Genomic DNA, 72,089 nt, shown 5'->3' on the forward strand with positions numbered 1-72,089 from the left:
ATTTGCCATCTCTCAGCCCAGCTCTGCAGCCTATCTATGTCCCTCTGTACCCTACAACACCCTTCGACACTATCCACAACTCCACCGACCTTCGTGTCATCCGCAAATTTACTAACCCACCCTTCTACACCCTCATCCAGGTCGTTTATAAAAATGACAAACAGCAGTGGCCCCAAAACAGAACCTTGCGGTATACCACTAGTAACTAAACTCCAGGATGAACATTTGCCATCAACCATCACCCTCTGTCTTCTTTCAGCTAGCCAATTTCTGATCCAAAGCTCTAAATCACCTTCAACCCCATACTTCCGTATTTTCTGCAATAGCCTACCGTGGGGAACATTATCAAACGCCTTACTGAAATCCATATACACCACATCCACGGCTTTACCCTCATCCACCTGTTTGGTCACCTTCTCGAAAAACTCAATAAGGTTTGTGAGGCACGACCTACCTTTCACAAAACCGTGCTGACTATCGCAAATGAACTTATTCTTTTCAAGATGATGATAAATCCTGTCTCTTATAACCTTTTCCAACATTTTACTCACAACCGAAGTAAGGCTCACAGGTCTATAATTACCAGGGCTGTCTCTACTCCCCTTCTTGAACAAGGGGACAACATTTGCTATCCTCCAGTCCTCCGGCACTACTCCTGTCGACAATGACGACATAAAGATCAACAACAACGGCTCTGCAATCTCCTCCCTGGCTTCCCAGAGAATCCTAGGATAAATCCCATCTGGCCCAGGGGACTTATCTATTTTCACTCTTTCCAAAATTGCTAACACCTCCTCCATGTGAATCTCAATCCCATCTAGCCTAGTAGGCTGTATCTCAGTAATCTCCTTGGCAACATTTTCTTTTTCTACTGTAAATACTGACGAAAAATATTCATTTAACGCTTCCCCTATCTCCTCTGATTCCGCACACAACTTCCCACTACTATCCTTGATTGGCCCTGTTCTAACTCTCAGCATTCGTTTATTCCTGATATACCTATAGAAAGCCTTAGGGTTTTCTTTGATCCTATCCGCCAATGAATTCTCGTGTCCTCTCCTTGCTCTTCTTAACCCTCCCTTTAGATCCTTCCTGGCTAGCTTGTAACTCTCAAGCGCCCTAACTGAGCCTTCACGTCTCATCCTAACATAAGCCGCCCTCTTCCTCTTGACAAGCGCTTCAACTTCTTGAGTAAACCACGGCTCCCTCGCTCGACAACTTCCTCCCTGCCTGACAGGTACATACTTGTCAAGGACACGCATTAGCTGCTCCTTGAATAAGCCCCACATTTCGTTTGTGCCCATCCCCTGCAGTTTCCTTCCCCATCCTACACATCCTAAATCTTGCCTAATCGCGTCATAATTTCCTTTCCCCCAGCTATAATTCTTGCCCTGCGGTATATACCTGTCCCTGCCCATCGCTAAGGTAAACCTAACTGAATTGTGATCACTATCGCCAAAGTGCTCACCTACATCTAAATCGAACACCTGGCCGGGTTCATTACCCAGTACCAAATCCAATGTGGCATCGCCCCTGGTTGGCCTGTCTACATACTGTGTCGGAATGAACTTGTATAAGACACTAGACTCAGCTGAAGTACTGAGTCCAGTTCTGGGTGCCACACTTTAGGAAAGATGTGAAGGCATTGGAGAAATTATGGAAGAGGTTCATGAGAATGGTTCAAGGGATTAGGAACTTCAGTTATGAAGATAGATTGGAGAAGTTAGGACTGTTTTCCTTGGAGAAAAGAAGGCTAAGAGGAGATTTCATAGTGGTATTCAAAATGATGAGGGGTGTGGACAGAGTGGATAGGGAGAAACTGTTCCCACTTGTGAAAGGATCGAGAACGGGAGGGCACAGATTTAAAGTCATTGGTAAAAGAAGCAAAAGCGACATGGGGTAAAACTTTTTCACACAGCGAGTGGTTAAGGTATGAACTGCCTGAGAATGTGATGGAGGCAGGTTCAATTGAAGCATTCAAAGGGGAATTAGACTGTTATCTGAAAATAATGTGCAGGATTATGGGGAGAAGACGGGGAAGTGACATGAGGTGAATTGCTCATTTGGAGAGTCAGTGCAGAGACGATGGGCCAAATGGCCTCCTTCTGTGTAGTAACAATTCTGTGATTCTGTGATTCCAATATTCAAGTCATTTATATATATGATGGTCCTGACACTGACCCTTGTGGACATCACTGTTCACCATCTTCCATTCTGAAAAACCAAATACCACAACTCGCTTTTCTTGATATTTCATCCATTTTTAAATCCAAGCAGATACTGACCCTCCTATTCCAGGAGCCTCAGTTTTGTTACCCAGCCTTTTATGTGGTAGTTTGTCAAACGCTTTCTTAAAATCCATATAGACAACATCCATTGCTTTCCCTTCATCAACCTTTTCTGTTACTTCATCAAAAAAATCAGTTATATTAGTGAAGAACTGGAAAGGTGCTGAACCTCTCAGTTTTTGGTCTACCCAAACCAAGTTTAAGGCCTGAATAATGAACCGATTGCCTCATTAGTTCTGTGAATAATACAATGATTTAATAGACAAAGTTTTGAAACATTCCTGCCCATAAATCTTGGTAACAGGGAGTGTGTGGATCTCCTGACTCAGAATGTTTAATGGATACAGTCCTCAGATCCGACAAGGAACCCCTGAACATCCACAGTAAAGACAGTGTAGATGAGAAAATGTAAGAGCCGGGAGCTGAAACTCAGGGACGGCCGAGCTCTCCTGTCATTGAGCTTGTGTGTCTGCTCTGCTCGCCGCACTTCCGGCTCTACTTTGTTTCCAATGAAAAGATGAAAAGGGCCGTTCGGTTTTCCTCTCACTGACAGCGTGTTTCACTCGGGTTAATACAACCCGGGACTTTTGCTGCTGAAATGAATTCTGCAAGGTCCCAGCAAACACACCGGCTCCCTCCTTTCTCCCCTCTTTCTATCGGATTGTTTTACCAGCAGGGGCTCAATAATAACAAACCCCCTGCAGGGAATGACCGCAAATTGAGCATCTAAATGGGGCAAGTGGGCAGCTTTCTGGGTTCTAGGTTCCCCCTACCCCGCCCCTCCTTCCCTCCAGTCCAAGCCCCTCTTCACGTTCTTTGGGACTTTGATGAGGGTGAAATGGGGAAAGTTCCCATTGATGTTTGAGTGCTGAATTGCTGCAGGGATCTGCGCACGCGCGATGTAGCCCCGCCCCCAGTGCGACGTCACAATGAGGAGTGGAGCGCATGCGCAGCCTTTCCCCAACCCAGTCTGTGAGGCCATTCACTCAATCAGGGGAAGATGCTTTAAATCAGCTGCTAATGGAGACTTCCCAGGCCCGGGGGAAGGGAACAAACAGCATCTGCTTCCAGCAGCCACTGCTTTGGGAGCGTGTCCGCAGATGTGCTCAGAGATTAGCATTGAGTGGTGGGAAGTTGAGGGGGAGTCGGGGAGTGTTTGTAACAGACACTGTGGAGCAGGAGCTGCTCCCGGAACATGGAGTGAGCCGGGGACACGGGGAAGGGAGAGTTCATTCTCGGACAGTGTCTGTGCAGGCTCAGGGAGACACAATGGGAAGAAATCACTATTGAAAATCAGTGACAATTTCACCACCCAAAGGAGAGGGAATTTTCCTGCTTTAGTTCCAGTCTCTCACTGTTTGTTGGATTGTGAACAGTGGGGGGAAAATAGCCGCAAAATAACGATGTGGACAGTTAGACAAAGAACATTTATTGCAGACACCAGGTGAGAAGTGTGAAAGGCACATTTTAAATCGTGGCTGCTTGTTTTCTGTTGAAATAGAAATGTGACTGTGTAAAGGTCACTGCTCTATCGGACAGTCCCAGTCATTGAGCAGTGCAGGGCTTGTGTTGTTTCTGAATGTCACAAACTTGTTGTAAAACCACTGCAAACACCTGGTAAACAGAAGCTGAATGCTGCAGTACTGCAGTGGAGTCAGACACTGACACTGTTTGTGTTCCTGGTTTTCATTTCGCGATTGTTCATAATGATTATTATTGGGACGATTACATTGATCGCTTTTTTATCTTCTACCTCACCATTTCTTTCATTCCTGCAGGAAAATACATGAAGGAACCTGACTGGATGTGGTGATTCTTGGACACAAGGAAAAATGCTGTGATCTCGTTCCAACACACAGTCGGTACAGGATCACTCCCAAAGCACAGAGATACTGCCAGTTCATCAGTTCCACTGGAGCAAACAAAATAAATAGTCAGACAGACACTGATCCCAAAGTCAAGAGAGACACATTTTCAATCCAACAGTCAAACAACAGCAGGAGAGACAGATGTTGTTTCTATTTCACTCCAATTCAGTACAGCTGACAGGTTGATACATCAATCACAGTCCAAAAACAAACTCACTATCAGATCTAAATAAACTCTGTCACCATAGTGCCATTTTAAATATAAAATCTGAAATAGAACAGACAAAATTTACAGAATTGAAAGGAACAGTATGAATGCAAGGAGGCTTCAAGGGGATTTGGACAGGTTAAATGAATGGGCAAGAACATGGCAGATGGAATATAATGCGAATAAGTTTGAAGTTCTCCACTTTGGTAGAATAAACAGAAAGACAGAGTATTTCTTAAATGGTGAGAGGCTGGGAAGTGTCGATGTCCAAAGGCACCTGGGTGTCCTTGTTCATGAGACACTAAAAGCTCGTATGCAGGTGCAGCAAGCAATTAGGAAGGCAAATGGTATGTTGGCTTCATTGAAAGCGTATTTGAGTACATGAGTAAAGATGTATGAAGTCTAGATGAGACCGCACCTGGAGTATTATGTACAATTTTGGTTTCCTTATCTAAGGAAGGATAGACTTGTCACAGAGGGAGTGCAACAGAGATTCACCGGTCTCATCCCCTCGGATGGTGGGATTGTCTGATGATGAGAGACTGCAGAAACTGGGCCTAAATTCTCTAGAGTTTTGAAGAGTGAGAAGTGATCTCATTGAAACAGGCAAAGTTCTTACAGGGTGTCACAGGGTAGATATGGATAGGATGTTTCCTCTGTCTAGTCAGTCCAGAACAAGGGGACAAAGTCTCAGAATTCGGGCAGACTGAGATGAGCAGGAATTTCTTTACTCAGAGGGTGAGAAATCTGTGGAATTCTTTATCCCAGAGGGCTGTGGAAGATCAATCATTGAACATATTCAAGACATAAATCGATAGATTTCTAAATACTAACAAGATCAAGGGATATGGAGATGGCAGAGAAAAATGGCGTAGAGGTAGATGATCAGTCACGATCTGTTAGAATGTTGGAGCAGGCTCGATGGGCTGAATGGCCTAATGCCCCGATTTCCAATGATCCTATGAATCCCAATAATGTACATCAGAACGTTAGACCAAGTTATGCATTACATACCAGTTCAAAAATCCCACAGAGATTAAGACTGAAAGATACAGTATCAAGCCATTACTACAAAATGAAGGACTTGGAGCTTGCAGACCAGCCCATGTATAAGATTGAAAGTTATATTTTCATTCACAATCGTTTTCACAGAGCTGAATATTGAATACCAATCCACAACTTGCACAGGATTACCAAATAAAACCTACAACTGTAAAATACAGTTAATCCATATTTTAAATTAAACACAAGGCAAACAAATATTGATACATTAAGAGAGCGGGAAACAGTGAGAGCAGAGTGGAGCATAAAGAGCCCAGGAGAGAGAGGGAGCAAGAGTTCACTCGGAGAACAGGGAACAGCGAGAGCAGGCGTCAAAAAAGGCAAAGGAATACACAATTAATGGGAGAACACTGAATGGTGTAGAGGAAGTGAGGGACGTTGGAGTGAATGTCCACAGATCCCTGAAGTTGCAGTACAGGTCAATAAGGTGGTTCAGCAGGTCCTTTCCTTTATTAACTGAGGTATAGAGTATAAGGGAGACCTGGGTGTCCATATCAATAAGTCACTGACAGCTAACATGCAGGTGCAGCAAGCAATTAGGAAGGCTAATAGTATGTTAGCCTTTATCGCAAGAGAATTTGAGTACAGGAGTAGTGAATTCTTGCTTCAATTGTATAGAACCTTGGTTAGACTGTACTTGGAGTACTGTGTGCAGTTTTGGTCCCCTTGCCTTAGGAAGGATATTATTGCCATAGATAGAGTGCAAAGAAGGTTCATCAGACTTGTTCCTGGGATGGTGCGACTGTCCTATGCAGAGAGATTGGGGAAACTGGGGCTCTATTGTGTAGAGTTTTGAAGAATGAGAGGTGATCTCATTGAAACCTACAAAATATTTAAAGGACAGTCAGGGTAGATGCAGCTAAGATGTTTCCCCTGGTTGGGGAGTCGAGAACCAGGGGACGCAATTTCAAAATAAGGGGCAAGCCACTTGGGACAGAGATGAGGAGAAATGTTGTTACTCAGAGGGTTGTGAATCTTTGGAATTCTGTACCCCAGAGGGCTGTGGAAGCTCAGTCATTGAGTATGTTTAAAGCAGAGATTGATAGATTTCTAAATACAAATGACATAAGGGAATATGAGGAAAGTGTGGGGAAAAGGGCATTGAAGTGGATGATCAGCCATGATCAGATTGAATGGTGGGGCAGGCTCGATGGGCTGAATGGCCGACTCCTGCTCCTATGTTCCGATGTTCCTAACTCCACATTATCGATGAGGCACAGCCTCAGGCCGACTTGTCGGGTGTTGCAAACAGATAACACTGCTTCTGATCTTCACCAGAACAGAGAGTGAGATGTAAAATTGATCATCAAACAGACTGTGAGAGAATACAACAGAATAAAACACATGGAGAGACACTGTGGAATAACAAATAGATTTGATTGGAATGTTGAATTATGATTGGAATGGATAAAACAGCAGATTAAATTGGGACAGAAAAGAGAAACTGATGGGAAGAAGGAAGAAAAGAAAGGATGGATCTGTTCACTTTTTTCAGTTTTTTCACTGGTCCATCAAAGTTGGATTAAAAAAAGATGCAAAAAACGGAGTTTCACCAAAAAGGGAGATTAAATGTTGCTGAAACCTTGGATCGAAGGATGCCCCAACAGATCACCTGTTTAACTGTCTCCTCACTGGGGGATTTCAATCAATGAGCAATATTATTCTCTCCTTTTCTTTTGTTAAATGAAACCACTACTGTCACTTGGAGTTAATATCCCTGTGTTCCAACTCCTGAATAATAAAATTGTGAGTTTCGTGATATTTTCTGGACACATTTCCTGCTGAAAGAACTAAGAACTCTTTTCTAATTTACACAATACTACATACACACTCATCAAGCCTCCGAAACTGGCATCCTTGGTGCTGCTCTCTCCTCCCAAACCTCATCTCATGTGACTGTTACATCATCACTCTGATTGTGGGAGGGGTTAATCCCACTGTCTTCAGCATTAACCCTTTACATCCTCATACTGCACTGTCTGTCCAAAAAAATCAGTGGAGGGAACTTGAATTATCAAAACAGCAACAGCTGCCAGTTGAAAATCAACTCAACCCATCAGAGAGAGACTGTCAGAGAACTTCCTGCATCCAGTCCTGACCCCGTCACATTAAGCAGCTGCTCACCCAGACCCCACTCTCATCAACACTGAACATTTTTACTGAGACCCTTCAAATACTGTTTATAAAAGGCCGCAAAGATCAAAGTTCACACAGTTGTATTAAATGCAACAAAGTTTAATATCTTCTCACCGTTTCTCGGTAACCACATGAGACATCGGTTTTCTTATTTGGTTCCTTTGATTTTTCTTGTTCCTGACTGACAAATATTCCAAACCTCAGATAAACCCTCCCACTTGCGTCATGTCCCAGTCTCGGTTAAAAGCAACACATAATGACACAAACACTCTCCTTCAGTGAGATTAATATCAAGCTGTTTTCCAGGTTGAATGTAACTGTGAACAAATTTATGTCAAAGAAGCTACCTTTGATGTATCAGCACTGAAATTCTGGACAAGGAGGAACAGCCATTCCAAACTCATATCCTTCACAAAGGCTGTTCTTGTATGTGATTGAAATTCATCAAGTATTTTGAATTGAAGTTCACAAGACACAGATGTCAATGTTGATAATGAAACTTTTCAAGCATGTTGTGACTGTGAAACAAGGCTCTGCTGGGAGTTGAACCCAGGATCTTCTGTTTACTAGACAGGTGCTTTAACCAACTAAGCTACAGAGCCAGATCACAAATGCATGTGTAATTGAAATCAGAGGAAGGCCTTGTAGATAGTGGGCAGGCTTTGGCGAGTCAAGAGCTGAGTTCTTCACGGCAGTGTTCCCAGCCTCTGACTCGCTCTTGTAGTTGTAGCTGTAGTTGTAATTGTAATAGGCAACCGTCTGTCTCGGAAGACGATGGGCTACACCCGGTGTGTACGTCACTTCTGTGTGAAACATCGTTTGTTGTGGCTGTGGAGGATGACTCGTGAGTGACAATCCCTTCCGCAGCTGGTACAGATGAATATCATTGGCCCGAGGTCGACTGATAATTTTTCCTTCCTCTGAGCTCTCTTTCCCACCATCTGGTCATTTCTTTTGTCCTCTGCTTTTCCCATGGTCTTCCTGAATGCCTTTCTCCAGGAATTCCAGTCAGCAGGAAGGACTTCCCATGCATCGACTCCAATCCCAGTCAGCTTGAGATCTCGCTTTGCAGATGTCCTTGTATCACAGACGTAGGTGACCTGTTGGTCTCGTGCTGATAGCAAGCTCACCAAAGAGCGTGTCTTTGGCAAAGCGACCGTCATCCATTCAGCACACATGACCCAGTCCACTGAGTCACTGCTGACTCAAGAGGGCAAACATGCTGCAGATCCCTGCACGCTGGTGTACTTCTGCATTCGGCACTCTGTCCTGCCAGGAAATGCCCAATATCCATCTGAGACAGTGGAGGTGGAAGCTGTTCAGCTGTTTTTCTTTGCTTGCATAAGTTGTTGATGCTTCTCTACTATGAAGGAGGGTGCTGAGAACACAAGCCTGTTACACGTGGGGCTTTGTATTTTCGATCAGTTTGCTGTCGGTTCACACTCGTCTTCTCAACTTTGACATGACAGCTGCAGCATTGACAATCCTGGTGCTGATTTCAGTATCAAGGGACAGATTGCTGGTGATTGTTGATCCAAGGTATGTGAAGCTGTTGACAACCTCCAAAGTGAGCCTGTCGATGTTGATGGAAGGTGGAGTCTCTACGTCCTGGCCCATAACTTTGATCTTCCTGATGCTGATCGTCAGTCCAAGCTCCTTGCAGGCCAGGGAGAACCGATATACAAGCTGCTGTTAATGAACTTCATTATGGGATGTCAGCACAGCGTCATCAGCAAACAGCAACTCACAGACCAAGAACTGACTCATTTTGGTCTTGGCCCGCGGTCTTGCCAAGATGAACAGCTTGTCATCAGCTCTGGTATGCAGGTGGACACCCCCATCTGAGTCACTGAAAGTTTAAAATAGCAGCATGGAGAAGAATATGCCAATTGTAAAGGATGTGAGCTGTGAGGAGGTTACAAGGAGGCTTCCAGGGGACTTGGACAGGATAAGTGAATGAAATGACAGATGGAATATAATGTGAATAAGTGTGAAGTTATTCACTTTGGTAGAATAAACAGAAAGACAGAATATTTCTTAAATGGTGAGAGGTTGGGAAGTGTTGATGTCCAAAGGGACCTGGGTGTCCTTGTTCATGAGACACTAAAAGCTCGCATGCAGGTGCAGCAATCAATTAGGAAGGCAAATGGTATGTTGGCCTTAACACGAGGGGTCATGAGTGCAGGAATAAAGATGTCTTGCTGCAATTGTATAGAGCCTTGGTGAGATCGTGCTGGAGTATTGTGTACAGTTTTGGTTTCCTTATCTAAGGAAGGATATACTTGCTACAGAGGGAGTGCAACGGAGGGTCACCAGACTAATCCCTGGGATGGTGGGATTGTCTTCTGTGGAAACTGGGCTTGTATTCCTTAAAGTTTCATTAAAAAGGCCACTTAAAACTGAGATAGGGTGAAATTTCTTCACTCAGAGGGTGGTGAATCTTTGGAATTCTCAACCTCAGGGGTTTGTGAAAGTTCAATCATTGAGCATGTTCAGGACAGAAATTGATAGAAATCTTGATACTCATGACATCAAGGGATATGGGGAGAGCGCGGGAAAGTGGTGTTGAGGTAGATGATCAGCAAGGATTTAATTGAATGACAGATCAGGCTCGACAGGTTAAACTGCCTCCTCCTACGTTCTGTAGAGAGTTGTCACCAGGACACAGCCCTGTTTTATCCCACTGCTGATCGTGAAAGTGTCTGATGTTGCTCCATTTCAACTGACGGAACTGTGCATGTTCTCGTGGAAAGAAGAGATGACGCCCAAGAGTTCAGGAGGGCAGCCGAGTTTCCACAGCAGTTTGAAGAGTCTGTCTCTGCTAACAAGATCGAAGGCCTTGGTGATGTCTGTAAAGACAATGTAGAGTGGTCTGTACTGTTCACAGTACTTCTCCTGTAACTGCCGAAGTGAGAAAATCATGTCGACTGTCGATCTACCAGCTCTGAAGCTGCACTGAGACTCAGGATAGATGTGTGATGTCAGGGTCTGCAATCTGGTCAGAGCAATGTGAGCAAAGCCCTTCCCCACAATACTTAGCAAGCAGATGCCTCGCTAATTGCTGCAGTCACTGCGATTCCCCCTTATTGTTGTTCAAGGTGACAATGTTTGCATCACACATGTTTAGAGGCGCAGATCTCCCCTTCCAACAGAGACACAGAAGTTCATGGAGATGCTGCAGCAGAGCTGCCTTTCCACTTTTGATGATTCCAGGTGGAATACCATCATTTCCCAGGGCTTTACCACTGGCAAGACGGTCAATGGCCTTGTTGAGCTCTCCTATGGTGGGGTCACTGTCCAACTCCTCCATGACAGGGAAGTCTGGAATGGTGCTGAGAGCTACTTCAATGACAATGTTCTCCGTTATGCAGAGTTCAAGGTAATGCTCCACTCACCTTTCCATCTGCTTGTTAGGTTCAGTGATGATCGTCCCTGTCTTTGTCTTCAAAGGTGCTGATTTAGTTACTGCTGGGCCCGTTGCTTTCATAATTTTTTTTTTATTCATTCATGTGATGTGGTCATCACTGGCTAAGCCAGCATTTATTGCCCATCCCTCATTTCCCTTGAGAATGTGGTGGTGAGCTGCCTTCTTGAACCGCTGCAGTCTGTGTGAGGCAGGTACACCCACAGTGCTGTTAGGAAGGGAGTTCCAGGATTTTGACCCAGCAACAGTGAAGGAAAGGTGATATCGTTCCAAGTCACGATAGTGTGTGGCTTGGAGGGGAACTTGCAGGTGGTGGTGTTCCCATGAATTTGCTGCCCTTGTCCTTCTTGTTGGTAGAGGTTGCGGGGATGGAAGGTGCTGTCTAAGGAACCTTGGTGTGTTGAATTCCTTCATATGTCCCTCTAGCATCCCCCAGATTCAGCGGCAGATTGTATGCTGTTGCAGAGTTTTAACCAGTATTGATTGGTGCAGTGCCGAGCAGTCTGCAGAGACTTGTTTCTGGCAGCTCTGAGAGCATCTAGAGTTTGTTTGCTGGGGACTTGTTTGTAGTTCATGAGGGCTCTCTTCTTAGTTACAGTAACTGACTCCATTTCAGTCCAATAAACCTCAAACCAGTCCGCATTCCTCCCATCTCTTTTCACATACACAGCGAGTGCAGAGTTATAGATGGTGGCGTGCAGATGATTCCACTTTGACACCGCACTGAGGCCTTGGGTGTTTTCTGAAAGAGCCTGATCGAGGATGTTGAGGAACTCCTGGGTCCTTTCTGGGTCAGTGGTTCGGCTAGTGTTGATCCGAGAACGACCTTTCTTCTTGGATGGATGAAGCTTTCTTGGCTGAAGCCTGACCTTGTTACACACCAGGGAGTGGTCAGTGTCACAGTCAGCGCTGTGATAGCTGCGTGTGATGAGGATACTGCTGAGGCTGGTACGTCTAGTGATGATAAGGTCTAGCTGGTGCCAGTGGCGTGATCTCGGACGTCTCCAGGACACCTTGTGGCACAGCTTGACCTGGAAGTAGCTGTTCGTCACACAGAGTCCATGTTGACAGCATAGCTCCAGAAACCTCTGTCCATTTTTGTTCATCTTGCTAATCCCCTGGTGCCCTATGCTCATTGGCCAAGCTGTAGTCAGTACCCAAGCTTGCGTTGAAATCCCCGAGAAGATACAGTCCCTCGGTGCTGGGAATTCTACTGATGGAAGCGTCAAGTGTCTCATAGAATTGATCCTTGACATCTGGGGTGGAGGTGAGTGTCGGGACATAGATGCACATGAGATTAACTGGGCCCGCGCTTGTTGACAAGTGAAGGATAAGAAGTCTCTCTGAGCCTACTGTGGGGGGTTCACCCATTGCAAGCAGCGTGTTTTTTACTGTGAAACCCACGAGTTGCCTCTTGGGCTTTCCCCTGCCTGAAGAAGGTGTAGTGTTTCTCTTTGAGGGATCCACTTTGAATGAGTCTAGTTTCTTGCAGCACAGCAATGTCCACATTGAGCCTTGTGAGTTCCTTGTCAATCACAGCTGTCTTGTGTGTGTCATCAACCTGCAGAAGGTTGTCATTAAGGTCAGGACACATGGTCCTTACATTCCAGCTTGTGATGCGAAGCACTGGTGTCTTCTTTGTTGAGTTTGTCTTGCCTGGTGCATAGATTATCAATCCGCCAGTTGAGAGATATCTCTCTAAGCTGCAAGCACCCATTGAAGCAAGTAGGTCGTGGCAGGACAGCACCTAACTGACTGGGGGCTGCACAGCTTGGAGTAGGTGGTAGTTATCCAATGAGACGCGATGATCTCTCCCACTGTCAAAAGTAACCCCTGGTGCTCATACTCTACACCAATTGAGTGAGAGCTTATAATCGGTAACTGTTTCTTCCCATGTTTTGCTAATGTGTAACCACGAAGCTGGAGTGTCCTCTCCAGGGCACAGGCCTGGGCAAATAGTATGGAGACACTGAGCATCAGGACCCCCTATCAGCATTGCTAGTATTGTCCAAAGGAAAGGAAAAAACAGTACTGTTTGGTACCAGCTCTGCTGTAGGAGTTGCTGGAAAACTACCTGATAAGTAACAGGTAACCGCCTACGGGACACCACTCCGGATTTACTGTCCAGGTTTACTCCCTAAGCCTTCTTCTCTCTCAAGACACCCACAGGGAAGTGAGACTTTTTGCCCATAGATAGGGCTCTGTCCTTTGGCATCAGGATGGAAACACACGCCAGTGGGCCTGCATGACATGCACAAGGATATCACACACTGCCCCATCCCTGTGACAGCTCAGAGAGATCCCCTGATGATAATACACCCCACAGGAAAATCACAAACCGCCCCCTCCCTTGGACAGCTCAGGGTCAGACACTACACACACTGCAACAACAGTGACATTACTGTGTTAGTCCCTGCATTCTGAATCACCCTACTTTATGCTTTCCGTCTCTCAGCCAATTTTGTATCCACGCTGCCACTGCCTCTTTAATCCCATCTGCTCAATTTTTTTTCACAAGTCTATTTTATGGTACTTTTTCAAACACAATTTTGAAGTGCAGACATACACCATCAACCTCACCACCCTGGTCAACTCTCTGTGAAACTTCATCAAAGAAATTAATTCATTAATTAATTCATACACAATCTTCTGTTAACCAATCTGTTCTGGTTGTCATTTATTAGCCCATGTTCGACCAAGTGCCAGTTAATTTTCTCCTGGATAATTGTCTCTAAAAGTTTCCCCACCACTGACATTAGACGATCTGGTCTGTAGTTCCTGGGTTTATCTCTCTTTTTAAACTGGGCTGTAAAATTAGCAATCCTTGCAGACTTATCTTTCAGTTCTGGAAAGTCTATTGAGGACAATCTCTTTGGGCATGACTTTAACCAATTAAAGCAACAGGATACTTGATTAATAAGTCCAGAACTTTTATTGAGAGTAAAATAGTACTTAATAATTGGAAGTAAAATTATCTTGAACAAACTTGGGGAATATAACTTTACAGCTCTTGCAGGTGTGTGGACTGGTCGAGCTTGGTCTCAGAGTGTCACGGTCCTCTTAGTCCAGTCTAGATCCCTCATCAGGTGGAGAACTTGGTCGATGATCTGAGCCTTTACCCCTGAGGTCTTGTCGTGTTCCTGCACACTGAAACCTTACAAAATCCCTACTTTTAACCCCTGGATGGCCATCAAACCACCTTGTAAAATAATAATTGGTCTGAGCTGTTGCTAGGTACATTTAATTAATGATGTCTTCCACTAACAGTCACCTGTCCTCAGAATCTCAGACACGAGTACGATGGAGTGGTTTCACACTGTCTCCCAATCTGATCTGAAACAAGTTTCCTATTCATTAAATCGAGACTCTTGAAAATGCTGGAAATACTCAGCAGGTCTGATAGCATCTGTGGAGAGAGAAACAGAGTTAACGTTTCAGATCTGTGATCTTTCATCAGAACTGGGCTGAAATTGCCTGAGGGACTGAGATTGTGGAATCAATTTCAGGGTCAAAAACATTGTACTCTGTAAGGATAGGAAGATGGTGATTATTAAGTATAGTGCAAGAATATAGATGCTTTTACATTATTTGAATCAACATTGATTTAAACCTTGTGCTCACGAAACCTATCTTTTGATCAAAATGACACTGATAACAATGGAAAAAGCAACACATGCAGTTCACGACCATAGGACTTTGTAAAGCCTTTTACAGCCAATGAAGGACTTTCCAAGTGTAGTCACTGTACAGTACAATACAATACCCTACAATAAGGATATTTCACATTCGAGTCACGCAAGTCCCAGGCAATGACCTTCTGAAACAAGAGAGAATCTAACCATCTCCCCTTGACATTCAACAGCATTACGTTTGCTGAATCTCCCACTATCAACATCCTGGGGGTTACCATTGACCAGAAACTGAACTGCAGTAGCCATATAAATATCATGGCTACAAGAGCAGGTCAGACACTAGGAATCCTGCGGCAAGTAACTCACCTCCTGACTCCCCAAAGCCTGTCCCCTATCTACAAGGCACAAGTCAGGAGTGTGATGCAATACTCTCCATTGCCTGGATGGGTGCAGCTCCAACAACACTTATGAAGCTCAACGTCATCCAGGACAAAGCAGCCCACTTGATTGGCGCCTCATTCACTATATTCACTCTCTCTATCACCAACACACAGCGTGTACCATCCACAAGATGCACTGCAGCAACGCAGCAAGCTTCCTTCCACAGCACCTTCCAAACCCGTGACTTCTACCACCTTGAAGGACAAGGGCAGCAGATGCATGGGAACACCACCACCTGCAAGTTCCCCGCTGAGCCACACACCATCCTGGAATTGGAACTATATCACCGTTCCTTCACTGTGGCTGGGTCAAAATCCTGGAACTCCCTTCCTAACAGCACCACATCGACTGTAGTGGTTCAAGAAGGCAGCTCACCACTACCTTCTCCAGGGAATTAGGGATGGGCAATAAATGCAATAAATAAAAATAAAATCAATAAAAAATGATAATATCCTGTAATCCCCAAAAGTAGAAAATACATATGAAAATGAAAATATAATAAAACACAGTCAGCATGGATTTCACAAAGAAAGTCTTGATTAACCTTATCTTTGAAGAATCAACAGCAAGAGTAATATAGCAGATGTAGAAGAGTTTAAGTTAATAAAGCCTCATCCTTTTAAGTGCTTGAACCAACAAATTGTGGGTTAATAAATAAGCACACTAACTGACAGAGCTGGGTGTTGTGCTTTCTCGATTCCCCTAAAGCAGGGTGTCAATGAGTTAAATCTTCAGGTTGCTGCAACCAGAATAGCCATTGTCCACAATCAGTTTTACTGTTATAAATAAAGGGTGGAACATTCATTGTGAATCTATAGAAACAGTCTGGTCCTGCACACTGCAGACACATCCACGTCATCACCAACCAGCTCTCCTATAATTGATGCAGTTATTTGACTTTTCCCCATTAGCTCCATGGAATTAATTTTGAAAGATTTTAAATTCCAAGAAGTTTTGTTAATATTCAGCCCTTGAGAAGAAATCATTCCCTGGCCACAGTGGAGAGAGCATTAATTATAAAACAGTAGACTACCAGGTAACACAGTGAAAGCTTATCAGCTAATCTAGAATTACTTAGTTTTCTTACTGTTGCTCTTGTTATTTGGTTTTTCATCCTTTTCAGTTCCTGACTCCGAATATTATTGTGATTAAATGTGAAAAGATGCACTGTGTCTCAGCCCCGGTATATTGGCTCTTTCTCTGTACAGTGCTGTATACACTCAGATACTGACAGTGTCTCTCCCTCCCTCAACTTTCCAGCCCTGACGGTGCAGAATGCGCTGCTCAAAGTTACACATTCTGACTGTTTGCAGTTGATTAGTGAGAGATTATTAACGTATCCTTCTGCAGCGCTGCCTCGGTTAATAACAGCAGATCGAAGTCACATTTCAGATACAGAAACAGACGCATCAATTATTCACTCTTTCCCAGAGTGAGTGAGGCCGGGACAAGCAGCAACATTCCAGCCCCACACTCTGCAATTACCCAGCACCAGCGGAAAGCAGTGAATACAGATTCAATCAGTGGGTTAATGTCCATTACAGGGATGCAAGATTCCACAGCCCAGGACAAACATCCCCATACACTGAGCATTCCAGCAACATTGAACAAGTTCCTGAACTGAGTGAACCTTTCAAAGTGCAGAAGTGATGACGAGGTCAAAAAGGTCTGAACAGTTGAGGTGACTGAGCGGTTTCAGCTTCTCTGTTCAGGTTGCAGCTTTCACTGGAGGCATGTGTTTAAATCCCACTTCTGACAACTTGATTTTCAGTTACTTTGCAGAGCTTCCTTGAAGGTTTGAGGTGGAGTAAATACTGAGGAACTGTTTCTAACTGCTGAACGGTCCATAACGAAGGTTACAGATTTAAAGAGACTCACAAAACCAGAAGGAACTTGAGGAAAAATTGCTTTCTGCAACGTGTGGTTAGGATTTCAGTTATGTGGTTAGATTGGAGAAGCTGGGGTTCTTCTCCTTAGAGAGGAGATTTGATAGAGGTGTTCACAATCATGAGGGGTCGTGACATACCCAATAGAGAGAAACTGTTGGTAGAAGGATTGAGACTCAGGTAAAAGCTGTGGCTCAGTTGGTCACACTCACCTCGAAATCACAAGCTTCTGGGTTCAGATTTCACAGCTGAAACTCCAGTGCAGCACTGAGGGTGTTGAAGGTGCTGCCTTTCAGGTGTGATGTTAAACCAAGACCTGGTCTGCATGTTTGGGTGAATGTAAAAGATCCCATGCTGCAATTTCAAACAAGTGAAGAGCAATTCTCCCTGGTGTTGTGATTAATATTTGCCCCTCAATCAGATCAGTTGGTCATTATCACATTGCTGTTTGTGGGTATTAGCTGCTGCATTTCTGACATTACAACATTGATTACACTTCAAAAGTATTTCATTGTCTACAAAGTGCTTTGATATGTCCAGTGGTCTTGAAAGGTGCTATTTAAATGCAAGTCTTTTCTTTCTTTATCACAACACATTGCTGTGTAAAAAATGGTTCTTCATGTCATCTCTGGTTCTTCTGCCATTCACCTGATATCTGTGTCCTCTGCATACTGACCCTTTTACCACTGGAAACAGTTTCTCCTTATTTAAACTATTGAAAACCTCCATGATTTTGAACAAATGTGTCAAATCTCTTCTGAATTTTCTCTGCTGCAAGGAGAACAACCCCAGCTTCTTCAATCTCTCCACATAACTGAAATCCCTCACCCTGTTACCATTGTGGTAAATCTCTTTTTTATTCTTTCCTGGGTTGTGGGCACTGCTGACACAATGTGATTCCTGTCAATGGAGCGGCCCGCTGACATCATCGGACTGTGCCAAGCTGTGCATAGGCACAGCTACATCTTGCCAGGATTAAGTGGCACATGCGCAGGATGATGTCATTGCGTAGCGCCAACGTCATCGCATATCCGCGCCTGGTCTATCTTCGTCATGTGCGCGAAAGTGTCATCGGGTATCCAGCCCCTCACTCAGCTGGAGGAAGCGGCTGAATAGGAGACTTTGAGGCTGGAGCTCTCCCCACTCGGCAACTCGCTCCAGGCCTCGACGCTTCCTCCCCTCAGCCGCTCGCTCCACACCTCGATGCTCCCCTGGCCGATCGTTCCCCGCTCGCGTCACCGAGCTCTCTGGCTGCTCGCTCTCAACCCCCCAATCCCCGCTCCAGCTGCTAGCTCTAGGCCGTGCCACTTCCCTCCTCTAGGCCACTCACTACTCGCTCCTATGTCACACTTTGCAGCCCACCTTACTTCTTCGGGCGGCGCGTGGAGACTGGACAAACGTGGGAGCAAGTGGCCGAGAGAAGGGAAGCAGCACAGCATAGAGCTAGCAGCTGGAGGGGAGGGGGGGTGGGGAGTGAGCAAGCGACCAGAGAATTGGGTGACGCGATCGGGGGACAATCGTCCAGGGAAGTGGGGGGAGCAGTGAGCTCTGGAGTGAGCGACTGTGGAGGGTGGAAGCGGCCGGTGCGAAGGAGGGGGAGAACGCGAGTTGTGCCACCTAGTGGTTGTGTTGTCAGCAAACGCAGCCTTTATTGTCGATCCTTAATTGCCCTTGAGAAGGTGGTGGTGAGCAGCTTATTTGAGCCACTGCAGTCCATGTGTTGTATAAACAACAGTGCTGTTGGGAACGGAGTTCCAGGATTTTGATCAAGTGACAGTGAAGGAACGGTGATATAGTTCCAAGTCAAGATGGTGTGTAGCTTGGAGGGGAGCTTGCAGATGGTGGTGTTCCCATTCATTCAATGTCCTTCCAGGTTCTCCAGGTCGGGCGTTTGGAAGGTGTTGTTGAAGGAGGCTTGGTGAGTTGCTGCAATGCATCTTGTAGATGGTACACACTGCTGCCACTGTTCACTGGTGGTGCAGGGAATGAATATTTCAAGTCGTGGATGAGGTGCTGATCAAACGAGCTGCTTTGTCCTGGACGGTGTTGAGTTTCTTTGGTGTTGTTGGAGCTCCACTCATCCAGGCAAGTGGGGAGTATTGCATCACACTCCTGACTTGTGCCTTGTAAATGGTGGACAGGAGGTGAGCCAGTCACAGCAGAATTTCCAGCCTCTGACCTGCTCTTGTAGCTATGCTATTTATATGGCTGATCCAATTCAGTTTCTGCTCAATGGTAACCCCCAGAATGTTGATAGTGAAGGATTCAGCAATGGTAATGTCATTGAATATCAAGGGGAGATGGCTAGATTCTCTCTTGTTGGAAATGGTCATTGCCTGGCATTTTTGTTGCGTGAATGTTACTTGCCACTTGTTAGCCCAAGCCCAATGTTGTCCAGGTCTTTCTACATGTGGACTTGCACTGCTTCAGTATCTGAGGAGATGTTAATGCGACAGAACATTTTGCAATCATCAGCGAACGTCCCCACTTCTGACCTTATTACAGAGGGAAGGTCATTGATGAAGCAGCTGAAGATGGTTGGGGCCTAGGACACTACCCTGAGGAAGTCCTGAGTGATGTTCTGGGACCGAGATTTTTGGCCACCAACAAGCATCACCATGTTCCTTTGCGCGATGTATGACTCCAACTAGTGGAGAGTTTTCCCCTGATTAAAATTGACTTCAATTTTGCAAAGGCTCCTTGATGCTCTTGGCAAGAGCAGTCACTGTCACCTCACCTCACCTCCTGAATTCAACTCTTCTGCCCATATTTGGGCCAAGGCCATAATCAGGTCAGGAACTGAGTGGCCCTGGCGGAACCCAAAATGAGCAATGAAGAGCAGGTTATTGCTGTGTAAGTGCTGCTTGATAGCACTGTCAACGACACCTTCCATCACTTTACTGATGATCAAGAGGAGGCTGATGGGGCAGTAATTGACTGGGTTGGATTTGTCCTGCTTTTTGTGTACAGAACATACCTGGGCAATATTCCACATTGCCGGGTAGATGCCAGTGTTGTAGCTGTACTGGAACAGCTTGGCTGGTGGCACGGCTAGTTCTGGAGCATAAGTCTTCAGCACTACAGCCGGGATGTTGTCAGTATCCAGAGCCTTCAGCCATTTCTTGATTTTCGTTTTATTCATTCATGGGATATGGGCGACGCTGGCCAGGCCAGCATTTATTGCCCATCCCTAATTGCCCTTGAGAAGGTGGTGGTGAGCTGCCTTCTTGAACCGCTGCAAATATCATGTGGAGTGAATTGGATTAGCTGAAGATTGGCATCTGTGATGCTGGGGACCTCAGGAGGAGGCCGAGATGGATCATCAACTTGGCACTTCTGGCTGAAGGTGCTCGCAAATGATTCAACCTTGTATTTTGCACTGATATGCTGGTCTCCCCGATCATTAAGGATGGGAATATTTGTGGAGCCTTGACCTCCTGTTAATTGTTTAATTATCCACCACCATTCAGGTCTGGATGTGGCAGGACTGCACTGCTTTGATCTGATCTGTTGGTTGTGAGATCGCTTAGCTCTGTCTATTGCATGCTGCTTCCAGTGTTTGACATGCAAGTAATTCTGTGTTGTAGCTTCACCAGGTTGACACCTCATTTTTAGGTCTGCTTGGTGCTGCTCCTGACATGCCCTCCTGCACACTTCATTGAACCACTCTTGCTCCCTTGGCTTGATGGTAATGGTAGAGTGAGGGATATGTCAGGCCATGAGGTAACATATTGTGTTTAAATACAATTCTGCTGCTGCTGATGGCCCACAGTGCCTCATGGATGCCCAGTTTTGAGCTGCCAGATCTGTTCATTTCTTCCCTCAGAAATAATTGGAAAACAAATTCCTCAGGAATGCATGAACTAAATAAAAAGGAGAGAGAAATAAATACTGACAAAATAGATGGCAGCATTTGGAAGGTAAAAAGATTTCAGTTTTATTATTGATGAGTGAGAGGAATATATCACACTTTGGGGCTTCTGGAAGTGGATTTCCTGATAATCTGGGGAATTGATGGGAAGCTGCTTCATGGTTGGTGGAACAAATTCCCGCCCTTGGGGTGGAGCCAACAGCTGCATCCGTCCAATAACAGACAGAGTAGAAGTACTGTATCAGGTCTTGTTCGCTCAGTTGGTAGAGCATGAGACTTTTAATCTCAGGGTCTTGGATTTGAGACCCTTGTTGTGTGGTTGTTCTTCCCTTTTTCAGTCTTCATCGGCAGAGAGTTCAATGAGTGTTTGAAATTAAATTCAACAACATCACCAGATTTCAAATGCCCCCCCCCCAGTGTAGTTGACAGGACCCTCAACCACTGCCCTCCGCCTTCCCCTCCCTCCCAGAACTGCGACAGGGTTCCCCTTGTCCTCACTTTCGACCCCACCTGCCTCCACATCCAAAGGATCATCCTCCACCATTTCCGCCACCTCCAGCGTGATGCCACCACCAAACGCATCCTCCCCTCCCCTGTCAGCATTCTGAAGGGTTTGTTCCCTCCACGACAGCCTGGTCCACTCCTCCATTACCCCAACACCTCGTCCCCTTCCCAAGGCACCTTCCCATGCAATCGCAGGAGATATAATACCTGCCCTTTTCCCTCCTCTCTGCTCATTATCCAAAGCCCGATACACTCTTTTCAGGTGAAGCAGCGATTTATTTGTACTTCTTTCAATTATGTATACTGTATTCACTGCTCACAATGCAGTCTCCTCTAAACCGGGGAGACCAAACGCAGATTAGGTGGAACACCTCTGCTCAGTGCGAAAGCATGACCCTGAGCTTCTGGTTGCTTGCCATTTCAACACTGCCCTCTGCTCTCATGTCAACATTTCTGTCTTTGGCCTGTTCCAGTGTTCCAGTGAACATCAACACAGGCTCGAGGAGCAGCACCTGACCTTTCGATTCAGCACTCTACAGCCTTGTGGACTGAACATTGAGTTCAATAACTTCAGAGCATGACTGCTGTCAGGCAACCACAAGCATTAACACACTCTTTGCCTTTGTCCCAGGACAGCTTTGTTATTTAATCTCTCCTGCCCTCTGCCCTATCAAACAACTTCCCCTTTGTTCTCTCGCACACATCCCTCCCCTTCACTTGTTTAAAACCTAATTCTTTTTTAACCTTTGTCTGTTCTGATGAAAGGTCACAGACCTGAGATGTTTTCTCTGTTTCTCTCTCCACAGATGCTGCCAGACCTACTGAATATTTCGAGCACTTTTTGTTTTTATTTCAGATTTCCAGCATCTGCAGTATTTGGCTTTTATTATGTCAGAAAGTCTTTCCTTGATTCAGGACTCTTACCTCTCTCCAGAATCTCTCTGCTAAAGATTGAACTTTATCTCATTTCACTCACAGCTCAGGGTCAGTGCTGCTCAGTGGGACTTCTGGCTGTCTCCCACTTCACAATCCATCAGTACTGAGAAAACAATGGGGAATATTACTCACATGTTGTGTTCTGTAACTTTTTACAAACACTTTAATGTATATATTGTCTTCCAAAGCAGTGACAGAATGGTGGCTTTAGTGTGTTGTTGAAATAGCTTTGTTGAGTTCGTGCTGTACTAACAGTTAAACAGTTCTTGGTTCAATCCCAGGTTTTGGCACTTTCAACCTCTCCTGTGTCTTTTTCTTTGGCTCCAATGGTCAAGCTGCATGATTTACTCTGAAATTAGCACCAGAGAACCAAGGCACCAGCGAGCATGAGGAGCTGAAATAAGCACAGATCAAATCCACTTAATATTTCTGACTGAAGATGGTTGCAAATGCTTCAGCTTCATCTTTTGCACTGACGTGCTCAGCACCACCATCATTGAGGATGTGAATGTTTTTGGAGCCTCCTCATCTTGTTAGTTATTTAATTATCCACCACCATTCACGACTGGATGTGGCAGGACTGTGGAACTGTGATCTGATCCTGAGGGAGATATCCGTGCGTGGAGTGGCGGGATGTATGGAGAGTGATCCTGAAGAGGGTGTCCGAGACTGGAGTGGAAGCTTTCTGTGGAGGTACAGGAAGAGGCCATTCAGCCCCAGTGTTTTATAAAGGTTTAGCATAACTTATTTGCTTTTACTCTATGCCTCTATTAATAAAGCCAAGTGTCCTGTTTGCTCTTCGCAACCTTTTCAAACCTTGATCAAAAAAGATTGGTGTACATTGTCTCATTCTTCCTCCCAAACTGTATCACTTCACACTTCTCTGTGTAAAATTTTATCTGTTGTGTGAAAGCCCATTTTACCAGTGTGTTTAAGTTCCTCTGAAGTGCATTACTGTCACTGGCATAGGACGCAATTCCCGAGCATTCATTGATGCTATCTCCATGTCAAGAGCAATCTTACACGCTCGCTCAAATGTGGGATTTTGTGCGTTTAGTATCTTTTCTCATCCGCCAATATAAGCACAAATCTGTCTCATAATGTACGATCTAAGAATGTGTCAAAGTTGCAATGTAGTGATAAATTCTTCAGTGCCACAATGTACTCACCAACTGTTTGACTACTTTATGCTTTCTCATTCCAAATTTGTAGATTTCCGTAATCTCGCGTGTCTTCGGGTTGAGCCTCACTTCAGCGAAGAAACAGAAAATTATGATTCAAAGATTACACTGTCAATTATTCACTTCTCTGTCTTCTCCTGAACTTCGAGTTCAGATTTGTTTGTGATGTTGAGTCACACGTTAAGACAGCACAGTTTTTGTCTTTGTGAAGGAAGTGATTTGGGAATGGCTGTTTGAAACTGTCGCTTCTTGCACAGAAATTCAGTGCAAATACTCAATCACCCACAATTTCCTCGAAAGAAATTTGTTCACAATCGCATTCGACATGGAAACTGCTTCAGCATTAATCTCACTGAAGCAGAGTGTGACCATGTTGTATGTTTCAGAGTGTTGGTGCCGTTATGTGTCACTTTTAACCGAGACTGGGACACAACGCAAGGTTGATCCAAGGTTGGAATATATTATCATTCAGGAGCAAGAAAAATCGAAAGGAACTATATAAGAAAACCCAGTGTCCAGATTTGCTCTTACCTTCCAAGAGTGGAGAGGCGAGGAGCAGAGCGGACCTGTGGGGGGAACACCGGGAGCGGAGCCTGTAAATTGACCCCGAGGATCGAGGCCCAGTCTCTTACCTTCCGGGAGCGGAGAGCAGTCAAACCTCTTCCAATGCGCCGGAATATTGAACAAAAAAGGCAAACAGTGACATCAGAGGAGAGCTGCAAGCGGATTGGTTGGTAAGTAGCAGCTGTTTGAATATCTTAAAAAATAAGGGGAAAGTTGTTTTTTTTTGTTGGAAAAAAAACCTCTGGTGATAAGGTGAGTACTGCTAAAGTGTTCTTTTTTTCAGGACTTTAGATTGTAGTGGGTAGAACAATTACCCTAGTATAATTAGTATTTTTTAATGAAGGCAGTAACTAATTAACCTAAGGGTAAGTCATGACAGGAGAGCTCAGCCCCGTGATTTGCTCCTCCTGAGCTTTGAGGGAAATCAGGGACGCTTCCAGTGTCCCTGGTGACCATGTCTGCAGGAAGTGTATCCAGCTGCAGCTAGTGGCTACCCGCATTACGGAACTGGAGCTGCAGGTGGATTTACTGTGGAGCATCCGCGATGCTGAGGACGTTGTGGATAGCATGATTAGTGAGGTGGTCACAATGCAGGTAATGGCTGCACAGGCAGAAAAGAGATGGGTGACCAACAGACGGAGTAGCAGATGGTGCAGGAGTCCCCTGTGGCCATCCCCCTCTCAAACAGATATACAGCTTTGGATACTGTTGCGGCGGGATGACCTCCCAGGGGAAAGCAGCAACAGCCAAGTTTGTGGCACCACGGAGGAAAAGTGTTGCAAGAGCTATACTGATGGGGATTCTATAGTAATGGGTGCAGATTGGCGTTTCTGTGGCCACAAACGAGACTCCAGGATGGTATGTTGCCACCCTGGTGCTATGGTCAAGGATGTCTCGGAGCGGCTGCAGGACATTCTGAAAGGGGAAGGTGAGCAGCCAGAGTTCGTGGTCCATATTGGTACTAACGACATAGGCAGGAAGAGAGATGAGGTCCTGCAAAGTGAATATAGGGAGTTAGGCAGAAGGTTAAAAAGTAGGACCTCTAGGGTTGTAATCTCAGGATTATTCCACGTGATAGTGAGGGTAGGAATAGGAGGATAAGGCAAATGAATGCGTTGCTGAAGACTGGCGAAGGCGGGAGGGCTTCAGCTACTTGGATTATTGGGATCTCTTCTGGTGCAGAGGTGACCTGTACAAGAAGGATGGGTTGCATCTGAACTGGAGGGGGACCAATATCCTTGCAGAGAGGTTTGCTAGTACTAATCAGGAGGGTTTAAACTAGTCTTGCAGGGGGTGGGATCTAAAGTAGTAATCTCTCAGATGAGATGGTTGTGGCAAATGTAGAGGTTAAAGCAAGCAAGTCCAGTAGGCAGACTGGGCAGGGGCAGGACAGGGAGCGTGGAAGGTCTGGTAGGCTAAACTGCATTTACTTTAATGCAAGAAGCCTTACAGGTAAGGCAGATGAACTCAGAGCATGGATCGGTACATGGGATTGTGATATTGTAGCTATTACGGAAACGTGGTTGAGGGATGGGCAGGACTGGCAGCTCAATGTTCCAGGGTACCGAAGCTTTCGACGTGACAGAGGTGGAGGTAAGAGAGGAGGGAGAGTTGCACTATTGATTAGGGAGGACATCACAGCAGTACTTAGAGAGGATATCCGGGGGGGAATGTCCAGCGAGGACCTGTGGGTAGAAGTTAGAAATAAGAAAAGGGTGATCACTTTGATGGGATTATACTATAGGTCCCCCAATAGTCAGAGGGAAGTGGAGGAGCATATATGTAGGGAAATCACAGATAGGTGTAGGAATTATAGGGTTGTAATAGTAGGTGATTTTAACTTCCCTAACATTGACTGGGACTGCCTTAGTGCTCAGGGATCAGATGGGGAAGAATTTGTTAAATGTGTCCAGGATAGTTTTCTGAAGCAGTATATGGATGGTCCTACTAGAGAAGGGGCTACACTCGACCTCCCCTTAGGAAATGAGGATGGGCAGGTGGTTGATGTGCCAGTGGGGGAGCACTTTGGGACCAGTGACCATAACTCTATTAGTTTCAAGATAGTTCTGGAAAAGGATAGGACTGGTCCTCAGGTTGAAGTCCTAAATTGGGGGAAGGCTAATTTCGATGGCATCAGACAGGAACTCTCAAAAGTTGAATGGGAGAGGCTGTTTGCAGGTAAGTGGGAGGCTTTTAAAAATGAGATAGGAAGAGTTCAGGGCAGGCATGCTCCTGTTAGTTGGAAGGGTAAGCTGACAAGTTTAGGGAACCTTGGTTGACGAGGGATATTGAGGTCTGGTCAGGACAAAGAAGGAGGCATATGTCAGGTATAGGCAGCTGGGATCGAGCGACTCACTCGAGGAGTATAGGGAGACTACACTTAAGAAGGAAATTAGGTGGGCGAAAAGGGGCCATGGGATTTCCCTGGCACATAAGATAAAGGAGAATCCTAAAAGATTCTATAAGTATATTAAGAGTAAAAGGGTAGCTAGTTAGAGAGTAGGTCCCCTTAAGGATCAGTGTGGCAATCTATGTGTGGAGCCACGGGAAATGGGCGAGGTCTTAAATGAATATTTCTTATCCGTATTTACCGTGGAGAAGGTCATGGAAGCTAGTGAGTTCAAGGGAAGGAACACTGATATCCTGGAGCATATCAACATTACAAAGGATGAGGTGTTGGAGGTTTTGAAGTGCATTAAGGTGGATAAATACCCAGGGCCTGACCAGGTGTATCCTAGGATGCTATGGGAAGAAAGGGAGGAGATTGCTGGGGCCCTGGCAGAGATTTTTGTGTCATCGTTAGCCACGGGTGAGGTACCGGAAGACTGGAGGATAGCTAATGTTGTGCCTTTATTAAGAAGGGCAGAAGGGATAAGCTAGGAAACTACAGGCCGGTGAGTCTTACATCAGTGGTGGGAAGGTTATTGGAAGGGATTCTGAGAGACAGAATTTATATGCTTCTGGAAAGGCATGGTCTGATTCGCGATAGTCAGCATGGCTTTGTGCGTGGGAAATCATGTCTCACGAATTTGATTGAGTTTTTCAAGGAAGTGACCAAGAGGATTGACGAGGGCAGGGCGATGGATGTTGTCTACATGGACTTTAGCAAGGCCTTTGACAAGGTCCCACTTGGTAGGCTGGTCCAGAAGGTTCGAACAAATGGGATCCAGGATGAGCTCGCAAATTGGATGCAAAATTGGCTTGGTGATAGGAGGCAGAGGGTGGTAGTGGACGGTTGTTTTTCAGATTGGAGGCCGGTGACCAGTGGTGTGCCGCAGGGATCGGTGCTGGACCCCCTGTTGTTTTTCATATATATGAATGACTTGGATGTGAATGTAAGGGGCATGATTAGTAAGTTTGCAGAAGACACCAAAATTGGTGGTATAGTGGACAGTGAAGAAGGTTGTCTAAGGTTACAACAGGATATAGATCAACTGGGAAAGTGGACAAGGGCTTGGCAAATGGAATTTAATGCAGACAAGTGTGAAGTGATGCATTTTCTGAAGTTAAGCCAGGGCAGGACATATACAGTGAATGGCAGGGCTCTGGGGAGTGTTGTTGAGCAGAGAGACCTTGGTGTGCAAGTACATAGTTCCCTGAAAGTGGCAACACAGGTAGACAGGGTGGTGAAGAGGGCGTATGGCATGCTTGCCTTCATCAGCCGAGGCATTGAGTACAAGTGTTAGGACGTCATGTTACAGTTATACATAACGTTGGTTAGGCCATATTTGGAGTACTGTGTGCAGTTCTGGTTGCCGCATTACAGGAAAGATGTGATTAAGCTAGAAAGGGTGCAGAAAAGATTCACAAGGATGTTGCCTGGTTTGGAGGGCATGAGTTATCAAGAGAGATTGGACAGGCTGGGTCTGTTTTCCCTGGAGCGAAGAAGGCTGAGAGGAGACATGATAGAGGTATATAAAATTATGAAAGGCATAGATAGCATAGATAGCCAGAGTCTGTTTCCCATGGGAGGGGTGACTAAAATTAGAGGGCATAGATTTAAGGTGAGAGGGAGGAGGTTTAAAGGGGATCAAAGGGGTAAATTTTTCACATAAAGAATCGTGGGTATCTGGAATGAGCTGCCTGAGGAGGTGGTGGAGGCAGGAACAGTAGTGACAATTAAGAGGCATCTAGACAGGTACTTGAATGAGCAAGGCAGAGAGGGATATGGAATTAATGCAGGCAGGTGGGATTAGTATAGATAGGCATTATGGTCGACATGGATGCGGTGGGCCGAAGGACCTGTTTCTATGCTGTACGACTCTAAGACGATTTGAGAATCTGAAGATCCGTTTGGGGAAAGCGAATCAGAGCAGAATGAAGGGTGAACTGTCCGACTGACCAGAAGAGATGAAGACACAGCTCAGTCAGCACGTTCCCCTGGTTTATGATGCTGGAATATTTCTCACACAGAAATTATTCAACCCAATGACAAACATTCTTACAGCTGATAATTTATGCGACTGATTTAAGGACTGTCTCTCATGTGGTCACCGAGTGACGGTGAAAAGATATTAAACTTTGTTCCATTCAGTCCAGCTGCGATGAACTTTGAATGTTTCCGCCTTTTATAAACATTATTTGAAGGGTCTCGGTAACAGTATTCAGTGTTGATGAGAGTGGGGTCTGGGTGAGCAGCTGCTGAGTGTGACAGGGTCAGGACTGGATGCAGGAAGTTCTCTGACAGTCTCTCTCTCTCTCTCTCTGATGGGTTTGAGTTGATTTACAACTGGCAGCTGTTGGTGTTTCGATAAATGAAGGAAGTTCTCTAACCATTTTTTGGACAGACAGTGTAGCATAAGAATGTAAAGGGTTAATGCTGAAGACAGTGGGATCAACCTCTCCCACTGTCAGAGTGATGATGTAACAGTCACATGAGATAAGATTTGGGAGAAGAGAGAGCCGCACCAAGGGTGCCAGCTTAGGAGGCTTGATGAGTGTGTATATAGTATTGTGTAAATTAGAAAAGAGTTCTTAGTTCTTTCAGCAGGAAATGTGTCCAGATAATATTGAGAAACGCACAATTTTATTATTCAGGAGTCGGAACACAGATATTAATTCCAAGTGACAGTTCTGGGTTTATTTCACAAAAAAAGTAGTGAATAATATTGCTCACTGATTGAAAGCCCCCAGTGAGGAGACAGTTAAACAGGTGATCTGTTGGGGCATCCTTCAATCCAAGGTTTCGGCAGCATTTAATCTCCCTTTTTGGTGAAATTCTCTGTTATTTGCAACTTTTTTATCCAGCTTTGATGGGCAAGTGAAAAAACTGAAAAAAGTAAACAGTTCCATCCTTTCTTTTCTTCCTTCTTCCCTTCTTTCCATCAGTTTCTCTTTTCTGTCCCAGATCAATATAATGATGAGAATCCCAATTTAATCTGTTGTTTCTGGTGTTTTATCCATTCCAATTAAAATTCAACATTCCAGTCAAATCTATTTGTTTTTCCACAGTGTCTCTCCATGTGTTTTATTCTGTTGTATTCTCTCACAGTCTGTTTGATGATCAATGTTACATCTCACTCTCTGTTCTGGTGAAGATCAGAAGCAGTAATATCTGTTTGCGCCACCTGACAAGTCGGCTGAGGCTGTGTCTCTCTGATCATGTGGAGTTAAAGCAATTCTTCCAGTCAGTTCAGTTGTCATTTCATGAGAAATTAGAAGTCATCATGACATCGTCAGTGACCTAATGGTTCAGGTGTCTGAGTGATGTCGATCATGATGTGATCAAATGTTTGTATGTTCCAGTCTTTCCGTGGTGAGTTTTCACACTGAGTAGAAATGTGTTGGACATGGTCTGGAATGTTTCACACCGCTCCATTCCCAACAGGCCATGACCTGATGTGATGGAAATTTCATTTACTTACAGAAGCTACATTTCCATCATTGCACATCTGTCTGCACAGTCAGGATCTGAGCTGAAGGTGACCATCACACCAAAACAGTTGACAAGGTGGCGGAGAGGTTAACATGATGGATTGTTAATCTATTGTGCTTTGTGCGTGTGGGTTCAAATCCCATCCTTGTTGTTAGTTTATGAACTGTCTAGTGCATTGTTGTTTCCAGGGGGGGAAATTCTGTGTTAAGTCAGCCTGGAAACCTGTTCTTGTCAATATCTTGGCGGCGCAGTGGTTAGCACTGCAGCCTCACAGCTCCAGCGACCTGGGTTCAATTCCGGGTACTGCCTGTGTGGAGTTTGCAAGTTCTCCCTGTGTCTGCGTGGGTTTTCTCTGGGTGCTCTGGTTTCCTCCCACATGCCAAAGACTTGCAGGTTGATAGGTTAATTGACCATTATAAATTGCCCCTAGTATAGGTAGGTGGCAGGGAAATATGGGGATGTGGTAGGAATATGGGATTGGTGTAGGATTAGTATAAATGGGTGGTTGATGGTCGGCACAGACTCGGTGGGCCGAAGGGCCTGTTTCAGTGCTGTATCTCTGAACTAAATATCTAGAAGGTTATTCCAGAATTGTTTATACTTAATTAAAATTGAGACAGACAATTGGAATTCTTCACCAAATTGGACTGGAATGAAGATCAAATTGGGATCACGAAAAGGAGGAAGATTTTTTCCCTCCCTCCCTTCCTTCCATCTTTACTTTCTCTGGATTTACACCAAATGAAAGACTAACGGGAAAAGCAAACGGCGAGGGAGCGGGAGCAGAACATTATCCTTTGGCAAGAAATTTATTTTCAAATCTTCTTGATAGATTAAGTGAGTGAGCAATGCTTTGGCAGATGGAGTTTAAAAGAGGGGTCATCTAGGACCTACGAAAGATAGATCAGAGTGTTTTTTATAAGGGGTGAGATGTTAGAAACTGGAGAAGCAGAGACCCGAGTGCTGAATCACTAAAAGCTAGTGGACTGGTAGAAAATAATGTGAAAGGCTAATGGAATCTGAAGATTGGAACTTATGTTGTAGTTATATAAAGCTCTGTGCTCCTGAAGTAAATGTCCAAGCCTGAATTGTGGGGAATCTGTGGAGAGTGATTTGGTTTTTATTCATTCTTGGGCGCGAGTATCGCTGATAAGTCTAGCATTTATTACCCATCCCTAATTGCCCTTGAGAATGTAGTGGTGAGCTGCCTTCTGGAACCACTGCAGTCCATATGGTGTAGGAACACCCACAGTGCTATTGCAGAGGGAGTTCCAGGATTGTGACCCAACAATAGCGAAGAAATGGCGATATAGTTCCATGTCAGGATGTTGAGTGACTTGGAGGGGAAACTGCAGATAGTGAGTTCCCATGCATCTGCTGCCCTTGTCCTTCGAGGTGGTAGTGGTCACGGGCTTGGAAGGTGCTGTTGAAGGATACTTGGCAAGTTACTGCAGTTCATATGGAGATGGTACACACTGCAGCCACTGTGTATTGGTGGTGGAGGAAGTGAATGTTTAAGGTGGTGGGTTAGGTTCTGATCAAGTGGGATGCTTTGTCCTGGATGGTGTTGAGCTTCTTGTGTGTTGTTGAGTGAGGTGTATTCCATCACACTCCTGACTTGTGCCTTGTAGATAGTGGACAGGTTTTGGTTTATCAGGAGGTGAGATACTTGCTGCAGAATTCCCAATCTCTGACCTATGCTTATGGCCGCAGCATAGATGTGACTGGTCCAGTTTAGTTTCTGGTCAATGGTAACCCCCAAGATGTTTATGGTGAGGGATTCAGCGATGGTAATGCTGCTGAATATCAAAAGGTGGATGGTTTGATTTTCTCTCATTGGAGATGTTCACTGCTTGGCACTTGTGTGGCCAGAAGGTTGCTTGTCACTTATCAGCTGAAGCCTGAACGTTGTATCGGTCTTGCTGCTTGTGGGCACAGACTGCTTCAGTATCTGAGGAATTGTGAATCAGCAGGGAACATTCCCGCTTCTGACTCTTCTGAGTCAACAATGAAACAGCTGAGGATGTCTGGACCTAGGACACTACCCTGAGAAACTCCTGAGGCAATGTCCTGGGCTGAGATGATTGGCCTCCACTAACCACAACCATCTTGCTTTGTGCGAGGTACGACTCCACCAAGTGGAGAGTTTTCCCCCGATTCCAATTGACTTCAATTTTGCTCGGGATCCTTGATGCCACACTCACTCAAGGGCAATCACTCTCACCTCTCCTCTGGAATTCCACTCATTCGTCTCTGTTTGAACCAATCTGCAATGAGGTTATAAGAACAGAAGAACAGAAGAAATAGTAGCAGGAGTAGGCCATTTTGCCCCTCGAGCCTGCTCCGCCATTCAATAGGATCATGGCTGACCTGATCATGGCCTCACTCCCACTTTCTTCCTGCTCCCCATAACCCTTGACTTCCTGGTAGATAAAAGTCTATCGAACTCAGTCTGGAAGACATTCAATGATCCAGCCTCCATTGCTCTCTGCGCTAGAGAATTCCAAAGATTAATGAATCTCTGAGAGAAGAAATTCCGCCTCATTTCCTTCTTAAATGGAAAACCCCTAATTCTGAAACCGTGTCCCTGAGTTCTAGATTCCACCATGAGGGGAAACATCCTCTCAGCATCTACCCCGTCAAGCCCCCTCAGAATCTTATATGTTTCAATACGATCACCTATCATTTTTTCTCAGTTCCAATGAGTACAGGTCCAGCCTGCTCAACTCTCCTCATAAGACAACCCCTTCATTACAGGAATGAATCCAGTGAACCTTCTCTGAATTGCCTCCACTGCAAGGATATCCCTCCTTAAATAAGGAAACCAAAACTGTACACGGTACTCCAGGTGTGTTTTCACCAACACCCCTGTACATTTGCAGCAAGACTTCTCTACTTTTGTCCTCCATTCCCCTTGAAATAAAAGGTAACATTCCATTTGCCTTCCTAATTATTTGCTCTACCTGCATGCCAACTTTTAGTGATTCATGTACAAGGACACCCAGATCCTTCTGCACCGTAGCATTCTGTAGTCTCTTGCAATTTAAGTAATATTTTGCTTTTCCATTCTTCCTCCCAAAGTGGATAACCTCACATTTTCCCATATTATAGTCTACCTGCTAGTATTTGCTTGGAGCCGAGAGACCCTGGCAGAACCTAAACTGAGCATCGATGAGAAGATTATTGCCAAGTGTGTGGTGCTTGATCGCACTGTTGATGACATCTTCCATCACTTTGCTGATGATTGATAGTGGACTGATGGAGTGGTAATTGGTCAGATTGCATTTGTCCAGATTTTTTTTATGGAGAGGGCACACTTGGGCAATTTTCCACATTGTCGAGTAGATGCCTGTGTTGTAGCTCTACTGGAACAGCTTGGCTGAGAGTGCAGCTAGTTCTGGAGCACAAGTCTTCAGTACTAGAGCCGGAATGTTGTTAGGGTCCATAGTCTTTGCTGTATCGAGTGCCTTCATCTGTTTCTTACTATCATGTGGAATGAATCGAATTGGCTGAAGACTGGAAACTGTGATGCTGGGGACCTCAGGAGGCCGAGATGAATCATCCACTGAGCAATCTCTGACAGAAGATTGTTAGAAATGCTTCAGCTTTGGCTCCAACATCATTGAGGATGGGATAAAAGCAAAATACTGCGGATGCTGGAAATCTGAAACAAAAACAAGAAATGCTGGATTCACTCAGCAGGTCTGGCAGCATCTGTGGAAAGAGAAGCAGAGTTAACGTTTCGGGTCAGTGACCCTTCTTCGGAACTGACAAACATTAGAAAAGTCACAGATTATAAACAAGTGAGGTGGGGGTTGGGCAAGAGATAACAAAGGAGAAGGTGCAGATTGGACCAGGCCACATAGCTGACCAAAAGGTCACGGAGCAAAGGCAAACAATATGTTGATGGTGTGTTGAAAGACAAAGCATTAGTAAGATTAGGTGTGAATATACTGAATAATGAACATCAGCAAGTGCAAACCTGAAGAAAAACAACCTGAAAAAACAGTGGGTAAGCAAACTGAACAAACTAAGATGAAATGAAATAAATGCAAAAAAAGAATGCGAAAAATGTAAAAAGGAATGCAAAAAAAAAGGAAGAAAAATAACTAAAAATGACTAAAAATGAAAGTAAAGTGGGGGGCTGTCATGCTCTGAAATTATTGAACTCAATGTTCAGTCCGGCAGGCTGTAGTGTGCCTAATCGGTAGATGAGATGCTGTTCCTCGAGCTTGCGTTGATGTTCACTGGAACACTGCAGCAATCCCAGGACAGAGATGTGTGCATGAGAGCAGGGGGGAGTGTTGAAATGGCAAGCAACCGGAAGCTCAGGGTCCTGCTTGCGGACTGAGCGGAGATGTTCCGCAAAGCGGTCACCCAGTCTGCGCTTGGTCTCCCCAATGTAGAGGAGACCACACTGTGAGCAGCGAATACAGTATACTACATTGAAAGAAGTACAAGTAAATCGCTGCTTCACCTGAAAGGAGTGTTTGGGGCCTGGGATCGTGAGGAGAGAGGAGGTAAATGGGCAGGTATTACACCTCCTGCGATTGCAAGGGAAGGTGCCCTGGGACGGGGACGAGGTGGTGGGGGTAATGGAGGAGTGGACCAGGGTGTCGCGGAGGGAACGATCCCTTCGGAATGCTGACAGGGGAAGGGAGGGGAAGATGCGACTGGTAGTGGCATCACGCTGGAGGTGGTGAAAATGGCGGAGGATGATCCTTTGGATATGGAGGCTGGTGGGATGAAAAGTGAGGACAAGGGAAACCCTGTCACGGTTCTGGGAGGGAGGGGAAGGGGTGAGGGTAGAGGTGCGGGGAATGGGTCGGACACGGTTGAGGGCCCTGTCAACCACAGTGGGGGGAAATCCTCGGTTGAGGAAAAAGGAGGTCATATCAGAAGCACCGTCATGGAAGGTAGCATCATCAGAGCAGATGCGTCGGAGACGGAGAAACTGGGAGAATGGAATGGAGTCCTTACAGGAGGTAGGGTGTGAAGAAGTGTAGTCGAGGTAGCTGTGGGAGTCAGTGGGCTTATAATGGATATTGGTAGACAACCTATCCCCAGAGATGGAGACACAGAAGTCGAGGAAGGGAAGGGAAGTGTCAGAGATGGACCATGTAAAGGTGAGAGAAGGGTGGAAATTAGAAGCAAAGTTGATAAAGTTTTCGAGTTCGGGGCGGGAGCAGGAAACGGCACCGATACAGTCATCAATGTACCGGAAAAAGAGTTGGTGGAGGGGGCCTGAGTAGGACTGGAACAAAGAATGCTCGACATATCCCACAAAAAGACAGGCATAACTAGGATCCATGCGGGTACCCATAGCGACACCTTTTACTTGAAGGAAATGCATGGAGTTGAAGGAGAAGTTGTTCAATGTGAGAACAAGTTCAGCCAGGCGGAGGAGGGTGTTGGTGGATGGGGACTGGTTGGGCCTCTGTTCCAGGAAGAAGCGGAGAGCCTCAAACCATCCTGGTGGGGGATGGAGGTGTAGAGCGATTGGACGTCCATAGTGAAGAGGAGGCGGTTGGGACCAGGAAACTGGAAATTGTCAAAATGACGGAGGGCGTCATTGACGTAGGGTGTTTTTCTTCAGGTTTGCACTTGCTGATGTTCATTATTCAGTATATTCACACCTAATCTGTACTAATGCTTTGTCTTTCAACACACCATTAACATATTGTTTGCCTTTGCTCCGTGACCTTTTGGTCAGCTATGTGGCCTGGTCCAATCTGCACCTTCTCCTTTGTTATCTCTTGCCCAACCCCCACCTCACTTGTTTATAATCTGTGACTTTTCTAATATTTGTCAGTTCCGAAGAAGGGTCACTGACCCGAAACGTTAACTCTGCTTCTCTTTCCACAGATGCTGCCAGACCTGCTGAGTGAATCCAGCATTTCTTGTTTTCGTGTCATTGAGGATGGGGATGTTTTTGGAGCATCCTCATCTCATCTGTCCACCTCCATTCATGACTGGATGTGGTCGGACTAAGGACCTGTGATCTGATCGTGAGGGAGATATCCTTGCATGGAGTGGTGGGATCTATGGAGAATGATCCTGACAAGTGTGTGTAAACCTGGAATGGAAGCTTTCTGTGGAGGTACAGGAGTAGGCCATTCAGACTCAGTATTTTATTAAGGTTTTTCATAACTTATTTACTTTTACTCTATGCCTCTATTAATAAAGCCAAGTGTCCTGTTTGCTCTTTGAAGCCTTTTCAAACCTTCTAAGATTGGTGTACATTGTCACTTTGTTCTTGCACCCACTTTAGAATTGTACCATTTCATTTATATGGCCTCTCCTTATTCTTCCTCCCAAATTGTATCTCTTCACAATTCTCTGTGTAAATTTTATCTGCCATGTGAAAGCCCATTTTCCAGTTTTTCTTTTAAGCTCCCCTGAAGTGTGTTACTATCACTGGCACAGGATGAAATTCCGGAGCATTCTTTGATGCTATCTCCATGGAAAGAGCAATCTGACACGCTAACTCAAATGTAGGATTTTGTGTGTTTAGTGTCTTTTCTCATTCACCAATATAAGCGCAAATCTGTCTCATAATGTACCGTCGAAGAATATGCCAAAGTTGCAATGTAGTGATAAATTCTTCAGTGCCACAATGTACTCACCAACTGTTTCACTACTTTTCTGCTTTCTGGTTCCAAATTTCTAGCTTGCCGTGATCTCTAGTGGCTTAGGGTTGAAATGTTCCTCTAACTTGGTGATGATTGTTTTGAATGGCACATCTTTTGCCTTGATAGGAGCAGGAAGCTTTGTTAGCTGGTCATACACTTCCAGGCTAATTTCCATTAGCAAAATTGCTTTCTTGCCCTCAAGAATTGCTTTATTCTGAGTCTTGACCTCTATATTTTCATCTTCACATTCCAATATGTTATTAGCTCTGAAAAACATTTCAATTCTTTCAATATATGAACTGAATGGTTCTCGAGCCCTCTCATATGTTCCGAGCCATGTATCCCATGGGTGTAGCCATATTTTCCCAAAATATCACTTTGAATCGGATGCACACTAAGACCCTGCGGCATCTCATTCAACTGAGGAGACAGTCTGTGGCCCAGGCTTCACACAATCCACCCAAAACCTCCACCATCCGAGCAGGTAGCTCACCAGGAGCTGGCTGATCTTGTTCACTGCAATCCCTGCTGCTGTTTGCTGCCAATATTTTCGGACTTTTATCTCATCCTCATCACCATTTTCTCTGATATACTCAGGGGGCATCAGCAGAGAAAATGTACACCAAGTGTGGGAAGTGCAAGGACGTGTTTATTTACATCATTACCTCATGAACATAATATACAAATACATTACATGTGTGAATCACATCTTGATCACTATTACCTTTATACCAGATGTGTCTGAATAAATGGAACCCCGTCACAATAAACACTGTCACCTTTCAATGTTTAGCGGAGAGGTTTGACGGCCTGGTGTGTGTGATTCCCACATTAATGTGTTTGTACAAAGTTTGGAGAAAGACGGAGATATGAATAATTTTTTGGGAAATCTTTAAGCATATCTCCATGTCTCTCACGCACAAAGAACTGCAAACACATGGATTCAGAAAGAACCTGAGTGCAAAATCAACAGAAAAAAACACAGCCAGAGAGACTTGCAATAACCTGTAGCTCAGTGAAAGTACATGATGTTATGGAAGGGACTTTGAATTTTTTTTTTGTGAATGTTATTTTGTTGAGGAAATTATAATCAAATTGAATAAATGTAAGACCAGTTCTTTTTCAAGAGGGCACTGAAAGTATTAATTTGACAACTATGTTGACAAGTTGTCATGACTCAAGTTAAATGTAGAACAGAAGCCCTGGTAACGGGGAAATGTGGACAGAGAAGTCAGTCGTGCCTCTTGATTGGACAAGCCCGGCAGCAGCAGCGCGCACCAAAGAGGGCAGAAAAATCGCAAGCTTTTGTTATTAGCAGTCATTGTGTTTTACCTTCTGGAGTGAGCAGCTGATAAAGTTAGCCAGAAGAAGTGTCTAGGAATGAGTGAAGACCGCAACCCACCTTGTTTTGCAGCAAATCTTGAAAAGACTCTGAGAAGTTCACTGTGTCAATTCGTCTCATATTCTGTTTTTGAAGAAAGCCTGTTAAAATTAATTCTCAACCCCGCCTCTAAATAAACTCTTCTAAAAGAACCTAGTGACCTGTGTACATGTACTCGGAAATTAGACTGCATGTCAATTTTGGAACAACATATCTCATCTGCTGTTTTCTTCAGAAATGAGCAAGTAATCAGTCCAAGTGTTTTTTTTTGTCTTTAACAGAGCCCTGAATTGCATAGAAAAATCCCATTTTTTCAGTATGTGTGTGTGCGTGTGTTCAGCTGAGGTAAGAAAGGGACTTCAAATGTTGGTTAAGGTAAAAAGGGAACTTTTAAAATTTCCACCTGTGTGTTTATGCTTTACTTCATGATTAGTTAAAACTTGTTCTATAAGAAACTGATAATTTTGTTGTTCATTAAGTGTCTTCTATTCTGGGAAAAATAGAGCATATGATTGACTGTATCAGTAAGTGGGAAAAGTTAAAATTTTTGTTGTGACCTGTGGAGAAGTGGGATGAGAATAAATAGTAACCACCTCAGATTTCAATTGCAGCAGCACTTGTGATCTGGCTCTACAGCTTAGTTGGTTAAAGCACCTGTCTTGGAAACAGGAGATCCTGGGTTCGATTCCCAGCGGAGCCTTAATTCATATTTACAATCTGCTTGAGAAGTTTCCGTATCAACATTTATGTCTGTGTCTTGTGAACTTCAACTGAGAATTCAAATTGCATGATGAATTTCATTCACAGGAGAAAACAGCCTTTGTGAAGGATGTGAGTTTGGAATGGCTCTTACTCCTCGTGCAGAAATTCAGTGCTGATATTTCAAAGGCAACTTCTTTGATACAAATTTGTTCAAAGTTGCATTCAACCTGGAAAAAGAGCTCGACCTTAATCTCACTGAAGGAAAGTGTGACCGTGTTGTATGTTTCAAAGTGTGTGTGTCATTATGTGTTGCTTGTAACTGGGACACGACACAAGTGGGAGGGTTGATCTGAGGTTTGGAATATTTCTCAGTCAGGAACAAGAAAAATCAAAGGAACCAAATAAGAAAACCATTGTCTCATGTGGTTACCGAGAAACGGTGAGGAGATATTAAACTTTGTTCTATTCAAAACAGCTGTGAACTTTGACCCTTCCTGCCTTTTCTCAACAGTATTTGAAGTGTCTCGGTAACAATGTTCAGTGTTGATGAGAGTGGGGTCTGGGTGAGCATCTGCTGAGTGTGACAGGGTCAGGACTGGATGCAGGAAGTTCTCTGACAGTCTCTCTCTCTCTCGCTGATGGGTTTGAGTTGATTTTCAACTGGGAGCAGCTGGTTTTTCGATAAATGAAGGAAGTTCCCTCTCCATTTTTTTCTGACAGACAGTGTAGTATAAGGATGTAAAGGGTTAATGCTGAAGACAGTGGGATCAATCACTCCCACTGTCAGAGTGATGATGCAACAGTCAAATGAGATGAGGTTTGGGAGAAGAGAGAGCAGCACCAAGGATGCCAGCTTCGGAGGCTTGATGAGTGTGTATATAGTATTGTGTAAATTAGAAAAGAGTTCTTAGTTCTTTCAGCTGGAAATGTGTCCAGAAAATATTGATAAAGTCACAATTTTATAATTCAGGAGTCGGAACACAGATATTAACTCCAAGTGACAGTTCTGGGTTCATTTAACAAAAGTAGAGAATAATATTACTCACTGCTTGAAATCCCCCAGTGAGGAGACAGTTAAACAGATGATCTGTTGGGGCATCCTTCGATCCAAGGTTTCGACAGCACTTAATCTCCCTTTCTGGTGAAATTCTCTGTTATTTGCAACTTTTTTTATCCAGCTTTGATGGGTGAGTGAAAAAACTGAAAAAAGTGAACAGTTCCATCCTTTCTTTTCTTTCTTCTTCCCTTCTTTCCATCAGTTTCTCTTTTCTGTCCCAGATCAATGAGAATCCCAATTTAATCTGCTGTTTTATCCATTCCAATCAGAATTCAACATTCCAATCAAATCTATTTGTTATTCCACAGTGTCTCTCCATGTGTTTTATTCTGTTGTATTCTCTCACAGTCTGATTGATGATCAATGTTACATCTCACTCTCTGTTCTGGTGAAGATCAGAAGCAGTAATATCTGTTTGCACCACCCACCAAGTCGGCCTGAGGCTGTGCCTCGCTGATCATGTGGAGTTAGGAAAATAGGAACATAGGAGCAGGAGTCGGCCATTCAGCCCATCGAGCCTGCCCCACCATTCAATATGATCATGGCTGATCGTCCACTTCAATGCCCTTTTCCCCACACTTTCCTCATATTCCCTTATGTCATTTGCATTTAGAAATTTGTCAATCTCCGCTTTAAACATACTCAATGACTCAGCTTCCACAGCCCTCTGGGTTAGAGCATTCCAAAGATTCACAAACCTCTGAGTAAAGAAATTTCTCTTCATCTCTGTCCTCAGCGGCTACTCCCTTATTTTGAAATTCCTTCCCTTGGTTCTCCACTCCCCAACCAGGGATCTTAGCTGCATCTACCCTGACTGTCGTTTAAGTATTTTGTAGGTTTCAATGAGATCACCTCCCATTCTTTGAAACTCTAGAGAATACAGCCCCAGTTTCTCCAACCTTTCTTCATACAACAGTCCCACCATCCCTGGAAGAAGTCTGATGAACCTTCGTTGAACTCCCTCCATGGCAATAATATCCTTCCTAAGGTAAGGAGACCAAAACTGTATTCCAAGTGTGGTCTAACCAAGTTTCTGTACAATTGAAGCAAGAATTCACGACTCCCGTACTCAAATCCTCTTGCGATAAAGGCTAACATACTATTAGCTTTCCTAATTGCTTGCTGCACCTGCATGTTAGCTTTCTGTGACTTATTGACATGGACACCCAGACCACCCTTATATTCTATACCTCAGCTAATAAAGGAAAGGATTCCATATACCTGCTGAACCACCTTATTGACCTGTCCTGCTACCTTCAGGGATCTGTGGACATTCACTCCAACGTCTCTCACTTCCTCTACACTGTTCAGTGTTCTCCCATTAATTGTGTATTCCTTTGCCTTTTTTGACCTCCCAAATGCATCACCTCACACTTGTCCAATTTGAATTCCACTTGCCACTATTCTCCCCACCTGACCAGTCTATTGATATCTTCCTGCAGTGTACAGCTATCCTCCTCCCTATCAACAACACGGACAATTTTCATGTCATCTGCAATCGACTTGATTATGCCCTCTACATTCATTTCCAAATCATTAATTTATACCACAAAAGGCAGGGAACCTAGTTCTGAGCCCTGTGGAACACCACTTGAAACAGACCTCGAGTTGCACAAACACCCGTACCCAATTCCTTCTTGTTTCCTGCCACCGAGTCTATTTTATGTCCAGCTTGCTACATTCCCCTGGATCCCATGTGCTTTTATTTTTTTTAACCAGTTTGTCATGTGGGACCTTGTCAAAAGTCTTGCTAAAATCCATGTAGGCCACATCAACTGCACTATCCTCACAATCCTCATTGTTACTTCTTCAAAAGATTCACTCAAGTTCGTCAGACAGGAGCTTCCCTGAACAAATCCATGCTGATGATACTTGATTAATCTGTGCCTTTCTAAGTGACAGTTTATCCTGTCTCTCAGAATTAATTCCAATAATTCACCCACTATTGAGGTTAGGCTGACTGGTCTTTAATTATTCGGTCTATCTCTTGCTTCCTTTTTCAACAATGGTGCAATGTTAGCAATAAAAACAAAATGTACTGCAAATACACAGCAGATCTGGCAGCATCTGTGGAGAGAGAAGCAAAGTTAACATTTCAGGTCAGTGACTTTTCATCAGAACAGATATGTTAACTTTGCTTCTCTCTCCACAGATGCTGCCAGACCTGCTGTGTATTTCCAGCACTAATAGTTTTTATTTCAGATTTCCAGCATCTGCAGAATTTTGCTTTTATTGCAGAGACCTCCAATCCTCTGACATCACACCTGTATCCAGTGAGGGATTGGAAACTGATGGTCAGACCTTCCACTATTTCCTCACTGGCTTCTTTTAACAGCCTGGGGTACATTTCATCCAGCCCTGATGATTTATCCACTTTCAAGGATGCTCATCCCATTTATACTTCTTCTCCCCCTCAGTTTATCATGTCCAATGCTTCACACTCCTTCTCCTTAATTATAATGTCTGCATCACCCCCTCATTTGTGAAGACAGTAAAGTATTCATTAACAAACATACCAACATCTTCAACCCTGACACATAGGTTACTTTTTAGTTCTTACATGGGCCCTACTTTTTCCTCTGTTGCCTCTTACTCCCATGTATTGAAGAAATATCTTTGAATTCGTTTTGATTTTGCTTGTCAAAATTCTTTCATGCTCTGTGTTTTTCACCACTGCTCCCAAATGCCTGTAGTCATGTCAAAGCACAACTTGTCAGAAGTGGGATTTAAACCCACCCCTCCAGAGAGCGTTGTGATCTGAATGCACCATTTCAGACTGCTTGACCATCCTGTCTACCCCATGTGGCTGCTTAATGCTGAGGTAGTTATCCATTCTTTGTGAAAGTATTTGTGAGATTGTGGAAATGTCTGGAAAAAAGACCAGCGGGAAAGCTCGGTCCAAGGCCAAGTCTCGCTCCTCCCAGGCTGGACTGCAGTTCGCGGTGGGTCCTGTTCACCGGCTCCTGAGAAAGGGTAACTATGAAGAGCGTGTGGGTGCGGGAGCCCCGGTCTATCTGGCTGCTGTGCTCGAGCATCTGACCGCTGAAATCCTAGAGCTGGCCGGTAACGCGGCCCGGGACAACAAGAAGACCCGCATCATCCCCAGACACCTGCAGCTGGCCGTCCGCAACGACGAGGAGCTCAACAAGCTGCTGGGAGGAGTGATCATCGCACAGGGCGGGGTGCTGCCTAATATCCAGGCCGTGCTGCTACCCAAGAAAACCAGCGCTCAGAGCTTCCAGAAAAAGGAAAGCGGCCAAAATGTCATCTAATAAACCAAAGGCTCTTTTCAGAGCCACCCACAGTCTCTGTGAAAGGGCAGATTACTGTCTAATTCCAGCATGGCAGTAACAGGACAGAATAAGATCTATTTAAAATGTTTAAGCAACTATTTCAGTGGCTTCTCACTGTCCCCCTGATCCCTGTGTGAAGGGGAATTACCAAAAGTCTAATTTATTCCTTTCCACACCAAGTTTGAGTTATTGGTCCCTTAAGGATTGCTGAATGGAGTCTTTTACCGCTAGTTCCAGATAAGAAGTGGGAAAAAAATGACAGGTTAAAACTGTGCGTAAAATAGCGCCAGGAATTTGTGGCGAAAATAGCGGAATAAACAAAGGTTTTTAAATGTTGGTGGAAAATATTTTACGAACAACTTTAAATAGATTTTCCAGTAATCGCTTCTTTCCGACACTGAAGTTGGCGCCTTTTGCAAATTCAAACTTTCTGCCAGGTTGACAATTTAAACCAATGTAATAAAAACAAGAAATGCTGGAACCACTCAGCAGGTCTGGCAGCATCTGTGGAACGAGAAGTAGAGTTAACGTTTTGGATCCGGAACTGTTCGCACCCACACTGTTTGGGATCATCTTTTCCCTGCTGCTCTCATATGCATTCAAGTCTTCAGAAGAAGGAATTTTCCTCCACACATGATCAGGTGGCAGGTTGTTCAACCTTGCCTGTCTAAGAGCGAAGACCAAAGTAGGGAAAGTCCTCATCAGGGAACTCCTCTTTGCTGACAATGCTGCATTAACATCTCACATTGAAGAGTGTCTGCAGAGTCTCATCGACAGGTTTGCGACTGCCTGCAACGAATGTGGCCTAACCATCAGCCTCAAGAAAACGAACATCATGGGACAGGACGTCAGAAATGCTCCATCCATCAATATCAGCAACCGCACTCTGGAAGTGGTTCAAGAGTTCACCTACCTAGGCTCAACTATCACCAGTAACCTGTCTCTCGATGCAGAAATCAACAAGCGCATGGGAAAGACTTCCACTGCTATGTCCAGACTGGCCAAGTGAGTGTGGGAAAATGGCACACTGACACAGAACACAAAAGTCCAAGTGTATCAAGCCTGTGTCCTCAGTATCTTGCTCTACAGCAGCGAGGCCTGGACAGCATATGTCAGCCAAGAGCGACGTCTCAATTCATTCCATTTTCGCTGCTTCCGGAGAATCCTTGGCATCAGGTGGCAGGACCGTATCTCTAACACAGAAGTCCTCGAGGTGACCAACATCCCCAGCTTATAGACCCTACTGAGCCAGCGGCGCCTGAGATGGCTTGGCCATGTGAGCCACATGGAAGATGGCAGGATCCCCAAGGACACATTGTACAGCGAGCTCGCCACTGGTATCAGACCCACCGGCCATCCATGTCTCCACTTTGAAGACGTCTGCAAATGCGACATGAAGTTCTGTGACATTGATCACAAGTCATGGGAGTCAGTTGCCAATGATCGCCAGAGCTGGCGGGCAGCCATAAAGGCGGGGCTGTAGTGCGGCGAGTCGAAGAGACTTAGCAGTTGGCAGGAAAAAAGACAGAAGCGCAAGGGGAGAGCCAACTGCGTAACAGCCCTGACAACCAATTTTATCTGCAGCACCTGTGGAAGAGCCTGTCACTCTAGAATTGGCCTTTATAGCCACTCCAGGCACAGCTCCACAAACCACTGACCACCTCCAGTCGCTTACCCATTGTCTCTCGAGACAAGGAAGCCAAAGAAGAAGATGTGGCTTTTCACTGAGGGCATGTGTCGACTGGGGAAATAACTTACTGTAGAACCTCGGGCACTGTTTACACAGCCCGTTTAGAAAATCAAATCCACTGCACATCTTTGCTGCAAATGAAATGTCAAATTCGGGGATTCCAGTTTTATTCTCGAATACAGGACAGATTTATTCCAGACAGTTCTGAACAGCCTATCCGATCTCCCGTTTCCAGGTCACTGCTCTCTCTGTGAGGCGGTGGGTGGCTCTTAGAAGAGCCTTTGTTGTGTGTTTGCTGGAAAGGGTCGAGTTGTTCAGCCGCCGAATCCGTGGAGTGCGGCCCTGCCGTTTCAGAACGTACACCACATCCATGGCAGTGACCGTCTTGTGCTTGCCGTGCTCAGTGTAGGTGACCGCATCCCTGATCACATTCTCCAGGAATACCTTCAACACCCTGCGAGTCTCCTCAGAGATCAAACCTGTGATCCGCTTGACCCCGCCACGGCGAGCCAGGCGGCGGATTGCTGGTTTGGTGATGCCCTGGATATTATCACAAAGCACTTTGCGGTGCCGCTTTGCTCCGCCTTTTTCGTACCTCCCTCTCTGAATTTGTACCCTATCCATTGCCTCTACTCTCTGCACTTCTACTGATATTTTGTCCAATTCCACTTCCTTAATGATCACTGATACAAAGTACTCATTAAGTAGATTAACATTGCCCTGCACCTCGAAGCATATATTACCCTCTTTGTCCCTAATAGGCTGCACTCTACCTCTGACTACCCACTTATCATTTACATGCTGCTCAAAGATTTTTGGGTTCCTTTTCATGTTGACTGCCAGTCTATTCTCATAGAAATAGAGAATAAGCTAAATATAGAAGATATAAATATTTCGCATCCTTGGGTGAGGTGGAACTTTTTTATGTTGTGGGTGGTAATGTCTCAGCCCACGAGTGTGGTGAAGCAGAGACAATCAATGATTTGAAAAGGAAATTGGATGGATACTTGAAGGAAAGAAACTTGCAGGAGGAAAGGGATCGAGCTGGTGAGTGGAACTGACTAGATTGCTCCGGGGAGAGCCAGCATGGATGTGATAGGCCAAACGACCACCTTCTGTGCTGTAAATGACTCTGTGTTGTTTCTCAAATCCAATCCACTGGTGCTTGGTAAATAATTTCAAAGTAAATTGCGCAACTGGAAAATCAGAACCAAGGCAAGGGACGCATAAGGAAGCAGAATTGCTGAAACCCGGGATTGAACCTGGGTTCCCATGGATCAGATACTCCTCCACTAGGGATCCACTAGGGATCATCCAAGTTACTTTTAAATCCTCCCATGGGTCCACATGTCAGACTGAGTTCCATGTTGTAGAATCAAGCAAAGGAAATCTGCTCAGTTCCAAAACTATCAGCAAATTGAAGCTGATTACGATCAACATCAACAGAGGTCAGAACTACCTGGTGAAAGAAGACACCCTGAAGAAGGATCCACAATATATTCAAATACATCGGCAAAGTAAAAAAGAAGAAAATCTATGATAAAAACAGAAAGTGCTGGAAAAACCGAGCGGGTCTGGCAGCATCTGTGGAGAGAGAAACAGAGTTAACATTTCAGGTCAGTGACCTTTCTTCAGAATTGGCAGATATAAGAAATGTAAAAGATTTTAAGCAAGTAAAGCGGGGATGGGGCAAGAGATAACAAAGGAGAAGGTATTGATGGGACAAGGTCACGGAATAGCTTAACAGAAGGAGAGGGCGGGGGTAGTGGGGGTTGGAGAGGGTGGGGGGACATAGCGGGGGAAGTGAGGGGAGCGGGCGGGGAGAGGGGTGGGAAGCGAGTAGAGAGCGTGGGGGAAGCGGGGAGAGAGTGTGAGGGAAGCAAGTAGAGAGTGTGGGGGAAGCGGGGAGAGAGTGTGGGGGAAGTGGGGAGAGAGCGTGGGGGAAGCGGGGAGAGAGTGTGGGGGAAGCAAGTAGAGAGCATGGGGGAAGTGGGGAGGGAGCGGCCGAAGACCTTGGTGGCGGTGGGTGTGCTCTCCTCCTCCTCCCCGCTCTCTCCGGACATTCTCTCCCACCTGATCTCTCCGGTCTTTCTCCCCCGCCTGATCTCTCCGGCCATTCCACCACCCCCTCCCTCCACCCTAACCCCCTCCGCCCGATCTCACCAGCCGTTCCCTGCTGCCATGTAAACACATGGCCTTTGTTTTGCTTTACATTGCCTTTGTGTGATTATTTGAGAAGCGCCATCTTTAGTCCTGGCAGCTGCCAGAACGTCGCTGACTGGGACGTTTTATTTGAACAAAGTGATTGATGACTACGGTACGTCATCAGAATGCGCCGCGGTGCGCACATGCGCACACGGTCCCGGGCCCTCTGCGCATGCGCTGCGGTCCGGATTGCCAGGACCAGTTTGCGCATGCGCAGATGACGTCATCGCGTAACGTCATCCTCGGGGAACACGTCAGGTCGGCATTTGCGCATGCGCAAACTGGTCCTGGCAATCCGGACTGCAGCGCATGCGCAGATGACCGGAGCCCGTGTGCGCGTGTGCGTCAATCTTCCGAAAGCTTCGGCGCGAGTTTTTGAAAATGGAAGGAGGAGAGGTTTCGTCGGGCATTTTATCTCAATTATTTAGTCATTTTGGACATTTGCTTCATTTTTACTAGACAGAGGAGATTGTTCCAAGGTAAGTTGCTCTGAAAATACATTTCAAGGGAGGGAAGGGAAGGGAGGAGAGGGGAGGGGAGGGAAGGGAGGGGAAGGGAGGGAAGGGAAGGGAGGGGAGCGGAGGGGAGGGGAGGGAAGGGAAGGGAATAGAAGGGAGGGGAGGGGAGGGAAGGGAGGGGGAGGGAAGGGAGGAGAGAAGGGGGAAGGGAGGAGGGAAGGGGGAAGAAGGAAGGAGGGAAGGTAGGGGGGAAGGGAGGGGGGAAAGGAGGGAAGGGAAGGGAGGGACGGGGGGGAGGGTGGGAGGACACAAGGACTGGCTGATGAGATGGAGCCAATTAATTTGGCCAACAATTGCCCGGAAGCACCTTCGTTGGAGGTGGCCACGCGCTGGACATCAGTCACGTGCCACAATCCATGGATCCTGAGCATTTCACCCCCTGGCCTAATGATCTGATGGACCATACATACGCCTGCCTGTTCAAAGCTCCACTTCCCCCACCTGCGGTACCCTCTCCTTGCTGTTCAGTTACTCAGTCACCTGTTCCTGCACCCATCCAAGCAGTGCACGTGGACACACTGCCACATGTTTCCCCATCCGCCCTTGAAACAACCATGCAGAGCCTTGTGAGATCCGCAATTGCCAGCTGCTGCCTGTCAAGCAGAGAAGGCGTCCAAAGGGGTCAAGCACTTGGGGAACATTCAGCAAGAAGAGACTGAGCACTAAAAGAAACAAGCATGCCGTGTCCAGTGGTAGCACAAATGTGAATGCTCTTGCTGCGTACACAACTGGTGAGGTGGGAGTGCAGCCACACCATTCTCCATCCTCAGTGTTGCTTTAAGGCAAAGGTAGATAAGAGTGAAAGAAATGGAAGATGATGCTGATAGTATAGGCAGGATTAAATGGGAATGGATGGAAAGACGCACGAGTAGCATAACCACTAGCAGGGAACAGCTGGGCTAAATGGCCTGCTTTATGTTCATAGTCCAAAAGAAATGTGCTTCTTTTTCCAGCACCCTCACATCATTCATGTTTTCCCTGAGAGCAGCATTGAACCATCACGAGATAAGGGCAGTTACATCATCCTGCCTCCTACAGCTGAGGTGGGTACTAAGTGATTCATTGGCCTATACTGCAGAGCATAAAGCATGCGCAACAGTAATTTCATTGGAGGGAGGGAAGCTCTGACTCTGATTTGCTTTTCTTCTTTTCATGTAAAACATGCCGTCGAGAAAACAATCCTCGAGACTTACGGTCAGCATTCAAGCAACGAAGGCAACTGGATCATGCTGCGGAGCTCATCACGATGTGGAAAGGAACATTACATTTATGGATGAATTGGGAATGCACATTGGGATGCGCTTGGGGAACATTCACCAAGAATAGACTGAGCTCAGACTCTTGTGACTTTGCCTTCTTCGCATGGACAATACAGTAGTGGAATAGAGAGCCAAGCGTTCATTCACCACAAGGCTCTCCAGGAACAATCTCTTTTGCTGTGCATAGCAGAGACTCGGCCTGTCTGTCTAACGGGAATGCTGGACACAACACTCATGTATCCATGCACAGCAGTTCCTCGGATACTTAATGAACTTAATAAAACTTTTCAATAATTAAACCCAGAATTGTTGAGGTTTTGTTTTGCATGCTATTTCCCCGACTTTGCAACTGCACTTCAGATATTCAACTATGGTGGGGGGGGGGGGGGTAGAGGGAGGGGTGGGTGAAGAGGGGGAGAGGTGGGGAGAGCGTGGAGGGGTGGGGAGAGGGAGCATGCAAAATGCAGGGACCAAACAGTTGCAATGCCTGAAGTACTGTGGAGAAGTAGAGAAAGCAACTGGGTAGGGGAGAAAGCAACTGGATTGGGCATCCGCAGCTGGAGGGAAGGGCTGAATGGAGAGGGCCAGAAGCGAGAGGCCGTAGACAGCCGCGGGGAGCGAGTGTGCGAAGACCTTGGTGTCACCGGGTCCAGGGACTGGCCAGTAAGTCTTTTGCTGTTGTGTTCATAGCGCATGCACAGAAAAAGGCACTCCTCTTCCGTTCCGCTGCTCCCCCCCACTCTCTCCCCTTCTCCCCCCCCACTCTCTCCCCTTCTCCCCACCACTCTCTCCCTCTTTCTCCCCCTTCCCTCTCCCCCTTTCTCCCCCTTCTCCCCCACTCCCTCTCCCCCTTCTACCCCCTCCCTCTCCCTCTTTCTCCCCCCTCCCTCTCCCTCTTTCTCCCCCCCTCCCTCTCCCTCTCCCTCCCCCTTCTCCCCCCCTCCCTCTCCCCTTCTCCCCCCTCCCTCTCCCTCTTTCTCCCCCCTCCCTCTTTCATCTCCCCCTCCCTCTCCCTCTTTCATCACCCCCTCCATCTTTCATCCCCCCTCCCTCTCCCTCTTTCATCCCCCCCTCCCTCTCCCATCCCCCCCTCCCTCACCCTCTTTCATTCCCCCCCCACCCCGGGCACTGCTACCGCTGGTCTCCCCCTTTCTCCACCCCCCCCCCGCCCCAGCACCGCTACCGCTGGTCTCCCCCTTTCACACCCACCCCCCGGGCACCGCTACCGCTGGTCTCCCCGCGCTGCTCTTCCCGGCGCGCTCCACTCTCTCACTCCGGCCACTGTATTCTGCCACGTGTTTGTTAGGTTTCATCTCTGTGATTTTTTGACCAGCGCCATCTTTAGTCCTGGCAGCTGCTGCAGTCGCAGGCTGTGACGTTTTCGTGGCACATGCTGTATCTGCGCATGTGCCAAAACAGCGCCACCTACCGATCGCGTTGTCAACAATTGCGGTCTAATTTGAACAGGCTGCTTTTGCACATGTGCTGATGCAGCGCCACCTAGTGGTGGCGTTGTCAGCAAATGCAGCCGTTCATTTCCTGGTATGTTAGTGTGTGTTTTCTTTTGTACCTGTCAGTGCCTGGGAGGAGAGAGTCAACTTCACTTCGTAACTGTGAATTTCGAGTGCGAGAATGTGGGTTTTTACTTTGTATGCTTCAGTTTTTGGTCTGTGACTGTTTGTTTCTGCTATTGCTATGTGAGTTTCACCACATATCTTTCAACAACTTGTCTGTGAGCATCAGCTTTTGTCCAGATCTATCAGTTTCTGATATAGAGTCATAGAGTTATACAGCACAGAAACAGGCCCTTCGGCCCATCGTGTCTGTGCCGGCCATCAAGCACCTAACTATTCTAATCCCATTTTCCAGTACTTGGCGTGTAGCCTTGTGTCCTATGGCATTTCAAGTGCTCATCGAAATACTTCTTAAATGTTGTGAGGGTTCCTGCCTCTACCACCCCTTCAGGCAGTGCATTCCAGATTCCAACCACACTCTGGGTCATTTTTTTTCCTCAAATCCCCTGTAAACCTCCTGCCCCTTACCTTAAATCTACGCCCCCTCGTTATTAACCCCTCTGCTAATGGAAATACTTTCTTCCTATCTAAACTATCAATGCCCTTCATCATTTTGTATAGCTCTCCCCTCAGCCTTCTCTGCTCTAAGGAAAACAACCCTCGCCTTTTCAGTCTCTCTTCATAGCTGAAATGCTCCAGTCCAGGCAACAACCTGGTGAATCTCCTCTGCACCCTCTCCAGTGCAATCACATCCTTCCTATAGTGTGGTGCCCAGAACTGTACACAGTACTCCAGCTGTGGCCTAACTAGCATTTTATACAGCTCCATCATAACACCCTGCTCTTATATTCTATGCCTCAGACGATCTATATCGTCCTGTAATCTAATGCTTTCCTCTTCACTATTTACGACACCACCAATTTTTGCGTCATGTGTGAGAAAGGATTTGATTCTGTCCCTATCAGTTTCTGTTACATGCATGTGTTTTTAATCTGCACCTCCTCTAGGTGAGTGTGTTTTATTCTCTGTAATGGTCAGTCTCTTGTAGGTGAGTCTGTGTTTTGCTTTTTATCTCTCAGTCTTCCAAGTATGAGCCTGGTTTTGTACCTAATTTTCTTTGTACCTTGCAGTATGGATATTGAAGAGAGGTTTTTACACATTACCTGCCAAATCCTGCGAAATGATTTTTGGGTTTCACACAGTATCTGTCAGTTTCTTGTCTGGGCCTGTTGTTTTACTCTGTCCTTGGCATTTGCTGGTTTGTTAGTGTGGGGTTTACACTGTACCTGTCAGTTTCTCATATGTGAATGTTGGTTTCACTTTGTATAGAATCATAGATCACAGAATACTTACAGCACAAAAGGAGGGATTCAGCTCATCGTGCTTGTGCTGCCTCTCTGCAGAAGCAACTCAGCTCATGCCACATCCTCATGTATTCCATGAAAACCTGATTTTTTTTCCCCTTCAGATAATTATCAGAAATCCTTTTGAAAGCTATGGTTGAATCTTCCTCCGTCACACTCTCATGCAGTACATATCAGATCTTAACCACTCGCTGCTTAAAAAAAGGTTTTTCCTCATGTTGCCTTTGGTTTTTTTCCCAATCACCTTAAATCGGTGTCCTCTGCTTACTCAGCCATGAATAATATTTCCCATTGCTTTCTCAGCACTGATGGATTGTGAGGTGGGAGACAGCTAGAAGTCCCACTGAGCCGCACTGACCCCCAGCTGAGAATGAAATGAGATAAAGTTCAATCTTTCACAGCGAGATGCTGCAGAGAGTTAAGGGTCCCGAATGAAAGTGAGACTTTCTCATACTGTTGTTGAATTTCATTTCAAACACTCCTTGTCATCTCTGCTACTGAAGCCGAAAAATAGGGAAAAACTAAATGGCGCTCAAACTCACAACCCTGAGATTAAACGTCCCATGATTGACAGACTGAACTGTCACTTCTACTCTACCTCTGTTTGGATGGATGCAACTGTATGCTCCAATGCAAGGGCAGCTTTCAAATCCTCCCATGAGTCCACATGTCAGACTGAGTTACATGTTGTAGACTCAAGCAAAGGAAATCTGCTCAGTTCCAAAATTATCAGCAAATTGAAGCTGATTACGATCAACATCATCAGAGGTCAGAACTACCTGGTGAAAGAAGACACCCTGAAGAAGGAGCCACAATTATTCAAAGGCATCGATAAAGTGAAAAACAAGAAAATCGATGAGTCAATCCAAGCCAAACAGAAACAATTGAAGAATTCCATTCCAGACCAGAACACAGTATTGTTGCTTTTGGAGCCAGGTCTCAGTTAATGCTAGAACATGGCTACCTACCTGACCCTAACCCGACGGGTCCCGATGACATGTGTCGGGTTTGGGTCGCTCCTCCTGGTTCAGCATTTGGGTTCGGCATTCGGGCTCAGGTCAGGCCAGGCTGGGTCAGACACACTCGAATACTCTAAATGCCTTGTGTTCAAATTGTGTTAGTGAAACACTGGAAACCGCAGATCTTTTGAAGTGTACTTCCTACTCTGCTTGGTATTTCAACTTACTGTGCACTAATCAATAAACAGTTTTTGGCGTACATTGTAGCAGAACTCAGCCCCAGGCACATAATTATCCAGTTAGCCCTTTCTTGCCCTTTCCTGATTCTCGGGGTGTTGAAGCTCTTTGCCATTTTAATCATAATGAAATATGTACAATGTAATCAGTTGCTGCACTGTTGTGTAATATGATGTTTTTAATGAGTTCTATTTTTCATTGACACAAATTTAACCTTTTTGTGTTTTGGTTTATCTCTTGGTTTTCCTTCGTGCTTTGTATTCTTGGTGACAAAAGCAGTTGAACAGCTGCAATCTGCATTAATAGCAACTTCACCCTTTTCTTTAATTGCACAGTTTGCAAATGAATTGACTACATCCCGTTAGGGGTTGGCAAGACTTCTTGTGCCTGCCTCAAAACATATTGTATTGAATAAAGATTGTAAAGTAAAGGAGGCTTGTAATGCAAATTAAGAGATTTAGAGGGGAAAGACAATGAATTATGCTCTAAATTTGGAATATATTTAATCAATTAAGTGTCAGACTTGATAAATCGCTGCTTTTAGTTTAATGTGGCCTCAGTGTTTATGGATAATTAATGAAATTAAGAGGCATTTTTTATATACAAAGCTGGGCATTAGTATTTAATAGTTGATATATAATTTTGAATATATTTGAATTTCTTTATTCATTTGTCACTGCTAAATACGAAGCAGTCTTAAATAAGTTAATTTTTTTTTTGTAAAATCTGACTTACCAGACTAAAATATTAAATCAAAGGAGACATTTCAAAGATTACTTGACCAGTAATCCAGAGGCCTGGACTCAAGATCCAGTGACAGCCAGGACGTCAAGGTGGGAAACAATCTGCACTAGTCTGCAGTGAGCGATTCTATTGAAGGAAGAGCACAATCTCTTTAATATAAGAATGTATATTTTATAATAATTAATCACTCAATACCTTCCTGGTCTCTGCATCTCAGCAGCTCTCTGGATAAACTTGCAGCAAGTATTTCAACCTGTAAAGCAGGAGTCTAGGGAATGTATAATGATATTTTCTAGCCTTCGGGCAATATTTTAATCAATACAGTGTGGGACAACCTGTCTGGGCACAACTCCATGACTTTCTCTTTAACTAGTGACCTCACAATCACTAACTTCTATGGTAACAATCTTCAGCTCATCACCTCCGGTATGTAGCTCTAATCTTAATGTACATTTAAACAACCTTTCAAGTCCAGTTACAGTTTTTGTTGCCTTATTTATTTAGGCAGTTTTAAAATCTTTGTCTTTTGCGAGGAGCAGCCTTGATAGAACGGGGTGCGGAGCGGACTTTCAGCTGAGCGGTCAATTTCAGTAAGTTACAAGTTAATCCCTTTTTTGTTTCGGAGGACCGGGGACTGCTGGGTAGGGGAAAAGTATTTATTTGGGCAGTTTTAAAATCTTTGTCTTTTGCGAGGAGCAGCCTTGATAGAACGGGGTGCGGAGCGGACTTTCAGCTGAGCGGTCAATTTCAGTAAGTTACAAGTTAATCCCTTTTTTGTTTCGGAGGACCGGGGACTGCTGGGTAGGGGAAAAGTATTTATTTGGGCAGTTTTAAAATCTTTGTCTTTTGCGAGGAGCAGCCTTGATAGAACGGGGTGCGGAGCGGACTTTCAGCTGAGCGGTCAATTTCAGTAAGTTACAAGTTAATCCCTTTTTTGTTTCGGAGGACCGGGGACTGCTGGGTAGGGGAAAAGTATTTATTTGGGCAGTTTTAAAATCTTTGTCTTTTGCGAGGAGCAGCCTTGATAGAACGGGGTGCGGAGCGGACTTTCAGCTGAGCGGTCAATTTCAGTAAGTTACAAGTTAATCCCTTTTTTGTTTCGGAGGACCGGGGACTGCTGGGTAGGGGAAAAGTATTTATTTGGGCAGTTTTAAAATCTTTGTCTTTTGCGAGGAGCAGCCTTGATAGAACGGGGTGCGGAGCGGACTTTCAGCTGAGCGGTCAATTTCAGTAAGTTACAAGTTAATCCCTTTTTTGTTTCGGAGGACCGGGGACTGCTGGGTAGGGGAAAAGTATTTATTTGGGCAGTTTTAAAATCTTTGTCTTTTGCGAGGAGCAGCCTTGATAGAACGGGGTGCGGAGCGGACTTTCAGCTGAGCGGTCAATTTCAGTAAGTTACAAGTTAATCCCTTTTTTGTTTCGGAGGACCGGGGACTGCTGGGTAGGGGAAAAGTATTTATTTGGGCAGTGGCAGTACCCGAGACACTACACGTGTAGTGTCTCCCACCCACCCTCCTCCTCTAACCAAAAAAAAAGGACTCTAGGGTGTTGATAAGGTAAGCTTTTTATTTAAAACTTCAGTCCGTCGGATTGCTAAGCGAACAAGTTTTGACTTTTTTTTTCGTTTGGTTTTTCAGTAGATTTATTGGGAATCTAGAATAGTGGGAATGGAGGTAAAGGCAGTTGTATGTTCCTCCTGCAGAATGTGGGAGGTAGGGGTCGCCAAGAGTGTCCCTGCTGACTGCATCTGCGGGAAGTGCACCCAACTCCAGCTCCTCGCAGACCGCGTTAGGGAACTGGAGCTGGAGCTGGATGAACTTCGGATCATTCGGGAGGCGGAGGGGATTATTGACAGGAGTTATAGGGAGGCAGTCACACCTCAGGTAAAAGAAGTAGGTAGATGGGTTACCGTCAGGGGAAGGAGAGGGAACCAGCAGGCAGTGCAGGGATCCCCTGTGGCCGTTTCCCTCAACAACAGGTATACCGTTTTGGATACTGTTGGGGGGGACGACTTACCAGGGGTAAGCAATGGGGTGCAGGTCTCTGGCACAGAGTCTGTCCCTGTTGCTCAGAAGGGAAAAGGGAAGAGGAGCAGAGCATTAGTCATTGGGGACTCCATAGTTAGGGGAACAGATAGGAGGTTCTGTGGGAACGAGAGAGACTCACGGTTGGTGTGTTGCCTCCCAGGTGCCAGGGTACGTGATGTCTCCGATCGTGTTTTTGGGATCCTTAAGGGGGAGGGGGAGCACCCCCAAGTCGTGGTCCACATAGGCACCAACGACATAGGTAGGAAGAGAGATGGGGATTTAAGGCAGAAATTCAGGGAGCTAGGGTGGAAGCTTAGAGCGAGAACAACCAGAGTTGTTATCTCTGGGTTGTTGCCTGTGCCACGTGCTAGCGAAGAGAGGAATAGGGAGAGAGAGGAGTTGAACATGTGGCTGCAGGGATGGTGTAGGAGGGAGGGTTTTGGTTTCCTGGATAATTGGGGCTCTTTCTGGGGTAGGTGGGACCTCTACAAACAGGATGGTCTTCACCTGAACCAGAGGGGTACCAATATCCTGGGGGGGAGATTTGTTAGTGCTCTTCGGGGGGGTTTAAACTAAATCAGCAGGGGAATGGGAACCTAAATTGCAGTGCCAGTGTACAGGCTGTTGAGAGTAGTGAGGTAGGGGATAAGGTTACAGGGACGCAAGAGGGCACTGGCAAGCAAGAACTTGGTTTAAAGTGTGTCTACTTCAACGCCAGGAGCATCCGGAATAAGGTGGGTGAGCTTGCAGCATGGGTTGGTACCTGGGATCCTGATGTTGTGGCCATTTCGGAGACATGGGTAGAGCAGGGGCAGGAATGGATGTTGCAGGTTCCGGGATTTAGATGTTTCAGAAAGAACAGAGAAGAGGGTAAAAGAGGGGGGGGGTGTGGCATTGTTAATCAAGGAAAGTATTACAGCGGCAGAAAGGACGTTTGAGGACTCGTCTACTGAGGTAGTATGGGCCGAGGTTAGAAACAGGAGAGGAGAGGTCACCCTGTTGGGAGTTTTCTATAGACCTCCGAATAGTTCCAGAGATGTAGAGGAAAGGATAGCGAAGATGATTCTCGACAGGAGCGAGAGTAACAGGGTAGTGGTTATGGGGGACTTTAACTTTCCAAATATTGACTGGAAATACTATAGTTCGAGTACTTTAGATGGGTCTGTTTTTGTCCAGTGTGTGCAGGAGGGTTTTCTGACACAGTATGTGGACAGGCCAACCAGGGGCGATGCCACATTGGATTTGGTACTGGGTAATGAACCCGGCCAGGTGTTCGATTTAGATGTAGGTGAGCACTTTGGCGATAGTGATCACAATTCGGTTAGGTTTACCTTAGCGATGGGCAGGGACAGGTATATACCGCAGGGCAAGAATTATAGCTGGGGGAAAGGAAATTATGACGCGATTAGGCAAGATTTAGGATGTGTAGGATGGGGAAGGAAACTGCAGGGGATGGGCACAAACGAAATGTGGAGCTTATTCAAGGAGCAGCTAATGCGTGTCCTTGATAAGTATGTACCTGTCAGGCAGGGAGGAAGTTGTCGAGCAAGGGAGCCATGGTTTACTCAAGAAGTTGAAGCGCTTGTCAAGAGGAAGAGGGCGGCTTATGTTAGGATGAGACGTGAAGGCTCAGTTAGGGCGCTTGAGAGTTACAAGCTAGCCAGGAAGGATCTAAAGGGAGGGCTAAGAAGAGCAAGGAGAGGACACGAGAAGTCATTGGCGGATAGGATCAAAGAAAACCCTAAGGCTTTCTATAGGTATATCAGGAATAAACGAATGATAAGAGTTAGAACAGGGCCAATCAAGGATAGTAGTGGGAAGTTGTGTGCGGAATCAGAGGAGATAGGGGAAGCGTTAAATGAATATTTTTCGTCAGTATTTACAGTAGAGAAAGAAAATGTTGCCGAGGAGAATACTGAGATTCAGGCTACTAGGCTAGATGGGATTGAGATTCACAAGGAGGAGGTGTTAGCAATTTTGGAAAGAGTGAAAATAGATAAGTCCCCTGGGCCAGATGGGATTTATCCTAGGATTCTCTGGGAAGCCAGGGAGGAGATTGCAGAGCCGTTGTTGTTGATCTTCAAGTCGTCATTGTCGACAGGAGTAGTGCCGGAGGACTGGAGGATAGCAAATGTTGTCCCCTTGTTCAAGAAGGGGAGTAGAGACAGCCCTGGTAATTATAGACCTGTGAGCCTTACTTCGGTTGTGGGTAAAATGTTGGAAAAGGTTATAAGAGACAGGATTTATAATCATCTTGAAAAGAATAAGTTCATTTGCGATAGTCAGCACGGTTTTGTGAAAGGTAGGTCGTGCCTCACAAACCTTATTGAGTTTTTCGAGAAGGTGACCAAACAGGTGGATGAGGGTAAAGCCGTGGATGTGGTGTATATGGATTTCAGTAAGGCGTTTGATAAGGTTCCCCACGGTAGGCTATTGCAGAAAATACGCAAGTATGGGGTTGAAGGTGATTTAGAGCTTTGGATCAGAAATTGGCTAGCTGAAAGAAGACAGAGGGTGGTGGTTGATGGCAAATGTTCATCCTGGAGTTTAGTTACTAGTGGTGTACCGCAAGGTTCTGTTTTGGGGCCACTGCTGTTTGTCATTTTTATAAACGACCTGGATGAGGGTGTAGAAGGGTGGGTTAGTAAATTTGCGGATGACACGAAGGTCGGTGGAGTTGTGGATAGTGTCGAAGGGTGTTGTAGGGTACAGAGGGACATAGATAGGCTGCAGAGCTGGGCTGAGAGATGGCAAATGGAGTTTAATGCGGAGAAGTGTGAGGTGATTCACTTTGGAAGGAGTAACAGCAATGCAGAGTACTGGGCTAATGGGAAGATTCTTGGTAGTGTAGATGAGCAGAGAGATCTTGGTATCCAGGTACATAAATCCCTGAAAGTTGCTACCCAGGTTAATAGGGTTGTTAAGAAGGCATATGGTGTGTTAGCCTTTATTAGTAGGGGGATCGAGTTTCAGAGCCACGGGGTCATGATGCAGCTGTACAAAACTCTGGTGAGGCCGCACCTGGAGTATTGCGTGCAGTTCTGGTCACCGCATTATAGGAAGGATGTCGAAGCTTTGGAAAGGGTGCAGAGGAGATTTACTAGGATGTTGCCTGGTATGGAAGGAAGGTCTTACGAGGAAAGGCTGAGGGACTTGGGGTTGTTTTCGTTAGAGAGAAGGAGGAGGAGAGGTGACTTAATAGAGACATACAAGATAATCAGAGGGTTAGATAGGGTGGATAGTGAGAGTCTTTTTCCTTGGATGAGGATGGCAAACACGAGGGGACATAGCTTTAAGTTGAGGGGTGAAAGATATAGGACAGATGTCAGAGGTAGTTTCTTTACGCAGAGAGTAGTAGGGGCGTGGAACGCCCTGCCTGCAACAGTAGTAGACTCGCCAACTTTAAGGGCATTTAAGTGGTCATTGGATAGACATATGGATGTAAATGGAATAGTGTAGGTCAGATGATCGGCGCAACATCGAGGGCCGAAGGGCCTGTACTGCGCTGTAATATTCTAATTATCTGCACAAGCTTAAAAAGTGAAAAACGGAAGCAAGATTAACTGAACATTCTGGTGGTCGGTTCGGGCACGGGAAAAAATGAAAGGACTCGGACCAGGTCGGATGTGGTGCTGTCAGGCTTGGGTCGGGTTACATTTGCAGACCTGAGCAGGCCTTTAGTTACTGCTGCAACTTTATATTCCCACTTGACAACCTGTATATTTTGTTCATTTCAATTTTGTCGACAAGCTCTTTGAATCCAGTTCACCCGTCCTCAAGCAGGCTCAGTATGGAAATCGATTCCACCTTCTGGAAGGCTGAAACCAATCGATGACCTTAAACTAAAAATAGTAACAGAGAAGGGCTCGTCTGGGATTTGAACGCAGGACCTCTCGCATGTTAATCATTTATACACCCAAAGTGAGAATCATGCCCCGAGACCAACGAGCCGCTATTGGTGAACTTTTTATTTGCTCCTGTGGAATTTCACTGGCGCCCACAGCCGATCATCCATTTTTTTCTGATCAAAGCAACATCCTGCAAAGCTGAAATAAAAACAGAAAGTGCAGGAAATGCTCAGCACCTCGGGCAGCATCTGTGGAGAGAGAAACAGAATTAACATTTCAGGGTTTTCACCTTTTGTTTGAGCCATCTTTTCAGACTGCTTCTGTCCATCCAATCTCACTTTTTATTCTATCCACATTCTAAAGGTGATACAGTGGTGAGCACTGCAATCTCACAACTCTAATGACCCAGGTTTAGTTCTGAGTACTGCTTGTGTGGAATTTGCAAGTGGTACCTTTTCAAACGCATTCGTAAAATCCAAATAAACAACATCCACTGCATTCCCTTCATCGACTTTCTCAGATAGTTTATAAAAAAATGCAGTGAGGTTTGTCAAGCATGAACTCCCATTTATAAATCCATGCTCACTCTCCTTAGTTAACTCAAACCTCTCCAAATGACTTGAATTTTTTTCCTGACCTGTTGGTCTCATGCTGATAGCAAGCTCACCAGAGAGCATGTATTTGGCAATGTGACCGTCATTTATTTGGCCCAGTCAACAGAGTCACCGCTGACTCAAGAGGGCAAACATGCTGTGGATCCCTGCACGCTGGTGTACTTCCGCATTCGGCACTCTGTCCTGCCAGGAGATGTCCAATATCCATCTGAGACAGCGGAGGTGGAAGCTGTTCAGCTGCTTTCCTTGGCTTATATAAGTTGTTGATGCTTCTTGACTATAAAGGAGGGTGCTGAGAACACAAGCCGAGTACACATGGAGCTTTGTATCGTTCAGTTTGCTGTCGGTTCACACTCGTCTTCTCAACTTTGACATGACAGCTGCAGCATTGACAATCCTGGTGCTGATTTCAGTATCAAGGGACAGATTGCTGGTGATTGTTGATCCAAGGTATGTGAAGCTGTTGACAACCTCCAAAGTGAGGTTGTCGATGTTGATGGAAAGTGGAGTCTCTACGTCCTGGCCCATAACTTTGATCTTCCTGAGGCTGATCGTCAGTCCAAACTCTTTGCAGGCCAGGGAGAACCGATATACAAGCTGCTCTAAGTGAACTTCATTATGGGATGTCAGCGCAGCATCATCAGCAAACAGCAACTCACAGACTAGGAATTTACCCACTTTGGTCTTGGCGCACAGTCTTGCCAAGTTGAACAGCTTGTCGTCAGCTCTGATGTGCAGGTGAACACCCCCATCTGAGTCACTGAAAGTGTACAATAGCAGCATGGAGAAGAATACACCAATTGTGAAGGATGTGATAACTAGACAGTTAGAAAATAATGACATGATTGGGCAGAGTCAACATAGATTTATGAAAAGGAAAACAGGTTTGAAAAACCTGTTGAGTTTTTTGAGGATGTTACCTGTAGAACAGATAAAGGAGAACCAGTGGATGTGTGGTATTTGCATTTTCCTTTGGTAAGATCCCACACAGGAGGTGAGTAAACAATATTAGAGCACATAGGATTGGGGATAATATACTGGTATGGATTGAGAATTGGTTAACAGACCGAAAACAGAGAGCAGGAATAACGGCTCCTCCTCAGGATGGCAGGCTGTTACTATTGGGGTGCTGCAAGGATCAGTGTTGGAGCCACAGCTGTTAACAACCTATATAAATTATTTGGATGTGGGGATTAAATGTAATATTTCCAAGTTTGCAGATGACACAAAGCTCGGTGAAGTGTGAGTTGTGAGGAGGATGCAGAGAGGCTTCCAGGGGACCTGGAGAGGCTAAGTGAATGGGCAAGAACATGGAATATAATGTGAGTAAGTGTGAAGTTATCCACTTTGGTAGAATAAACAGAAAGACAGAGTATTTCTTAAATGGTGAGAGGTTGGGAAGTGTTGATGTCCGAAGGGACCTGGGTGTCCTTGTTCATGAGACACTAAAAGCTCTTGTGCAGGTGCAGCTATCAATTAGGAAGGCAAATGGTATGTTGGCCTTCACACGAGGGGTCTTGAGTACAGGAGTAAAGATGTCTTGCTGCAATTGTATAGAGCCTTGTTGAATCCGCACTGGAGTATTGTGTACAGTTTGGTCTCCTCATCTAAGGTTGGATATACTTGCCATAGAGGGAGTGAAACAGAGGGTCACCAGACTAATCCCTGGGATGGTGGGATTGTCTGATGAGGAAACTGGGCCTGTATTCCATAAAGTTTCGAAGAATGAGAGGTGATCTCATTGAAACTGACAAAATTCTTACAGGGCGTGATAGTGTGGGTGTCGACAGGATGTTTGCCCTGGTTGGTGAGTCTAAAACCAGGGGACATAGTCTCAGAATAAGGAGTAGGCCATTTAAAACTGAGATAGGGTTGAATTTCGTCACTCAGATGGTGGTGAATCATTGGAATTCTGTACCCCAGAGGGCTGTGGCAGCTCAATCATTGAGCATGTTCAAGACAGAAATTGATAGAAATCTTGATACTCATGATATCAAGGGATATGGGGATAGCAGGGGAAAGGGGCTTTGAGGTAGATAATCAGCCATGATCAAATTGAATGGTCGAGCAGGCTCGACGGGCTGAATGGCCTAGTCCTATGTTCCTCTGTTCCTAAGAGAGTTGGCGCCAGCGCGCAGCCCTGCTTTACCCCACTGCTGATCTTGAAAGTGTCTGATGTTGCTCCATTGTAACTGATGGAACTGTGCATGTTCTTGTGGAAAGAAGAAGTGACCATCTCTGCTGACAAGATCAAAGGCCCTGGTGATGTTCCTTAAAACATATGTGGCTCTGTGGTGCAATGGATAGCGTGTTGGACCTTGTAAATAATGATAGAGAAAATATTCAAAGGTGTGGGTTCGAGTCTTACCAAAGTCTGATTTTGGACCAGAGACACAGGAGCACGACGGAACAGAGAGATAAAAAGTGCGTCAAAAGCACAGACTTGGAGACAGAGCAAGGCAGGAGTGACATCACAATGGAGAGTGAGAGCAGGGAAACAGCGAGCCGCTGGGGTGAGTGCACAGGATTTGGTTCTTGCTTCGGTGCAGTGGAAGGAGCTGTCTGGTGAGGATCTGGTAAGCTGTGACATCACAGGCAAGCAGGTAGTTCATTGATTTGGAAAAAGCTGCATGTTTGATGACTATCTGGTAAGTGATTAAGGTCCATTTTAGTCCTAACGTTTAAAATAGTAAACAAACTAGTGGTAAGCTTAATAAAATATACAATAAAATAAATAATTGAATAAAATAATTATGGAGTTAATTAGAACACTTTAAGGATGACAGGACAGGTGATGTGTCACAGCTGCAGCATGTGGGAGCTCCTTGATGCCAGTGTGATCCAGGGCAAACACGTCTTCAGTAAGTGTTTGCGGCTCAAAGAGGGAGAAAAAAGGAACGTAGTGGTAGTAGGGGACAGTATAGTAAGGTGGATTGACTCTGTTCTCTGCAGCAAAGAGCAAGAGTCCAGATGGCTGTGTTGCCTGCCGGTGTTAGGATTAAGGACATCTGCTCAGGGCTGGAGTGAAACATACAATGGGAGGGGGAGGATCCAGTTGTCGTGGTACATGTCGGTACCAACGACATAGGCAGGACAAGGATAGAGGTTCTGCATCGTCAGTATGAGGAACTAGGCAGCAAATTAAGAAGCAGAACCTCAAAGGTAATCATCTCTGGATTATTACCTGAGCCACGTGCAAAATGGCATCGGACAAATAAGATTAGAGAAACTTATGCACAGCTCAAAGTCTCGTGTGGTAGTAGTGGGTTCTGGTTCGTGGGGCATTGGCACCAGTACTGGGGAAAGAGGTGGCTGTACCGTTGGGACAGTCTGCACCTGAACCATGCTGGGGCCGGTTTTCTAGCGAGCCACATAACTAGGGAAGTAGAGACGGTTTTAAACTGAATAGTGGGGGCAAGGGATCAAATTTGGGAAGATATGGTGAATCAAGGAGGAGAGACAAGGCAAGAGAGAAAGGTATAAATAGGGGAAATGATAAAGAGACCGAGACAGGAAGAGACAAAGCATACAAATCAAAGAGTAAATCAACAAATAAGGCTAGAGGTGACAAAAATAATAAATGGACAAAACTAAATGATCTGTATCTGAATGCATGGAGCATTCGAAACAAAACAAATGAACTGAGAGCACAAATAGCATAAATAAGTACGATCTCGATCTGATAGTCATTACAGAGACATGGCTGCAGGGCGACATAGATTGGGATGTGAATATTGGAGGTGACATAGAAGGACAGGAAGCTTGGAAAAGGTGATGGGGTAGCTCTGTTAATTAATGATGGTATTAGCACAATAGAGAGGGATGACCTAAGTTTAGGAGATCAGGATGTAGAAGCAGTTTGGGTCGAGATGAGAAATCATGAAGGCAAGAAGTCACTTGTGGGAGCAGTGTATAGGCCACCTAACGTTAACCACACTGTAGGATGGGGTATAAAGGAAGAAATAATGGCAGCTTGTCAGAAAGGTACAGCGATAAATATGGGGGGTTTTAATCTACATATAGACTGGAAAATTCAGATGGGCAGAGGTTGCCTAGATGAGGAATACATAGAATGTTTTTGGGATAACTTCTTGGAACAATACATTCTGGAGCCAACCAGAGAGCAGGCTATACTAGACCTGGCATTGTGCAACGAGATAGGATTAATTAATGACCTCATAGTTCAGGTGCCCCTAGGTAGTAGCAATCATAATATGATTGAATTTTACATTCAGTTTGAGGGAGAGAAGAGTGGGTCCCAGACTAGTATTTTAAACATAAATAAGGGCCTTTTGGCTAAGATCAAGTGTAGTATCTGTTCTTATCGGTGCTTATTTGGAAGAGAAGAAAGCATGATCATTGGCTTTTGATCCTGGGTAGGCTTTGAGTAAAATGGCTATAACCAATCTTCGCGCTTCAGGCCAGGGAGTGCGGAACACCGTTCGGGTGGTGGTGAAGGACAAGGAAGGAGATGCACTGGTCGATCGCACCTTCTTCATCAAGAAAATCCTCATCAATTGCTGTGGATATCGAGCTTCGGACATCTTCTGCCTGCAGGATTTCCCCAGCAGTGGGTATTTCGACATGATGTTCAAGAATGTGGCAGGATGCATCAAGTTCCTGAAGGCGTTCAAGGAGAAAGGGGACCAGGCGCCGTTGTCGATTCTCACAGTGAAGGCACTCTTAACAACGTGACCAGGTGGTGACGATTCACCTCTACAACCCCCATGTTCCGGTGGTGGATGTACTCACCTTTCTCGCCAAGTACGTCGAGGTGGCCGGCAGCAGCACTAATGTCAAGAACCCCTTTGAGATTTGGACCAGCAAGCGGCAGGTCAAGGTGACCTTGAAGGTCGATGCCAGTGGAACCATTATCCACCCTCCCTCCAGCTTCGCTAACGGGGGAAGTCGAGGCTTCTTGGTCTACGCTGGGCAGCCCAGATTTTGCTGCACCTGTGGCAAATCTGGTCACGCGGCAGCTAACTGCAGCATGGTTGTTTGCAAGAACTGCAAGGAGGAAGGCCATCAGACCAAGGACTGTAAGCAGACTAAGTGTTGCAACTTGTGCGGTGCGGCAGGCCATCTCTACAAAACCTGCCCCAAACGCTGCCTCAGCTGTGCTCAGGCGGCAAGGTCCAAGGAAAGGCCGGGAGAAGGTTCGACGAAGGCGTCCGGTGCTGGAAAGAAGACAAGCAACCTTCTCCGCAGTGAGGAACTTTTACCTGAGAAAGAGAACAAAGGGGAGGCAGCTGAAACCAGCGACCCAGCACCTCCCCTGCACCCGGAAACCCCTCCTCCACAGACAGAATCAATGGAGGATGAGGCAGCAGATGGACAAACCGGTCAGTGGAAAGTGGTACAAAGGAAAACCACAAAGAAAAGACCTCCAAAAGCAGAACAGGTCACCACCCAAACCAGTGGAAAGAGGAGACTACCTTCTGAGACAGACTACAACAGCTACTCTTCACTGGATGAGGAAGTGCTGGAACGACGGCCCCTTCAAAAGAAGCGGCAGAACTCCAAGGAGCTGGAAGATAACGCCCCCCAGCCCCCGGACACAGGAAGATGTGATGGGCCTGGCGAGCCCCAACCCCAGAGTGCCACACCTAACGAAATGGCCACCGCATCCCAGCTCCGGGACACTGAGAGCAAAGACACGTCTGGCGCACCTCAGCTCCGGGAAGCAGAGAGCAGTGATGTTTTCGAGGAGGAACAGAGGGGAACAGCAGAGGACAACCCTATCCTTACTGCCTACAAGACCCCCCCGATGTCAACCCAGCGGAACAAACCCTGCATGAAAAACCAGGAGGGGTTTCTGAGCCCAACGAATGTGAAACAGCTTGCGTACACTATGGGTATGCAGGAACATCCCGAAGGACTGGGAATAGCAAGGACAAATGGTATGGGAAGCAACAACCAACTTTTAAAAAATGGGTATAAGGATTGCTTCCATAAATGTGCGTAGCATTAAATCCACTACGCAATATGTTTCAACCTTGGATTACCTTGCCAAGGTCAAAGCCGACCTCCTGTTTCTGCAGGAGTGTGGAATACCACATCTCAGCACCTACAGGCAGTGGTCACGATGCTGGTCCCATGGGCCATCGATCTGGTCGGGGGGTAATGACTGCCGTTCCTCCGGCCTGGGTATTCTGCTGCGGGGAGGTAACTTCACCATCTCCGAAGTTAAGGAGGTGGTGGGCGGTCGCCTCCTCGTAGCAGACGTAATGGACAACAACGCTCCGCTCCGGTTGATCAACATGTACGCCCCGGTACAACGCAGCGAGCGGCTGACCGTCTTCCAGCAGCTCCCACTGCTGCTGGCGACGTCCAGGCCAGTCATCCTAGGCGGTGACTTCAACTGCATCATCAATGCGGCTGGACGATCCAGCAGTGACGACAGCAAACTGGACGCTACGTCCAGATTCCTAATAGAAACAGTTAAAGATGCCAAACTGCACGACGTCTTCAGCAAACCTGCAGACGGAGCGCAGCGCAGATACACATGGTCAAGATCGAACGGGTCTGCCCGTTCCAGGATTGACTTCCTGTTTGTGTCCCGTGCTGTCACGGTCAGATCCACCGATGTCAAGCCGGTGTTCTTCTCCGACCACTGCCTCTTACTGGCCAACTGTCACTTACAGGACGTCCAGCGGGTTGGCAGAGGGAGGTAGAAGCTCAATGCTACACTGCTGACCCCAGAGAACGTTGAGGAACTCAAAAGGGATAACAAAGGTTGGAGGACCGTGAAACCTCTCTTTGAGTCTCCAGTTCAGTGGTGGGAAGCGATCAAGGAGAACATCAAGAGGTTGTTCATCCACAAAGGTGTTCAGAGGGCGAGAGAGAGACAGAGGGAAATGTCCCGACTCCAGAAAAGTATGCAAAATCTGCTCCGGCTGCAATCAATGGGGGTCGAGGTCAAGGAGGACCTCCAAGAGGTGAAGAGCCAGCAGGCCTCGTTCTTTGCCACGGAGGCCTCCAAGATCATCTTCCGGTCCAGATTTCGCTCCATTGAGCAGGATGAGATGTGCTCGCATTACTTCTTCCAAAAGGTATACACAGAGAGCTCTGTTATCAGCAGCCTGAAGGAAGAGGATGGCTCAGTCACGTCTTCACAGTCCGACAAACGAAGGATTAGCAAATACTTTAATGCTGGGCTGTATGACGCGAAGCCCACAGACAGCAGAGCCTCCCAGTCCTTCCTATCATCTATCACAGAGGTCTTAGATAACAGCAGGAGGGAGAGACTGGACAAGCCGCTAACTCTGGACGAGCTGACAAAGGCCGTTGAGTCCTTCGAGACGAGTAAAACTCCCGGGAGCGACGGCTCACCGGTTGAGTTGTACTCGGCCCTGTGGGACTGGGTCGGCCCGGACCTGCTGGAAGTATACGAGAGTATGCTCCTGGCCGGCAGCATGTCAGAATCTATGAGGAAAGGCATCATCACCCTCATTTACAAGCGGAAGGGGGAGAGGGCAAAAATCAGAAATTGGAGGCCCATCTCACTGCTTAATGTTGATTACAAGATTCTGTCCAAAGTCATCACCAGTCGAGTCAAGTCTGCTCTGGAGTTGGTGATTCACCCTGACCAGACCTGCACTGTACTCAGCAGGAAGCTCTCTGATAGTCTCACACTACTCAGGGATATGGACATCTGCCTCATCAGCTTGGACCAGGAGAAGATTTTTGACGGGATATTGCACACATTCATGATGGACCTGCTCTCCAAAATGGGGTTTAGGGAGGGAATCTGCAATTGGTTCAAACTGCTTTACACAAACATCAGTAGTGCAGTCTCAATCAATGGGTGGGAATCATAAAGTTTCCTGATCCAATCTGGAGTCAGACAGGGCTGTCCTCTCTCCCCTGTCTTGTCTGATTGCTGTATCGAACCTTTTGCAGAGTCCATTGGGAAGGATGCAGGCATAAGAGGGGTGACAATCCCAGTCAGTGGACGCACTCAGGTAAAAGCCTCCCTGCACATGGACAATGTTGCTGTCTTCTGCTCGGATCCACCATCCCCTCGCAGACAGATGAGCATCTGCGACCAGTTCGAACCAAAGCCAACTATGGCAAGAGTGAGGCCATGTTCTTTGGGAACCGGGCCGACCGATCCTTTGTCCCCTTCACCATCAGGTCAGACTACCTGAAGGTGCTGGGGATATGGTTCGGAAGGGCCGGGGCCTGCTCCAAAACCTGGAAGGAGCGAGTGGCCAGGGTGCACAATAAACTGAGTGTGTGCGAGCAGCGATCTCTCTCCATTGTGGGTAAGAAAATGGTCATCAGGTGCGAGGCACTCTCGTTGTTGCTGTACGTGGCGCAGGTCTGGCCCATACCCCACTCCTGCACTGTGGCAGTCACCCGAGCCATTTTCCGCTTTATCTGGAGATCTAAAATGGACCAGGGCGGGAGGGACACGATGTTCAAACCTCTGGACAAGGGCGGGAAAAATGTACCCAACGTCGCCCTCATCCTGATGACCACCTTCGTGTGCAGCTGCACCAAGCTGTGTGTAGAGCCCCAGTACACAAACACCAAGTGTCACTTTGTGCTGAGGTTTTATCTGTCCCCGGTGTTGCGAAGGATGGGCCTGGTCACATTGCCGCGGATCGCTTCATCCAGTTGGACTGTGCCGTACCAGCTATCCTTCGTCGGAATGTTTCTGCGGGAAAACAGCTTTGACCACCAATCCATCAGGCAGTGGTCTGCACGGAATGTCCTCAAGGCCCTACGGGAAAAGGAGATGGTGGATCCGGTCGGATGGTTCCCCGAGCAGACTGCCAAAGTCATTTGGCAGAATGCCTCATCACCAGAACTTTCAAACAAGCACCAAGATGTAGCTTGGTTGGTGCTAAGAAGAGCCCTTCCTGTCAGATCCTTCCTGCATGCCCGAAGTCTCACCCCCTCCACACGCGGCCCTCGAGGTGGCTGCGGTGGGGACGAGGCAGTTGCCCACCTCCTTCTGGAATGTGTCTTTGCAAAGCAGGTGTGGAAAGAGATGCAGTGGTTTTTGTCGAGGTTCATCCCAAGCAGCTCTGTAACACAGGAGTCTGTGCTCTACGGGCTGTTCCCAGGGATGCACACCGAGATAAACATTAACTGCTGCTGGAGGACCATCAATTTGGTGATAGACACTCTTTGGTCTGCCCGAAACCTGCTGGTCTTGCAGCGCAAAGAGTTGTCCACGACCGAGTTTTGCAGACTGGCACATTCCAAGGTCCAGGACTACGTGCTGAGGGACGCACTAAAGCTTGGGGTAGCCACTGCAAAGGCTCAATGGGGAAAGACCACTGTGTAAGGTCCCCCCGCCATAGTGAACTGGGCAGCTGGACCCATTGGAAACCCTTGTGCTGTATACACCAGGTATGGGTTTGCTGTAAAATGTCCATGTCAGGTAAAATGGAATGGAAGGGTTGTGAGGCAACTCATTCCTGTATTGAAGAAAACTGATTTCTTTTGCACTTTTTGGAATGTCAACTTGGTGCTGTTTTGAACTGTTGTATAATGCATTTTTTACAGATTTATATGAAGAAAGCATATTTTTAGGAATAAAAACCTGGGGATTCATATGCATAGTTCTTTGAAGGTGGCAGGACACATTGAAAAAGTAGTTAGCAAAGCATATGGGATCTTGGGCTTCATACATAGAGGTACTGAGTCCAAAAGTAGGGAAGTTATGCTGAACCTGTATAAATTTCTAGTTGGGCCACAACCAGAGAATTGCATCCAGTTCTAGTCAACACACTTTTGGAGGGATGTGAGTGTCCTTGAGAGGGTGGAGGAGATTTAACAGAATGGTTCCAGACATGAGGGATTTTAGCTGTAAGGTTAGGTTGTACTCCTTGCAGCAAAGGAGATTGAACGGAGATTTGATAGACATGTACAAGATTATAATAAATATGACAGGTTTAGATAACTGACAGGGCGATGGGGATAGAGCGGGGGAATGGGACTGAATGGATTGATTTACATGGGCTTGATGGGCAAAATGACTTACTGTACTGTAGTGACTCCAGGACTCAATGACTCTCTCTCCTTCTCTCTCTCTCTCTCTCTCTCTCTCTCTGTCTATCGCTTTACCTCTCTCTGCCTCTCTCTCTCTATCTGTCTTTAGCTGGTCCTCTAACTTTCTATTGCACTCTCTCTCTCTTTTTTTTCACTCTCTCTCTCTCCATTACACACATATTTGTCAATCACATGTCAAAGAAGGAAGCGTAATGAAGGAATGTCTGTGCCCTTGAAAATGTTTCCAGCAGAATAGTTAAATGTTTAAAGTTTCTGTTGGGAGTTTGACCTGAGATGGCGAGACACAAGGATGTGAGGTTATTAAAGTCTTCACCAAATGTAATAGGGAATAATTTTCTTCACTGGTGAACCCAAAGGAACAAATATGGCACAAGAATGAGAAAAGTCAGAGGATTGAGAAACATCCAATGGTTCTTCACATCTACAAGTCAGCAGACCCACAGAAAAACAGTAGGTTGAGAGCTCAGATCCAGTGATAGACTGGACAAATATCGAGCCAGTGCTTTTTTCTTTATAAACCTGACATCTGTCCACTTGGCTATTGCACCTCGTCTCGATATATCTGATAATACTGATACTATTTGTATTCCACAGTTGCTTTGAAATCACAGGCAATATAAATGGATTGGGAATGTCAATGGTCAGGAACCATTAATGGATTTGGAAAGTCAATGGACTGGAAAATATCAGTGGATTGGGAAATTCTATAGACTGAGTTATTTCAATGGATTGGGACAGTTCAGTACATTGTGAAACATCAATGGATTAGGAAACAGGAATTAAAGGGACAGATGCAGTTCAACCTGGAAAAGTGTGAAGTGATTCATTTTGGAAGGTCGAATTTGAATGCAGAATACAGGCTTAAAGACAGGATGCTTGGTAGTGTGGAGGAACAGAGGGATCTTGGTGTCCATGTCCATAGATCACTCAAAGTTGCCACCCAAGTTGATAGGGTTGTTAAGAAGGCGTATGGTGTGTTGGCTTTCATTAACAGGGGGATTGAGTTTAAGAGCCGCGAGGTTATGCTGCAGCTCTATAAAGCCCTGGTTAGACCACACTTGGAATATTGTGTTCAGTTCTGGTCGCCTCATTATAGGAAGGATGTGGAAGCTTTAGAGAGGGTGCAGAGGAGATTTACCAGGATGCTGCCTGGACTGGAGGGTATGTTTTACGAAGAAAGGTTGAGGGTGCTAGGGCTTTTCTCATTGGAACGAAGAAGGATGAGAGGTGACTTGATAGAGGGGTACAAGATGATGAGAGGCATAGATAGAGTGGATAGCCAGAGACTTTTTCCCAGGGCAGAAAGGGCTATCACCAGGGGAGATAATTTTAAGGTGATGGAGGAAGGTTTCGGGGATATGTCAGAGGTAGGTTCTTTACACAGAGAGTGGTGGGTGCGTGGAATGCACTGCCAGCGGTGGCAGTAGAAGCAGATACATTAGGGACATTTAAGCGACTCTTGGATAGGTACATGGATGATAGTAGAATGAAGGGTATGTAGGTAGTTTGATCTTAGAGTAGGTTAAAGGTTCGGCACAACATCGTGGGCCGACGGGCTTGTACTGTGCTGTACTGTTCTATGTTCTATGTTCCAGATGAAAGGATTGCATTAATCAATGGATTAGAATGTGGAGAGGCAGGAGAAAATGATGCCATTTTAAGTAGGGGGCCGGGGGTTAGTAGAAACAGACCAGGGCTATTTTACTCTCTATCTCACTCCTTTCTTCTATCTGGCTCATTATCACATCCTCTCTCTCTCAGAGCGGTGGAATCGCTGGAACCCACACTTGTTGCTCAGGTTGTTTGGTTCCGGGAAAATACAAGGTCCACATCAGATTGACAGGAAGGATAAATGTGATTCAAAGCCAATCATATTCCTTTTGGTGATGTGTGCTCAGCCTTGTTATATCAGCAAAGGCAGCAGGAAATGCAAATCCTGAAGAGTTTTGATAGAGTAAAGAAGGAGAAAGTGTTGCCAGTGACAGAAGGGTCAGTAACCAGAGGAAACACATTTAAAGTAATTGACAAAAGAATTCGAGTTGTGATGAGGAGATTGTTTTTTCAGCAGTGTGTTGTTCTGGTCTGGAATGCAATCCTGAAACGTCAGTGGAAGCAGATTCAATGTAAACTCTAAATGGAATTG

At 45.8% G+C, this 72,089-nt stretch overlaps 2 non-coding genes and 1 pseudogene across 2 annotated transcripts; 1 reads left to right on the forward strand and 2 right to left on the reverse strand.

Annotated features, from left to right (window-relative positions):
• Positions 1-8,090: 8,090 nt before the first annotated feature.
• On the reverse strand, positions 8,091-8,164 carry trnat-agu (transfer RNA threonine (anticodon AGU)). Its single transcript has one exon. It is a non-coding gene; the product is annotated as a tRNA-Thr (tRNA).
• A 30,351-nt stretch (positions 8,165-38,515) lies between these two features.
• On the forward strand, positions 38,516-38,589 carry trnap-ugg (transfer RNA proline (anticodon UGG)). The gene has a single exon. It is a non-coding gene; the product is annotated as a tRNA-Pro (tRNA).
• Positions 38,590-44,945: 6,356 nt separating this feature from the next.
• LOC137345330 (histone H4-like) lies at positions 44,946-49,558 on the reverse strand (annotated as a pseudogene).
• Between the last annotated feature and the right edge of the window lie 22,531 nt (positions 49,559-72,089).

This window comes from Heterodontus francisci, chromosome 28 (genome assembly GCF_036365525.1).
Source record: "Heterodontus francisci isolate sHetFra1 chromosome 28, sHetFra1.hap1, whole genome shotgun sequence".
In the NCBI taxonomy this organism is placed as follows: Eukaryota; Metazoa; Chordata; class Chondrichthyes; order Heterodontiformes; family Heterodontidae; genus Heterodontus; species Heterodontus francisci.